The sequence below is a fragment of the Eumetopias jubatus genome, unplaced genomic scaffold (assembly GCF_037043125.1).
Source record: "Eumetopias jubatus isolate StellerSeaLion01/CBP00866 unplaced genomic scaffold, mEumJub1_p1.0 scaffold_5, whole genome shotgun sequence".
In the NCBI taxonomy this organism is placed as follows: Eukaryota; Metazoa; Chordata; class Mammalia; order Carnivora; family Otariidae; genus Eumetopias; species Eumetopias jubatus.
Window position 1 is genome coordinate 86,617,292 of NW_028274811.1, and position 72,089 is coordinate 86,689,380.

The window sequence follows — 72,089 nt, forward strand, 5'->3', positions numbered from 1 at the left end:
TAGAGGGAACATTCCTCAATGTTATAAAATCCATCTATGAAAAGCCCACAGTGAATATCATTCTCAATGGGGAAAAGCTGAGAACATTTCCCTTAAGATCAGGAACACGACAAGGGTGCCCACTCTCGCCACTATTGTTCAACATAGTACTAGAAGTCCTAGCAACAGCAAGCAGGCAACAAAAAGAAATAAAAGGTATTCAAATCGGCAAAGAAGTCAAACTCTCTCTCTTCACAGATGACATGATACTTTATGTGGAAAACCCAAAAATCTCCACCCCCAAATTACTAGAACACATACAGCAATTCAGTGATGTGGCAGGATACAAAATCAATGCACAGAAATCAGTTACTTTCTTATACACTAACAATGTAACTGTAGAAAGAGAAATTAGAGAATGGATTCCATTTACAATAGCACCAAAAACCATAAGATACCTCAGCATAAGCCTAACCAAAGAGGTAAAGGATCTATAATCTAGGAACTACAGAACACTCATGAAAGAAATTGAAGAAGACACAAAAAGATGGAAAAACATTCCATGCTCATGGATTGGAAGAATAAACATTGTTAAAATGTCTATGCCGCCTATAGCAATCTATACTTTCAATGCCATCCCAATCAAAATACCAACAGCATTTTTCAAAATGCTGGAACAAACAATCCTAAAATTTGTATGGAATTAGAAAAGACCTGAAATTACCAAGTAAACACTGAAAAAGAAAAACAAAGCTGGGGGCATCACGTTGCCTGATTTCAAGCTATATTACAAAGCTGTGATCACCAAGACAGCATGGTACTGGCACAAAAATAGACACATAGACCAATGGAACAGAATAGAGAGCCCAGATATGGACCCTCAACTCCATGGTCAAATAATCTCTGACAAAGCAGGAAAAAATACATAATGGAAAAAAAAGACAGTCTCTTCAATAAATGGTGCTGGGAAAATTGGACAGCTATATATATATAAGAATGAAACTCGACCATTCTCTTACACCGTAAGATAAACTCAAAATGGATGAAAGACTTCAATGTGAGAGAGGCATCCATCAAAATCCTAGAGGAGAACATACACGGTAACTTCTTCTAAATCGGCCACAGCAACTTCTTTTGACATGTCTCCAAAGGCAAAGGAAACAAAAGCAAAAATGAACTTTTGGAACTTATCAAGATAAAAAGCTTCTGCACAGCAAAGGAAACAGTCAACAAAACAAAGAGGCAACCCATGGAATGGGAGAAGATAGTTGCAAATGACACTACAGACAAAGGGCTGATATCCAAGATCTATAAAGAACTTCTCAAACTCAACACCCAAAAAACAAATAATCAAGTCAAAAAATGGGCAGAAGACATGAACAGACACTTCTCCAAAGAAGACATACAAATGGCTAACAGACACATGAAAAAATGTTCATCATCATTAGCCATCAGGGAAATTCAAATCAAAACCGCATTGAGGTACCACCTCACACCAGTTAGAATGGCAAAAATCAACAAGGCAACAAACAACAAATATTGGAGAGGTTGTGGAGAAAGGGGAACCCTCTTACACTGTTGGTGGGAATGCAAATTGGTACAGCCACTTTGGAAAACAGTGTGGAGTTTCCTCAAAAAATTAAAAATAGAGCTATCCTATGACCCAGTAATTGCACTACTGGGTATTTACCCCAAAGATACAGATGTAGTGAAAAGAAAGGCCATATGCACCCCAATGTTCATAGCAGCAATGTCCACAATAGCCAAACTGTGGAAAGAGCCGAGATGCCCTCCAACAGACAAATGGATAAAGAAGATGTGGTCCATATATACAATGGAATATTACTCAGCCATCAGAAAGGATGAATACCCAACTTTTTCATCAACATGGTTGGGACTGGAGGAGATTACACTAAGTGAAATAAGTCAAGCAGAGGAAGTCAATTATCATATGGTTTCACTTATTTGTGGAACATAAGGAATATCATGGAGGACATTAGGAGAAGGAAGGGAAAAATGAAGGGGGGAATCAGAGGGGGAGATGAACCATGAGAGACCATGGACTCTGAGAAACAAACTCAGGGTTTTAGAGGCGTTAGGGGTGGGGGGATGGGTTAACCCAGTGATGAGTATTAAGGAGGGCATGTACTGCATGGAGCACTGGGTGTTATATGCAAACAATGAATCCTGGAACACCACATCAAAAACTAATGTACTGTATGGTGACTAACGTAACATAATAAAAAATAAAAATAAAAAATAAAACTCAGAAGAAAAACATTGAACAAAATAACTCTAAGGACAGCATCATTCTGGTGAGGCAAGATCATCAGGAAAAGTTTCCTAAATGGCCCTGAGCCCACATTTATGACACAAGCAGATAGTCATGCGCTAAAGGGCAGGTACTAATTTTTTTGCCCTAAGGAAGATGAGGGAATAGAAAAGCAAATCGCTATTCATCCTCCTACTCTTAACTCATAGAATTAGTCTTTGTTGCCCTTTATTATTTTAATATGTATTGAATACAAAAGTATATGTTGGTGTATAGCATAATAATCAAACTTGAAGTCCTAATTCATAAGTCTCAATCATTTAAAATTTGAAAGCTCATATCCTTGGTTAGCATTCAACAGATCAGGATTCGGAGTCTTAAATCTTTACCAATAAGTGAGTTGTCCCTGTTTATTCATTTTAGTTATTCAAGATTCCCTGAGTCGAGAGGAGCATAGTCTCTACTGCCTCTCTCTTCAGGAGCTTCCATGCCAGCGTTTGTGGTTTTTCCACCTCCCCCATCTCCAGCTTATGGATTGTTTAATTTAACAAAATATTAATTATGTGCACTACTTTGCTAGTGTTACTGACAGAGTAAGAGAAGGCATGTGTGTGTGTGTGCACATGCACACACACTTCATGATTTCAAAGTTCCAGGGAAAATCAAATAGATTCACAAGAAAGTCAGGACTTCTATTGAAGGTACCTTGAATTAAGCACACCTCCTAGGTTTATCCCTTTGTCACATCTCGGGAGTCATCTCTTCCTTGTCATTTCTGGTTGAGCTACACATAACAAAGAAACACATCCTTGTTTGTACAAGCTACCCTGTTCAAGAATTCAAATGCTTCCTTTTAAAACTGAATTAAACTGAAATAAATAATTCCTCATTTTAAAGTGATTGGAATTCACTTAAGTCACTAATCAACAAAGTCAAAGCTTAGCTTCTGTTTCAGTTTAACAGCTTTTCCTTAGGTTTCTGTACTTAATTATTTCATTCTGTCACTTTTCATTTTGTAAATAAATTTGTCATGTTGATTTGAGGCTTTCTTCTCAGTAATCGTTTATATACTTGGGTTGCCTTTCCTCAAAGAATTTTCATAGCTGAGTGTTGAAGTTAAATGGACTGGACTAGCTAGCTAATCAGCTGCTATTTAAACCTTATGACCAAATAAATACACAAATACATGATCTATTCATTTATTAGTTCATTCAGCAAACAATGAGAACCTACTAGGTACCTTGTATTGTGCTAATCTCTCGGGTTAAAATAGTTTACTAACAGACATGTGTCAGCCTTCATGGAGGGATTTTTTGGGGGATGGTTTTTTTTTTTTTTAGGATTTTATTTGTGTATTTGATTTGAGATAGAGAGAGAGAGCACAAGTGGAGGGAGGGGGCAGAAGGTGAGTGAGAAAGGCAAGCAGACTCCCAGCTGGTTGGGGAACCTAACCTAGGGCTCCATCCCAGGACCCTGAAATCATGACCTGAGCTGAAGTCATATACTTAACTAACTGAGCCACCCAGGCACCCCAGCCTTCATGGAGTTTTACTAGTATTGAGAATATGGAAAGTAAGTAAAATATTGCAATTAGTCTGGAATCTATAGAAACAAAAGTGTAAATTCATAAAACCAAATATAACGTTCATTGCAAAACTAGCTGTAGTATCAAAACACAAAAGAAAACAAAATATAGCAACAAATTCAACAAATTAAATGACCATCAATAAAGAAAGTATTAAATTAACTTTGATACATCCAAACTGTGACACACTGTGCACTCAGTAAAAAGAATGGGATTGATTTATATGTCTTGACTTGAAAAGATGTTCTTAGCATCTATCAGACAGTAAAGCAAGTTGAGGTTACTTTTATTGTAATAGTTTTTTATATTATAATAGTTGTCTCATCTTAGTCAAGCTGTACATCAGGAAAATCTAGTAGTAATAAAAATAAAAATATATGTATCATTGGGAATCACTCATGATTTGACTGAAGTAAGCAGAAACAATGACATAAATGGTACAGTGACTAGAAGAACATGACTGGGAAAGACAGGTGTCTTAGGACATTATTCATTGGGGACTAATGATATCAGAATAACATTAACTAAGAGATTTTCCTATTATCCATACTTTCAAAACTTTGAGATGGGCAACAGCCCCTGTAATTTTATTTTCATTAAGATAAAATTTATATACAGTGAAATAATCATAATTTTACAATCCAATGAGTTTTAACAAATATATACACCTGAGTAACCAACATCCTAGTAAAGGTATAAAACATTTCCCTCATTCCACGCAGTTTTCTCATGCCCTCTTCTAGTTAAATTCCCCAATTTACAAAGGCAACCAGTGTATTACTTTATCACCATAGGTTTTCTTGTTTGTAAGCATCATATAGATTGAACCACTCAGTTTGTCCTCTTTTGTACCTCCATGTTTCCCTCAGCATAGCATTTTTGTCATTCTTCCATATTGTGTGCATGAGTAGTTCATTCTTTTCATTGCTGAAGAATATGCTATTACAATGAATATACTGCAATTAGTTTATCCATTCTCCAAGTGAGGGCTTTTTGAATAAATTTGCTATGAACATCTTTGTACAAATATTTTAAAACATATCTTTTATTTATTTTGAGTTGATACCTAGGAAGAATTGCTTGGTTCTAATAATATAAGGATTTTAAGGATATGTATTTTTTAGTGATTTTATTTGTTTATTTATTTGAGAGAGAGCACAAGCAGGGGGAGGGGCAGAGGAGGGGGAGAAACAGACTCCCCACTGAGCAGGGACCCTGGGATCATGACCTGATCTGAAGGCAACTGCTTAACTGACTGAGCCACCCAGGGACCCCTGGGGAATCTATATTCTTATCAACATTTAGTTTGATCAAGCTTTTTGTTTGTTTTTTGTTTTTAAGTAGCCATTCTAGTGGGTGTGCAATGGCATCTCATTGTGGTTTTAATTTTCATATCCTTAATGACTATTAAGAACCTTTTCAAGTACTTATTGGATTTTCAAATACCAATTTTATGAAATACCTGTTCAAGAATTTTGCTCATTTTTAAATTTAGCTGTTTGTTTTATTTTTTTAAGTTGTAACAGTTGTTTATGCCGTTTGAATAAAAGACCCTCATCAAATATATGTATTATGAATACTTTCTCCCAGGATTTTTCACTTGCTTAAGAGTGTCTTTTGATGAGAAACACTTTTTTTTTAATGTGAAGAAGCCCAATTATATCTAGTTTTCTTTTTTTAAAGATTCATTTATTTTTAAAAAAAAGTCATTTATTTATTTGAGAGAAAGAGAGAAAGAGTAGGGGGAGGCAGAGGGAGAGAATCCTCAAGCAGACTCCCTTCTGAGTGTGGAGCCTGACACAGGGCTCGATCCCATGACCCATGAGATCATGACCTGAGCTGAAACCAAGAGTTGGATGCTCACGCCACCTGGGAGCCCCTAAAATTCTAAAGTTGTGAAAACATTCTCTTATTTTTGCTAGAAGTTCTACACTTTTTGCTTTTACACTTAGGTCCATGATGCTTCCAAAATAAATGTTTAAATATGTTATAAAATAGAGGTCAATATTAATTTTTAAAATAATTTTTAATAGATTCATCCAGTTGTTCCAGCATGATATGCTGAAAAGATTTCCTTTCCGTACCAGATGTCATTGGCATCTCTGCCAAAAGTTAATTAACTCTATATATCTGAATTCTGTTCCATTGATCTCTTTACCTTTTCTTTTGCCAAAATCACAGTGTCATGATTACTGAAACTTCATAGTAACTCTTGATTGGAGATATTGTGAGTCTTCAAAATTTCTTATTCTTTCACAAGATCAATTTGACTATTCTAGTTCCTATGCATTTCCATGCACATTTTAAAAACAGCTTGTCAACTTCCACAAAAATGTGATTGCTAGGACTTCAGTTGGGATTGTGTTCAACTAACTGATAAATTTTGAAGAACTGACATCTTCACAAACTTGAACTTTCCATGAACATGGTATATCTTTCCATTTGTTAAGACCTCTTTCATTTATCTCCATAGTGTTTTGTAATTTTTAGTGTAGTGCATTTTTTCTGGTTGGTACTTGCTGTTTCTTGGATTCTTAAGTTGGTGTTTGTCAACATATTTGAGAACTTTGGGGCCATTATATCTTCAATATTTTTGGCCTTATTATCTATCTCTTCTTTTTATGGAACTCAAATTACACTTATATAAATAGTTTAATATTGTCCCAAAGGGTCATTGAGGCTCTGTTAATTTTTTTTCTCTTTGCTGTTTGGGTTAGATAATTTCTCTTGACTTATCTTAAAGTTCACTGATCCTTATCCATATTATGTAATCTTTTAAGTTTATCCAGTGACCTTTTCATTTTAGATATTATATTTCTTGTTTCTAGAATTTTCATTTAGTTATTTTTTATTGTTATCATTTCTCTTTTAGGATTCCATAACTTCATCCTTTAGATTCCTAAAGGCATTAATAATACTTTTTTTGAAATTTCTGTATGCTAATTTCAACATTAAAGTCATCTTAAATGCATCTACTTCCTGCTTTTAAACTTGGTTATGGGATCCATTTTCCTGGTACTTGCCATGTACAGTAATTTTATATTGTATTACAGATAATGTAAGGATACATCATAGGGAGTGTGGATTGATTTCTTCCATAAACAGAATTGGTTTAGATGTGGCAAGTGGTATAATTATTGGCAAGTCATCTTGCTTCTATCAAGCTTGACTTTTGGCATGTAGTTCTTTCTCTTGTAGCACAACTATTTTGGAGTCTTGTTATGGACTGAATTGTGTCTTCCCCAAAATTTACATCTTAAATCCTCAACCCCTAATATGACTGTATTTGGAGATAGAGACTTTAAGAAGGTAATTAAGGTTAGATGAGGTCATAAAGGTGAGGCCCTAATCTAATAGGACTAGTGTTATTATAAGAAGAGGAAGAGACACCAGGGTTGTATGCACACAGAAGAAAGACCTTGTGAAGATACAGGAAAGTAGTCCATCATCTACAAGTTGGAAAGAGAGTTTTCACCAGAAACCAACCCCACAGGCACATTGAGATTAGACTTCCAGCTTCCAGAACTGTGAGAGAGTCAGTTTATGTTGATTAAGCCATCCAGCCTGTAATATTTTGTTATGGCAGCCCAAGCAGACTAATAAGGTCTCACCTGAGTGCTCAATGAACTTAGTGAGGTCTCTCTGCTCTGATTGAAATATTCAGGTTTTACCAGCACTGCATGACTTTCAGGTCTCTGCCCAAACATTAGCCATTTTCTGCTAGACTTTATGGAGGCTTGTGTGCATTCACAGCCATTTTGCTGTCAGAAAAAGGCCTTATGGCCACAAAGACTTTTGGGACTCACCTTTTCAGAGTTCCCTTTTTTGAGTCTCTGTTTCACCTGACAGATGTACTTTAAAGGTTAAGTATTAGGGCCCCCATATGACTTTAGCTAAAAAATAAAGGAAGGAAGGAAGAAAGGAGGAAAGAAGGAAGGAAGTTCCCCCCCAAAAACAAAACCAAACCAAAAAAAAAAAAAATGGGAGAATTTTTGCTCTTGTTGAATTCTTCATATTACCTGATTTCATTAATAGCAATAATAATTATAATCATTATTATCAACATCATCATTGCTATAACTATTGAGAATTTAAACATATTCTCAAAAAATTCAATGAGGAAAGTATTACCCTCATTTTACACATTTTAAGACCCAGGCAATCCAAGTAGCAGAACTGGTGCAGAACTAGAATTAAAACAAGCACATGTCTGATTTCAATATCTGTTCCCTTTCCAACATGCTACACTGTCACTGGTCATAGTGGTTTCCATGGAAGGCACAGTGCACAATGCAGATTAGCAAAGAGAATTTTATTAAAGAAAGCTCTTGGAGTTACCATCTGTGAGGGGTGAATGAAGCAGGATTGGGAAGAGTCAAGAAGCTGGATTGTGGTGTAGTCACAATAATGCCTCAGATGACCTTGCAGGGAACTGTGAAGCTGGAATGGTCCACTGGACTTGTCTGAGCTGTGGTATGGGGGCTGAGCCTTCATACTCATCGATCGTTAAGTCATTAAATGCAGTCTTTCCCCCAGAAGGGGATCTGAACTTGGGCAAGGCAGGTTTCTTCAGGAGAAGCAATTCCCAATGAGGGCAGAAGACCGAGAGATGTCATTTGACAACATTCCTAGAAGCTTGGAGAAGAAGCCCTTTAGTCCGAAAGGGGAACTGGGTGGAATACCACAGCAATACAGCATGATCCTCCTCAAGATACAGCAGTGCTTATTTCTAATACGTATATAAAAAAAAAACAACAACAACAACAACTCTGACTCAGGAAAATAAAGGATTTATTCAGAGGAATAAGTATGTGAAATTTAAGAGAATTTAACTGTCTTTATAGAAAGACAGGAAACTTCAGAGAACATAAGTACAGGGAAAGAATCAGCTAATGCATAGTCAATTAAAAAAAAACATTTCTAGTGGAAGAAACTTATTTTAAAAAAATCATACTTAGGTATCTTTACAACTCCCAGAATAAAGAAAATAATATAATTAACACCTGTGTACTCATCGCCTAGCCTTGTTAGTTTAAAATATTTTGTCCTTTCTACTTCATAAGTTTTAAACTAAATATTCAAACAAAACAGACAGTTGAATCAATTTGTCTATGCCTTCAAGATTCTGTATTACTCTTTGCTTTAGCCTAAACTCTCTAAAGATCAGAGGCCTCCCAAAGCGTCAGCAGCTGGAGGAAAGGAAAAAGGGCTGTGGGGCAGGCATGGAGGAAAACACATGCAGAGTATTTTCATATTATCCTCTATTTTTTTGTTTATTTATTTATTTTTAAAGTTTTTTTTTTTTTTTTTTTTGACAGAGACAGACACAGCGAGAGAAGAAACACAAGCAGGGGGAGTGGGAGAGGGAGAAGCAGGCTTCCCGCAGAGCAGGGAGCCTCATGCAGGGCTTGATCCCAGTACCCTGGGATCATGACCTGAGCCGAAGGCAGAGGCTTAACGACTGAGCCACCCAGGTGCCCCTATCCTCTATTTATTTTTAAAAATCTGCTAAATTGGGGCACCTGGGTAGCTCAGTCAGTTAAGTGTCTGCCTTTGGCTCAGGTCATGATTCCAGGGTCCTGGGATTGAGCTCCAAGTCAGGCTCCCTGCTCTGTGGGATGTCTGCTTCTCTCTCTCCCTCTGCTGCTCCCCCTGCTTGTGCTCTCTCTCCCTCTCGTTCTTTCTCTCTCTCTGACAAATAAGTGAATGAAATCTTCAAAAAAAATAAAAATAAAAATCTGCTAAATTTGTAGTTATATTCCATTTTCACGTCTATTATTATTTATTTGTGCTTTTTTCTTAAATTTTTCTTGGTCCATAGAGCGAAAAATCTGTCAATTTTACTAGTCTTTATCAAAGAACCAGCTTTTGGCTTTCTTTACAGTCTAGTCTATATATACTCTAATTAATTTATGCTGCTTATTTTTGTTCCTTTTTATTCTTTTGGTATATTTTCTTTTTTATTTTCTAACTTCTTGAGCAGGATATTATTAATTTTAAGAGTTATTTTCTACCATAAAATTTAAGGCTGTAAATTCTTTTTATGTACAACTTTATCTGCACTCCATGTATTATTTTAATTATGGCCCATGGCATTTTAAAATGATTTTTGTATTTGCAGAGAATTGAGTCAATTTAGCCCTCAGCTTATTGTAAATTATCATCATTCCATATAAGGCTTTTCTCTTTACTATTATTTTGTTACTTTCAATTCCACTTCTCATGCCAGCCACTCCTCCCTTTAGGCATCCCCTCTAATGGATTTGATATTTGGTTTTCAATATGCATGTGTCTTTGGATATAGTATTTGTAATCACCGTGTTTATTTTATGTAGATGATACTGCGCTGTAAATTTATTCTCTCTTTTTTGTTTACTTTGTTTTGGGGATCTCCCTATGGAATTTTGTATGTGTCAAAATTTTTCTTCTATGGTATGTGTCTACCACGTATTAATTAGCCATTTCCCTAAAAATGGACATACCTAGGTTTCTTTCAATTCCCTACCACCATGGGGTACAGAAGTGCCATGATAATAAGACTTGTTAGGATTAGAAGAAATAATAAATGTAAAATGCCAGAAAGTTATTTTATATACATATATACATATATATGTACACACACACACACACACACACACACACACAGCTTTTCAGTTAAAAAGCATTTTCATTATAACTTCTGAGTTCTCATGGCCAAATGTGCCTTCCAAATCCACTTTGAACGAAAGATCAGAGCCACACATCATCATATATCCAGTCCCACCAAGAGGGGAATACAGCAGCTCTCCATCATTGTCCTCCAGGTTCTTTCCACCCTGCCAATGTTCTAATCATGGCATTCTCCAGGAGGTAGGGAGTGAATGGAGAGCAAGGCGATGCATCTGACCCTGAGCACTCCCCAATGCTGTACTGAAGCCTTTTCTCACCAAGACAGAGTTCCAAATGGGCACAGAACAGACTTGCTGCACCACACCTGAGTTAACTCTCCTGCCGAGAAGTCATGCTCCTTCCTGATTCCAGAGAAGAAAGAACTAGACTCTCCTCACAGAGGTTGTTACAAATGCTCTGCTGGCAGCCAAATTATTGGCATCCAGGCTACTGCTAAACTAACCGTATCTCAACCAAGTGTATACCACAGAACTAGTGAGAAACAATAAGAGAGACATAAACAGTTTATGGTTTACTTAGCAGGAGCAGTCAAGTCTAATAAGACAAAAGAAAAGAGCAACTCTTGATAGGCTACTCTTTGCTTCCAAATTCCTTTAAAGACACTGCTGCCTACAAATATATGCCACAAATATGGGATGATTAAACAAGTAGTGGGTGGAGAGTAGGTTCTGCTGGGTTCTCTCGGGGCATAATCTCAGACACTTTACATTCTTCCCCTTGGCTCAGTTTCCACATCTGTAGCATGAAGACATTAGAAGAGATTTTCTCTATGTCTTCTTCAAGGCCTCAGCTTTTTTTTTTTCTAAAGAAATGTTTTATGATCCATACTTATTTAAATGATATCTCTCTATTTTTAACTAGCATTTTCTGTTAAATTGGAGGAGAAGAAAGGATAGTACCACATATGGATGCAGACAAATTACTGTTAGCTAATGCACAGTAAAGCACCAATTGGTCCAAAACACTTATTTTTCAGGAATTAAATCTTAGAATGTAGAGTTGGAAGAAAAAATTTAAATTATGTAGTCCAACCTCTTCATCTTACAGGTAAAAAGAATATGTGGTATGAAACAGTGCAGATATCTGCCCAACAATGACTGGCTTGTTAGAGAAAGGACCAGGACAAACCCCAGGATATCTGAATGCCCAGTTGTGTGGTTGCTGCATTAACTCTGAGAAAGACTCAATATCAGTTCTATATTGGATTCAAAGATGAATCAGGCATGGCTTATAATTTATAGAGAGAAAGACTCAGGTAAAAAAATTAAAAGGAGGAAATAAAGTGGATCACGAAAAATGGCACACCAACGGTGAATAGTTGCTGTGGAAACACAAAGGTGGGTAAGATTCATCATCTTTGTCAAAGGCCTGGAATATATCTCTGAATGAAGTCCACTTGTCCAGAGAAATCAATCACTATTAATATTACTTTGGCCGTCTAGTTTTTCAAGTCAGTTCTAACGATTGATTCATATCTCTTCCAGGGTTGTCTCTTTAGTGATTCCCGCTGGTGCTAGGAGAAAAAAACTAGTCTCCATGAGGAAGCTAAAGTGAAAAACTAAAAACTAAAGTGAAAGCTGTACTGTAGAAAGGGAAGCTGGTGTATAAAGAGAATACTGGCAATGATAGGAACAGGCAAATGGCAGTTGTTCATTTGGTATAGTATTCCAGATACTCTGTGAGGCAGTACTTGAAATGGTGTCCATTTTGCTACCAGAAGCAGTGAATACTTTATACTCTTATGTATTCACTCTTTCTGTTCTGGAAGACCTTTGGCACTATCCTGTTTGTAATTTCCCTGGGTTAATCCAGTGAATCATGGCTAGGTATCTGTATTGCTATAAGAATAGGCGTATGAAGCAATGAGGACTCCCTAACTTGAGGACCACAAGACTGCTGCAGAATCACCTACATTTGGTTAGATTCAGGTGAGTTTTGTTTTGATTTATCTGGGTCATCATACTTCATAAAATGGCCCAGGACTGGTTTGGAACTCATGTACCTGAAGACAGTTTATACAGGGGTACATGGTTCCCTTTCTGTCACTAGCTTTCAGTCTGGCTCAAACTTGCCATAGTTTCTAAGTTATTTTATCATAGCTAAGTCCCAAGCTAGTGCAGAACTAATTGAGGTGGTCTAGTTACTTCTCCTTGGGCAACCTATAGTCTGTTCTTTGCAGCCCTCATATTTGACCCAAATGGAAATCCACACCTACAACATAGAATGTAATATTGGATATGATGTGATATAATATAATATAATATAATATAATATAATATAATATAATATAATAATATAATATAATATAATATAATATAACATAATATAATATAATATAACATTTGGAATATATGAAACTTGGAAAAACCCAAACTCTTCTTTTTATTTCCACCCACACCCACTTCCTGGCCATCTCTCATTTTCTCCCCTCTACTCATTTTGGACCTGTTCAGAAAATTTCTACTTATTGAATCTGAAGGAAGAGAGGAATATATTGTGTTAATGGTGTGATGGCCTGGTTTGACTCTCAGCTTAGTGCATGGGCCCTGTCCCTGCAGTCATCTTTATTTCAATCTGATAGAAGCCTTTGATACCTTGATTTCCCCACTTCTGATGAGGCTTATTCCCTGATTAATAATATTTTCCTGACAGGAATATCTAAGGTATTCTATATTCACCATAAACATTTCCCCTTACTAGCAAGAATATGTTCACTACATGAATACATCCTTACTTCTGAGGCAGAACTTTTTCAGAGTATATTCCTACATATAATTACCTACTATATTAAGTCCCTTACAATACTAAATAAATGCCTTAGGGGTCAGGATGATTGGCAATATTACCTCTGTGAGGGAACAATTAAAATAAGTAAGTTATACATTTATGGTCAGGAGGATGACTATTGATTACGTCATTTATTCTATACTAAATTTCTTCTAACACCCTCTTTTTCCTTTTCTTATAGATAGCTTGGCAATGTACTGTCAATATTTTTAAATTTATACACAGAAAAAGCTTTCACATTCAATTTGACATGAAACTTAACTGTATAAAGAAAGATAAGTGAAGGAGCACATGATTTCTGGGGTATCTCTTTAACCCACAATATTCAACATAGATGAAAAAATATACGACGTATATCCAAGTACTTCCAAAATTTAAGTAGATCCTAGAGACACCTCTAATTGAAACAACCTGGAAACAGATCCCTTCTCCATTTCTGACAACAGGAACTTTATTTTTTATAATCAGGACTTTTTACCTCCTGAAGAACAATTGTCTTTGACCTGATAATAATACCAGGTTTCTGTTCCACTCCCACCAATTCTTCTAGTCTGACATCCTTCCCAACCCCTATTCTGCTTTCACCCATCCCAAAAGACACAGGAAGTGATTTCAACATTCCCCTGGAGGATGTGTAAATTGGTACAAATCTTCCAAATGGCAATCATACCACATCTATTAAATAAAACACCCATTCCTTATGACTAAGTGTTAAGTATTTGCCCTACTAGTTATCCACCCTAGAGAAACATCAGCATAATGTAGACAGAGACTTCTCCAAGAATATCCGATTGTAGCTTTCTTTGTAACAACAAAAATTGGAAAGAACTTCTTAGATTTGAGCTTGAGTGGTATCAGTGGAGGTGGTGAGAAGTGAATGAATATGAGATGGGCCTAGTTAACAGGATGTGTTGACTGATGAGATAAGGGTAGGAGACAAAACACAGAGTCTTGAAGGTCTCAAGAACCTTTGGCCCAAGAAACCTAGAAGAATAAAGTTGCCATTTACTAAGAGGAGGAAATCTGTGGTTAAAGCTACTTTGAGTGGTGGTGGTAGAAGGAAGGAATTAAGAGCTAGTTTTGGTTAAGTTTTAGGCGTCTATTAGATGATATATATAAAGATGTCAAGTAGATAACTGGATATATAAATCTGGAGCTCCAAAGAAAAGTCTAGGCTAATAGCATAAATTGGGGATTAATCAACAAGTAGACAGTATTTATAGACATAAGATTGGGTAAGTTCACCTAGGGATTAAAAGTAGAGAAGAATCTCAGAATTTAGAAGACAGGAAGATAAGCAGAATCAAACAGGAAGGAGAAAGAGCAGGAATTAAGGGGGAAATCCAAAACAGGTTATTACCTGAGAAGGCAAGTGAAAGAACAAGGTGCAAAAAGGAAGTGATCAACTATGTCAAAACTTGAAAATGCTAAAATGCTGTCAAATACTGTGTTAAATTTTGAAAACAGCATTCATGTTTGCTTTAAGTCAAATTTTCAGAACGTTCTAGTATAGGTGAAGAACGTGAAATATTTAAAGCATTAAGGAGTAAAACCAGGTAATCAGTGTGGCTCATGGCCTTGGCAACTTCCCTATTTGCAAAGCAAAGTATGCTGTTGGAATTTTATTAGGTCACTTACAGAATTCTTATCTTATTATGAAGTAAAGACAGGTTATCTTTTCATAGGTCTTCATGTGATCTTGGAACCAATTTGGTTACTACAGATTTAAGTTTCTAGTTCAGTTGTTCAGAATGGTTATATGAATGAAATTCTGATAGCTTGGAGCATGTCTAACATGAGTAAACCTGCTGATTAGATGAACTTTCAGTATCAGGAGTTATAGAGGTATTTTTGAAAGCCTTCCAATTTATCGTGTTTGCACATGTCAATAGGCAGTCAGTTTGTATTTTTTCTTTTTCTTTTCTTTTTTTTTTTTTTTTAAGGTTTTGATCCTCTACCAACTACTCATTTGTTCATTGTTACTGGAGAAAATTACAAAACTATGAAGTTTTAAATGGCCCTGAAATTAATATTATATTCCTCCAATTATAATTCAATTCTGAGAATCCTTCTAGGTTTCTCAATTATTAATTATTGTTGTTGTTGTTGTTTCTATTTTCTGTGGTCTCCATTTGATTCAAATTTTTAATCCCTCTACACTTCCCAAATATTTCTCAAAATTAATAAAATCCATCTTATGCAAACTCCTTCCCCCACAAAATCTACACACTTATATCCATACCATCCTTTCTTCTTTCCTGCTTGTGGAAATGATATCACCCATCTATACAAGGTATACTCTGACAACTATATTCTGGATGCCCCCTGACTTAGACACCTCCCTCTACACTGTTACTTTGTTTTCCTGTATCTTCAGACTTTTCCTCTTCATTGGTTTGTTCTCATCTACATTTAAATGTGTTTACGTTTCTACCATTTAAAACAAAACACAAAAACAAATTTCTCCATGGCCCTACATGCTTCCCTAGCTACTTCCCCATCATTCTCCTTTCTTTACAAATGAAAATCTTTTTTTTAAAGATTTTATTTATTTATTTGAGAGAGAGAGAGAGCGTGCACAAGCAGGGGGAGAGGGAGAAGCAGGCTCCCTGTTGAGTGGGGAGCCCAATGCGAGGCTCAATCCTAGGACTCCTGGATCATGACCTGAGCTGAAGGCAGATGCCCAACCAACTGAGCCACTCAGGCGCCCTGGAAAACAAAATTCTTATCAACAATGATTCCACCTCCCCTTCAAATCACTCTTCAGTTCGTGACAGTTTATCTTCTGCTCCTGCCACCCCAATGAAATTTCTCTTGCCCAAAATACCAGTGATTTCTTTGTTCCTAAATCCAATGCACATTTTCTTTTAATGTGATTGAACCCTTTAGACTACTTTATTTTTTTAATGAAAGATTCCTGGGGCGCCTGTGTGGCCCAGTCAATTATGTGTCCACTCTTGATTTTGGCTGTCATGATCTCAGGGTTGTGAGATTTGAGCCCCGTGTCAAGCTCTGTGCTGGGAGCCAAGCCTGCTTAAGATTCTCTCTTTTGGTCTCCCCCTGTCCAGTCCCTCCCTGCCCCAATCCCAATTCCCTGTGCGCATGCTCTTTCTCAAAAAAAAAAAAAAAAAAAGGATTCTTATATTTTGTCCTCTATGACATTACATTCACTTCCTTGGTTTGCTTCTTCTTTCTTTGGCCATTTCCTCTCCATTTGCATGCTGTTCTGCCTTTTCTTTAAATGCTGGTCTTCCTGAGGATCATGATTCAAGCCTTCTTTTTTGTACATTTAATATATTCCCCCTGGGTAGTTTCATACACTGTCATGGTTTCAATTACGACACCATAGTGATATTTATTTTTTGGGCAAAGGCCAAACAAATCATAATTACTACTACTAATAATAAAAAAACAAACTTTATAAAAAGTGCTGAATTAGAAGTCAAGAAATCATGGTTCCAATCTTTTTTCTATTATTCATAATTAAAGCATGACTTTAGGAAAGTAGTTAGCTTCCCCTTTAAAGATTCAATTTTTTAAAATAGGAATTAAAAGTCTTCCTCTACTTATAGGCAAAGTGGTTTTGAAATAGAGTAAGATTACTAAAGAGCATTGAAAAGTATGTAGAAGTATATGAATATAAATGATGTTTTATGATTATATGTAAATTTGTACATATATATCGATGATTTTGTTCACATGTCTATTATAGGGCTATAAAATGTGCTTCATCATATTGGGCATTACTGTTCTGCTTAGACTTTTGAAGTACATATTTTTCTAACCTGAATGGGTTTATTTTATTCCCCATGTGCCTAAAACATAATATTTTGGAGAACTATGAGGCAGTTACTATATTTTCAATATTACACAAAGGAAACTATAGTTAAGAGATATTAAATAATTTGTCTACGATCACACATGTAGTAAATGACAGAAGTGTAGTTGGACACAAAACTTACTAAAAAAAATCTCTTTTTCATCTCCTGCCACATTATCAGTCCTCAGTCCTGCTTTCAAGAGGTACCCAATTTTAATCATGTCAGGAATGGAATGACATGAAATGACATTCAGATATTTTCTTAAAATAAAAACATGTGATAAATATCTGAAATACATGTATTTTGAAAGAACATAGATGAAATCATTTAAGGTCTGATGAAAACAATAAAAATCCAGCAGTAAATTGTGTGTCTGTATACGTATGTAATACCTTTATCCGTAAGTTGAACCAAATTTATTAATATATTTTATATCTGTTTTATAACACTTTGCCTACAGGAGCTTAACAACTCCACTTTTTTTTTTTTTAAGTTAGACTAACATATATAGAGAGAAAGGAAGGTAGAATACTGTGGCAATTTCCAGAAATTTCAAACAAACTTGACACAGAGAACATAACACCACTCCTGAATGACTCATTCTAATCGCTGCATACATCATATGCATGGAATCATTACAAAACTCTCTATTTTCTTACATCAGATTAATATAGGAATTGTCAAAGAATCACTGGAGTGAAGCTACTAGAAGGAAGTGAGTGCAGAGTGAGAATGTGGCAGTTAGAGTCAGGTGTTGAAATTCAGATCGTGGAGATAGTGCAATTGTTGCAAGGACATTTGTTTCTAGTTTGTTTGTTTGTTTTTCTGGTGATTGCCATCAAATTTCTACCTTACATATGTATGCCTCCATTACTCGATTTAATCATTTTTAACAGTATCTGTTGCTTTTTCCTTGGGAATGATGGAATATTTTAGCTCACTTATACTGTTTTTCACTTAATTTTCTCTACTCTTATTTTTTTAATTATTATTTTATTCAGGTGGTATGGTAAATTAGAAGTTGATTTTTTTTAAGATTTTATTTATTTGAGAGAGAGTGCAAGCGAGAGAGCAGAAGCAGGGGGGAGGGGCAGAGGGAGAGGGAAGAGCAGACTCCCCACTGAGCAGGGAGGCCGATGTGGGGCTCTATCCCAGGACCCTGGGATCATGACCCAAGCTGAGGGCAGCCGTTGAACCAACTGAACCACCCAGGAGACCCTAAAAGTTAATTTTTTTGCTTATAACATTCAAATGTGAGGCGATTTTTCTCCAGTCATGGCTGGGGGGGGGGGGGCCCTTTCAGTCTTGTGGCTCTATCATCCCAGAGGCCTTCACTGTCCTCTGTATGCAACCAGTAGGAGTATAGAATTGAGCCAAAATTGAATGTATGACTGCTTAACAGATTGCAGTATGAAATGCATTCCTTTACCTGTTTATGGAAGAGAAGTCACTTGGACTTTTTTTAATGCCAGCCAAATAAATCTGACTGAAATTTGTTGAAATTATTGATTGATTTTTCAGTTATTTGGGCCCTTTCAAAGAGCTGTAAGGAACTTAAAATTAATCTGTAAGAGTAATACAGGAATGAAGTAACATCATTAGATAAATTTTGATCTAAGTTATGAAATTCAGTCCATATCTCTGAAGTCTCAGAAATTTTAACTCTTATTTGTCCAAGATAACGTAAAAGTTCTATAAATGATTATTACTGTCCTTCTCCTTTAATCAACCTAATTTTAAACATTAATTACAGCTCTATCCCCGAACAAAAATATAATATCTTTAAGCCATTGGGCAATTCATTTTGCCATGTAAGAAGACAAGTGTCTGGCTCCAACTTTTCCCCAGTGTAGACAAAGGCAAAAACTAATATTAAGAGGCAAACACTGGGCGCCTGGGTGGCTCAGTTGGTTAAGCGACTGCCTTTGGCTCAGGTCATGATCCTGGAGTCCCTGGATCAAGTCCTGCATCGGGCTCCCTGCTCAGTAGGGGGTCTGCTTCTCCCTCTGACCCTCCCCCCCTCATGTGCTCTCTCTCTCTCTCTCTCACTCTCTCTCTCAAATAAATAAATAAAATCTTAAAAAAAAAGAGGCAAACACTATGACCAGTAATAATGAATATAAAAGAATTTTAAAAAATGAAGATTTTTACTAAAGCAATATTTATCATGAGTTCTGCTAGAGTTATTGTTGTTGTTGTTGTTGTTGCTGTTTATTCCCCTTAAGTGCCTCATCTTATTTGGCCATTTGGCTGCCATTTCAGTTTGGGCAGAATGAGAAAAAGAACAGCAAACAACACACTGTGGGAAAGAAAAGTGAAATTTAAGATAAGGTGGGTTTGTTGGATTATTTAAGAAGTTCAAAGCTCAATATTTCAATTTCATATAAATGAGTTGAATCTGTGAATCATATTAATCCCACTCTGAGTTTTAATATTCTTTCAAGTTATATCTCTAAACGTGGACATAAATTGAAATCCAGACTTCATCTGGGAATGATGGAAAATTGGTACTTTACTTAAAAACTTACAGACTATAAGCTACTTGTGTTCAGAGACTGGGTATTACTCACTTAATAAATATTAGGTATTCCATTTAAACGACTTCCCAGAAACAAAGCAATAATCTAAGTGATATAGATTCAGAGAAAGGCAAAATAAATATCTACTGCTAAGGCCAGAAAAGATGAGGCATGAATCTTGAGTTGTGCTCTAGAGGATGGGTAAGATTTAGATACTTGTAGAGATATGATGATGGAATTTGAGGTCTTGAGACCAGAATAGGCAAAAGATCTGAGTGAAGCCTAGGAGAAGTCTGGGATGTTATAGGGGTGAGGTGATGAGTAGATACTGAGATTCTGGGTCTAATGTTACAGACAAGTTTACAGGTAAGTCAGAGGTGTTCAAACAAGTGAATAATAACATGAAATAAACTCTAAGATAATTCATTTGGTTAACTGCACAAGCAAGAAATTGAAGGCATGAAGTCTAAGAATAAAAATCTTATCAAAAATATGATATTTTAAGGGCTTTGGCTAGGATAGAAAGGGAGGGGTAGAGAGTTTACAGGAGGGCATGGAGAAACATATTGATTAAATATAGACTATCAGAGAGTAGGAAGAAAGGAGTATGTTTGTATCCTTTATATCCTTGTGTCTTTGGAGTAAATAACCAGTAGTTTCCTTTGCTGTGTAGAAGCTTTTTATCTTAATGAAGTCCCAATAGTTCATTTTTGCTTTTGTTTCCTTTGCCTTTGGAGACATGTCCAGCAAGAAGTTGCTGCTGCCAAGGTCGAAGAGGTTGCTGCCTGTGTTCTCCTCTAAGATTTTCCTGTCTCACATTTAGGTCTTCCATCCATTTTGAGTTTATCTTTGTGTATGGTGTAAGAAAATGGTCTAGTTTCATTCTTCTACATGTGGCTGTCCAATGATGATTTTTAATGAGGTGTATCCTTAATTCTTTTAAGAAGATGGGTCCTCTGTTTCTAAATTTATCAAGACATTTTAGTTGATGGATATTTTCTGTCTGTAGGAATTCTTGGATCAATATTTCCATTTGCTTATTACTTGAGACAAATAGCATTTACTTTAATTAGTCAAAATCTATCTCATTTACATTTCAAATGGTCTTTCTTTGAGTTATCTGAAAAAGTTTCTGTTCACCTTATCCATCTTATTAATTGAGGTATCTTAGTTTCTGGTCTTAATACCCTTCTCAGGCTATGGCTACTGCACCTGTCCATTTACCATCAAAATTGGGCAAGAGAGTATGAAGAGGAATTCAGGTGGATTATCTAGCCGCAAAACATATTCTTCCCTCTTCTCTTTGTGTAAAAGCACTTCTACTTCAGTATTTCAGTGTCAGTTGCCTCTGCTTGCATGGGGTCTCCTTTAACTGCCAAAATTCTTGGTCAGCAGGCTGAAGTGTCATTGAGGCATTGGGTCTGCATCTTACTCTGAAATAATTCAGGGAAAAAAATTCTTTTTTTCTCTTTTCTATTCTGTAAAGTTGTGATTGTTTCATATATACAGGTAGATTGATAGTTATACACATGTACATATATGTGTATATGTATTGATATTAACTTAATAATTGATATTGAAATCAAATATGCATGTCTTGCAGCCTTCTTTATCTTCTGAGAGTTTGTTTAAATTGTTATTTCTCCCTTAATATTTGTGTAAGCTTATTATTTTTTCCTTAATATTTGTATAAAATTGTTATTGTGTGATAGAATTCACCAGTAAAACTATCTGAGCCTGGAAGTTACTTCTGAGTAAGGTTATTGGTTTTGAATTCCTTTCTTTTTTCTCCACTGAATTCAATTTTTTAAAAATTGGTATATAGCTATTTAAATTATATATTTCATATTGTGTCAGTTTTGGTAGTTGTTTCTCAAGAAATATGTCCAATTCATCTTAGTTTTCAAATATTTTGGCTGAAAGTTGTTTATACAATTTCCTTATTATCCTTTTAAATTTCTGCAGTGATATCCTTTTATTCATTCATATTTCTTATTTTTACCTTTTCTCTGTATTAGTGAAGTTTCAATCACAAAACAAAACCACTATGAATATTATAGAATAAGTGACTTATTCCCCAAGGCAATCGTAGATTAGAAAAATAAGAGTCCCAAAAGGTCTATTAATGGGTCAGAGAAAGCTCATTAAGCAGCTGAGTCCACCCTCCTGAAGAACTGTCATAATTAGACAATTTGGAGCTGGCAAGAGAATTTAGGGAGTCAGGCACTTCTAGCTGCCAGATCTGATGACCCTCAGAAAGTAATGGTGGCTGTTTCACTTCTGTCTTCCAAATTTTGTGCAAAATTCTCAGATGGCCAACTCTAACTCAAAGCCATATATGGAAAGAAATTATAGGAAATGTTACCACCTGGATTTATAGGCATTAATGATCCTATTGCCAGTGGCAAATGGAATACTAATAGTCCATTGCATGCAGTAGCAAAATAGTGACTTAAATTATTACCTACATTTGCCCATGATCAAATGACTATCAATTACAGCTTTGGGTGGCTGAATTATTGTTCCCATCGGGTATTTTTTTTATTTTTATTGAGAGAGAGATAGAGTGGGGGGGAGGCAGAGAGAGAGGGAGAGAATCTCGAGCTGACTCTGAGCCTAGCACAGAGCCTGACATGGAGCTTGATCTCAGAACCCCAAGATCATGACCTGAGCCAAAACCAATAGTCAAACACTCAACTGACTGAGCCACCCAGGCGCCCCCCATCAGATATTTTAATCAGATATAAGAAATATCCCCATCAGATATTTTAATCGGATATAAGAAATATAGTAGGGTTGGTTGATGATTTCTAAATGCTTATGAGAACTTGAAAAAAGAAAATTATATTCTCAGGACTTTATATATCCACACCTATAGCTTCATGAGGAGCTCTGTGATCTGAGAAAAAGAACTTCAAGACAGGTTATAGATGGTTCTGGATTATATGTTGGCATTTCCTGACGTGGACAGTTATGGCATGTGGAAGAACTGTTCCAAATAAGTACAGATTCTAAACATATTTGTCCCATGCAAATGCTCACCAAGTAGTCATTTTAGCAAAGATGAATCTTAATAATCTGACAAGATGGACAAGATGATCTGTTTTGTATATATAAATCAGCCTCATTCCCAAGCCATCCCTGTACTTGATAAGTGAGTTCATAAATAAATTGGCCATGCAAGCAGGGTTAGGAGTTATGCACAGACTCATCAAATGATTTTCCACTCAGTAAGGCTGTCCAGCTAGAGCCACATTGACTGGGTGCCAATACCAGAGATCAACATGGCATCATTCATCATGGGAACAAGTCAGTAACCAGTCAGCTACCAGCGGCAGATTAATTACATTAGACCATTGTCATCATAAAAAGGGGGGGGCAGTACTTTGCTCTCGTTGGGGTGAATATTTATTCTGGGAAGCATTTGCCTTCCCTGACCACATTATTTCTCCCAAAACCACCATCCACGGTTCTACAGAATGTCTACTGTTCCACACAGAATTCCTTCTAACCATGGAAGTCATATTTCAGCAACAACTGAAATATGGCAATCAGCTCATGCTAAGGGAACTTATTTGTCTTACCATGTTCCTCGTCACTCTAAAGCAGATGACCTGAGTCAACAGTGAAACTTACCTTTAATGTTACTCATCTGAAGGTAGCCCCATCTTACTTCTCTGGCTGATTATGAGATTTTTTCTCTTTATTTTTTTTTGTTTTCAGCAATTCCACATTATATTTCTAGGTGTGGATTTGTTTTTATTTGCTTTGCTCTTTATTTTTGGCCTCGAATTTGCATACTGATATCTTCCATCATTATTAGGAATTCAACAGCCATTATCTCTTTAAACATTGCCTCTTCCCCATACAATTTCTCCTATACCTCTTGGACTTCAATTAAATATATATTAGATCTTTATATTTTATATTCTATGTTTTTTGTTCTCCCTCTCCTATTTTCTATCTTTTTTTCTCTTATTACTGCATTTTCCATAGCGTCTTCTGACTCTGTTGTTGTTTTGCTATTGTTGGTATTCCTCATATATTTCTGAGAGTCATCTTAAATCTATGCTGGAATAAAGTGGAATAAAGTATATAATTCTCCACATTTTCTTGTTTCACAATATCTTTCAAATTATTATTGCTTTCCCCCGTATTTCTGTGAATTTTAACTGAAAAGAAAAGCAGATAAAAAGGACAACATGGCAGCAGCTTAAAAAACAGCAGTGTCAGCTTACTCATACACATAAGTATGTGAAGAAAAGCAAAACAGATCAAAAATAACAAAAAGGAAGCAGTAACTTGAAATATGGCAATGTTATCTTTCTCATTACTATGAGTAGGGCAGGAAAATTTTTAAAAAATAAAGATCAGAAGGCACTAAAAAGGAAGGAATAACTGGAAACACAGCAATTTTATCTTACTCAGTGTATAGTGAGTGATACAGATTTTACATAATTGTTCTACAGTGAGTCAGAAAAAATATTAAAATGGGTGTTTTATTTTTAAATTTTTACACACAATTACAGTATCTGTGATGGTTTATGTTGTGCACTTCTCATTTCCTGCCAAGTGCTTATTTGAATCATTGACAATTTACTGCTACCTTCAACAATAGGAGTACACAGGTGATAGCACACTGAGGACAGTGTATAATGACATAAACATATTCAACAGATAATAATGATGTAAGAACATGTATTTTTTTAAATTATTATATCAGATACTTCACCTTAATGATCAGTAACATGCTTGAGGTATGTTTTCATGAGCACTGAGAAAAAGAGCTTTCTTCGTCACTTTGCCTTTAGCATCTTCCCCTCATATTAAAGCAAAATAGTATAGTGGTTAAATGTTGTAGTTTTTAGGCTGACTGAAATGGGTAGATGTTTAAAATCTATTGTTTACTATCCATGTCATTTCACCTCTTTGAGCTCTAACTTATTTTTTTTTAAGATTTTATTTATTTATTTGAGAGAGAGAGAATGAGAGATAGAGAGCACGAGAGGGAAGAGGGTCAGAGGGAGAAGCAGACTCCCTGCTGAGCAGGGAGCCCGATGCGGGACTTGATCCCGGGACTCCAGGATCATGACCTGAGCCGAAGGCAGTCGTTTAACCAACTGAGCCACCCAGGCGCCTGAGCTCTAACTTCTTAACTGGCAAAATGAAAATAAAATCTTCACTTATGTTATAGATTTCACTGTGTTCCCCTAATGAGAAAACACACATACAGCACTTAGCAAGAGTTCTTGACACCTACTAAATGTCACAATAATTATAAGCTGCCACTATAATCTCCTGCAGGTGCTGGCTGCTAGGTAAGGATAGACCTGTATGAGAGGAAAAATTGAATTTTACTCAAGGTAAAGGAGACTAGGGAGTGCAAGGACTTCCAAGGTTACAAATGTTATAAAGTGCCTGAATATCTAAGGATGTCACATGCCCAGGGTTACAAGAGGACCTAGTCCTACCTCACACCATACCCGAATCTTTTCCCCAACCCAACGACTTCATTCAGGGCTGCATAATACTTGAGCTTCCACATAAAACAAAAACAAAACAAATCAAAACAAATGATCATAGGGGAAAAAAAGAGAGGCAAACCAAATAACAGACTCTTAACTATAGAAAACAAACTGATAGTTACAGGCGGGCGGGTTGGGGGTGGATGCTGAGATGGGTTAAATAGGTGATGGTATTAAGGAGGGCACTTATTGTGTTGAGCACCAGGTGTTGTATGCAAGTGTTGAATCACTAAATTGTATACCTGAAACTGATATTACATTGTAGGTTAACTAACTGGACTTTAAATAAAATCATTTAAAAAAGGAAGCATATAAAAAGAGCCATATACTTTAAAAAAAATAGAAGAGAGCAGGATATAGGAAAAATTCTGGAAAAGAGGCAAGTGGATAAAATTAAGGCTGATTCTATAAGAAGGATGGAAAACAATACAGAACAAAAACATTTCAAGACTTTGTGCTGATAGAGGAAAATAATGACAATGATTCAAGACTGGGTATTAAAATCCATGGACAAGATTAGGCTAGAGTCAGGTTGTATGCATTTATAAGAGGGTGTATAAGAGAGAAATAAGGATATATAGTCAGCTCTAGGCTTGTTAATAAGAGTGCCTGTTTTTCCTATAATTTGAGGAACTAATGTAAAAGATCATAATAAATACAATAGCTACACAGATTATTGAATAATATGTCATCTCACTGTGGCCCTTCTATTTATCAATAAAGAAGGCTCCATGCAGGCATAGGGATAATAAAAGTAATATCAAGGAAATTGTGATAGAATTTCTGGTTCATTAACTATTTTAAATAGCTGGGTCAAGTTTAGATCTATCCCAATCTGCCCCAGAGTCAAGATGACTGTAAGCTAATGGTTTTCAACGTAAGGTTTGAATAAGGAATTAAAGTTTAAGTCTATAGAAATCCTCAAAATAGATTATTTACTTGAGCCAGTCAATGGAAATGCTGCTAAATATAAAGTTTGAATCTTTATTTTAAAGATTTATTTATTTTATTTTAGAGATAGAAAGAGAGAGAGAGAGCAGGGGGAAGGGGCAGATGGAGAAGGAGAGAGAGAGTCTTAAGCAGACTTCACACTGAGCGAGGACACCAACACAGGGCATGGAGCCCCACATGGGACTCAATCTCACCACCCTGAGATCATGACCTGAGCTGAAACCAAGAGTTGGACGCTTAACCAACTGCACCACCCAGAAGCCCCTAAAACTTTGAGTCTTTTAAAAGATTTTTAAGTTAATGTAAGTAAAGAATAAATATCTCCTATCAGAGAAACTCTCAGCAAATAGAAATTTTAAAAAAATGATTATAGCCATGCAATCTAAGGATTTTTTCTCTTTACTAGATTAACATCTTATCTCCAAACTTCTTAATATTCACATATTTCAAATTTATAAAAAGTAAATTGTATGTGTGGAGGCAAGAGTATTATACATTTGTAGGTAGTGGAAATGACCATGTATTTATATTGAATCCCCCAAAATATTTCACCATCAAAATAGAGGCTTCATGGGATGCCTGGGTGGCTCAATCAGTTAAGCATCTGCCGTCGGCTCAGGTCATGATCCCAGAGTCCTGGGATCTGCTCAGTGGGGAGCCGGCTTCTCCCTCTGCCTGCCACTCCCCCTGCTTGTGCTCTCTCTCTCCCTCTCTGTCAAATAAATAAATAAAATCTTTTTTTAAAAAAATAAAATTTCTAAAAGACTGGATCTTAAATATTTTGACCACAAAAAAGAAATAATAACTATGTGAGGTCATGGAGGTATTAGCTAACACTATGGTGGTAATCATATTGCAATATATAAATGTAGCAAAAAACATGCTGTACACCTTAAACTTACACAATGTTATGTCAATTATATATCCATTTTTTTAAAAAATCTCCAAATCATAAAAAAGATCAGTAAAATTTGGAATTTCTATATGACAAACAATACCATAAACAAAACAGAAAAGCAAGCCATGGGATGCCTGGTTGGCTCAGTTGGTTAAGGGGCCAACTCTTGATTTCGGCTCAGGTCATGATCTCAGGGTTGTGAGATCAAGCCCCATGTCGAGCTCTGTGCTGGGCATGAAGCCTGCTTAAGATTCTCTTTCTGTCTCTCTGACCATCCCCACCCCTCTCTCTGTCTCTCCATTTCTAAAAAAAAAAAAAAAAAGAAGCAAGCCATTGACTAGAATAAGATATTTAAAAATATGTAACTGCCGAAGAATTAGTATTAAAATATATTTTTTAGAAAAAATAATGAAAAGCAAGCAATCTAAAGAAAATGATCAAAATATGTGAAATGTAATTCACAATAAACAAAAGCCAAATGGCCAATGAAGATTTTCAAACACAGTCATAAAAATCACAACCACACTGAAGTTCTTTTCCACATTGATCAGAATTGACAAAAACAAATAAATCTAATAACAAATATCAGTAAGTATGTGAAGAAACAGATTCCCATATCCTGATGACAGAAATGTAAGTTGGCGAGGCACTTGGGTGGCTCAGTCAGTTAAGCGTCTGCCTTTGGCTCAGGTCATGATCCCAGGGTCCTGGGATTGAGTCCCACATCGGGCTCCCTGTTCAGCGGGTAGCCTGCTTCTCCCCCTGCCTCTCCCCCTGCTCGTGCTTTCTCTCTCTCTCTCAAATAAATAAATAAAATCTTTAAAAAAGAGAAAAAAAAGAAATGTAAGTTGGTATAAACCCTTTGGAGAATTATTTGGTTATACTTATTAAAGTTGGTATGTGCATACCCTACGATCTAGCAATTTTGCTACTATGTATCTGAACTTAGAAAATCCTCACAAAGAAAATATTTACTAGGATATTCATAGCAACACTGTTCATAATAGCCAAAAAAATTGATAAATCCTATTTGTCCTTCCATAGGGTACAGAATAAACTTTTTTTTTACAATGGAAAACTATGCAGTAGTTTAAATATATTAAATGATTCTACATGTATCACCATCAGTAGCTCTCTCAAAGTAATTTTGATTTTAAAAGTCAAATTGCTGAAAGAAGCAGTATAATACCATTTTTTAAATTCTTCTTTCAAAAAATAATTTCTTTGCCTTGTTTACAAAGACAAATATTTACAGTTACTGTTCAAAAACATGCAAAGCCATGAACTATGATATCAGGGTGGTAATAAAGTTGTGAGGCACCGCAAAGGAGAACATGTATTGTTACCATTTAATTTATTAAAAGGAAATCTGAGGCAAATATGTCAAAATATTAACAGTTAATTTAAGCATTAGGTTTACATTTGCTAAATATATTAGCTTCTGCATTTATGCACTTTGTCGTATGTTCATAAATTATTTTCAAATAAACATTAGAAAGATTGTGCAACAAAAGAGTCAAATTCTTGACCCAAAAGATCTTTCTGGAATCAAAGAACTTAAAGAAAATGTGTTGTTCTCTTTAATCTATGAAAAGGAGAGATCCGCGGGCTTAGAAAAAAAAAACTGATAGGTAATGGAAGGGGATTAAAAATCCACTGACAGCCTTGCTACTTTGACATTGGTAACTAATGTGCTGAGCTTCCTTGCAACTTGCTCAGGCACTTCACAGTTTACTTGTTCCTTTGGGTATCTTTTCATACTTACGTGCTCTTAAGCATTTCTAAGGCAACATAGAATTCTATTTTAAATTTTTTAATTTGAGTATTGTTGATACACAATGTTACATTAGTTTCAGGTGTACAACATAGTGATTCAACTTCTCTATAAAGTATGCTATGCTCACCACAAGAATGTTTCGAATTAAAAAAAAAAACTAAATGGATGAAAACAATATCTCTGTGGGTAAGCTCTGCAAATCTGAAAGCCACAGTGAAGTAAATTTTTACCTGTTGCCTGTAGGTGAGAGCTGACAGTTTTAGAAAATGTCTGTTTCTAGAGATGTTAGTGCCTTAGACTCCTGTAACCTGTTGGTTGACATAGGCCACCAATATACTTGTGATAATATTTAAACATAAAATAAAAAGTAAAGAAAAAATTTTAAATGACTTCATAGATCTCAAAAATCAAATGCAAGAAGAAATCGAAGAAACGTGAATGTTTTAAATCATGAAAATGTAAAAAGTATATGTAACTGAGAAGTCAGGTAGAGGAGGAGTCTGCTATTACATCTAAAGTAGCAATGCCAACAGAAGTATGTGAGCCACATGTGTAATTTTAAATTTTCTGGTAGCCACATTAAAAAGAAACTGGTGAAATTAATTTTAGTGATATATTTTATTTAGCCCAATTTATCCAAAATATTATCATTTCAGACCATATGATCAATATAAAAACTATGAATGAGTTATTTCACATTTCTTCTGAAAGTCTGAAATCAAATGTGAATTTTGCACTTCGAGCACATCACTAGACACATTTCAAATGCTTACCAGCTACCTGTGGCTAGTGGCTGTTTACTGTATATGTAACTATATAACTGTCTGAAAGATTACCTCAGGAAACCAAGGATTAAACATATTATGACAATTATAAAAATAAACACTAGATGATCTAAAAATGGAAACTGGACATGTAATATTTTTACCTAGTTGTTGAGCTTTTGTATTAAACTGATGTTCTTACTACTTACCGAGTATAATATGTGTATGAGAAACTTTCATTTATTTTGATGATGCTTTTTTTCTGAATAGTTTCTATGGCTATTTTAAGTTAATATCTATATTTGAGGGGCATGTCAAACATTCAAGAACTATGGAGCACATGACATCATAAACTATATTCATTACATTTAAAATGGGTGTATTTCATTACATGTAAATAATATCTTATTTGAAAAAGTGCTTTGTTTAAAATATGAAGAAAATAGAAAAAGAATTGACACCTTTAAAACACTAATACACCTCTTTAAGATCTTTTGCATTTGTTGTTTCTTATGCCTAGAACGTGTTGTTCCCACTTTCTTCTGGTTTTTACTCAAATGTAACCTTTATATAAAGCCTTCTTTGGCTACCTAATCTAAAATGGCCAGTGCTCCTCACAAGCCCTATCCCCTGTGCCTTATTTCTTAATTACCTACTATTTCCATTTAACATACTACATATTGTGTTATTTATCTCAAGTATTGTTTGCTGTCCCTCAAGAACGTAATGTCTATAAGGGCAGGGATTTTATTTTTGGCCAGTTTAGCCTACTCTCGTAGCTCCAGAGTCTAGAATTGTGTCCTGTATCTGATACTGAATATATACATGTTGAATTTGTGAATGAATTCACAGTTTTTCTATGACTCTATTTTAATAATTCATTTATTCATTCAACAAAACTTAATTATGTCCCTTTTAAGCATTGTACTAAACACTGGAAAGTTGGGGCTTGGATGCAAATATAAGAATAACTTATTTTTTATTTATTATTTTTTTTAAATTTTTTAAAGAAAGGCAGACTGCCACATGTGGTGTCTCATTTGGATGTGTCTGGAGTCTTGGAGGCTTGACTATCCTACGTTCTCCTACAAATGGACCTTGAGAGCTTGTTTGGAGGTCCTAGCAGGGGAGCGCAGCTACTCTTATACCCTTGACCGAAGAATGGTCCTCCTCTATCGGGGAAGGTGTCCTCTTCGACCAAGCACGCAGCTTTAGGAGGGATGCACATGGAGCAATGAGGGAGGAAGGGGACACCAGCCTAGCCAGCCAGATCAGCCGAATCAACCTGGCGATCAATGGGGTGACAGATGTCGCAGCCAGATTGCCCTCACATTCAAATATAAGAATAATTTAAACCAGGGGTTGGAAATCTATAGTTCACTGGCTAAATCCAGCCTATAACCTGATTTTGTAAATCAAGTGTTATTGAAACATAGCCACACTCAGTCATTTATGTGTTGTCTATGGCTGCTTTCACACTACAATAGCAGAGTTGAGTAGCTATGACTGAGACCAGACAGTAAGGCCCTCAAAGCTGAAAATATTTGCTAGAAAAAAATATGATGATCAGGACCTGATGACCCCTGATGCAAAGAGGATAATTCACTTCAACTTCTAGTCTTTCTGTTTGCAGATCAAATTTTGAAGGCCCTGATTACTGTGATAGCATTTTTAGCAAATAAATATCTTGGGTTTACTATGAAATGAAGCTTTGAATACATCAAACTAGAAGTCACATACTTTCTTACTGCTATTCTAACTGAATATATAGTCGAACATTTCTTTTGATGTATATTTTTTAAAATTTTTATTATGTACTTTGCATTGAGCACTTCAGAAAAGAAAATTATTACAATGGTTTCAAAATGCAATTTCTGGATTCAATAAATATCCTTTATAACTACAACCAATCAATATCTAGAATTGTATGTAGACCCTATGTCAGCTAACAAGTAAAATAACTATATTAATCTCAGGGATGAGAAACACGCATGATCACTTAAATCACTTTGCCACCGTGTTTTTTTAAAAACATGATTCGCATTTGTTTCAAGTACATATACAACCATTGCAAGAGTTGAATTAGACCACTGAAGTTAACACCTTAAAACTATGTAGGATTATGATCTTTGTTCCCTTAAAAGAAGATTCAATTTAGTGCAAAGAAATTCTAGAAGAAACTTTCAGGACCCTTGATCAGAAGCTTCGGTACTTTGCTGTACTACTCTGGTGTACATGAAAGTTCAAGAAAGGCCAAGAAAGAAGAATGGTTCATCTTCCCATTGAAGACACAATCCAAGGATTATGTGAACTAGCATTCTATAAACTAGCTAGCCATCAAGAGTTACCAATAAAGGACACTTTACGTGTGTGAGTACATTTAAAAGCCTTAGCCAATGTTACAAAAAGAAAACAGAGTATTATTTATGAATATAAGCATAATTGGTGTTTTGTCTTCTATAAATAATCATCTTTCAAATGCTAAAAGTGAGTTCCACCTGTGTCTCTTTCCTGATGTGAGAAGCAATGGGTACACATGGGATGATCTACTGATTTACCTTCTCAAAGTATTCTTTGGCAGCAGTTGGATGTGGCTTGATTATAGGAGAATCTGGGGTCCAGTCTGCTGGGCAGACTTCTCCATGGGTTTCCACAAAGTGGAACACCTTCACCAGGCGGGGGGTCTCTTCCACACTTCGGCCCACGGAGAGATCATTGACACTCAACTGCTTGATGATTCCACTGGGGTCAGTGATGAAGAGACCTCTTAGAGCGATGCCCAGGCCTTCTAACAGCACGCCATAGTTTCAGGAAATCTGTTTAGTCAAATCTGACAAGAGTGCGATGTTCATGTGGCCCAAACCACAATTCTTCCTTACTGTGTTGATCCAGGCAAGACAGATGAAGTGGGAATCCACTGAAACCACAACTTCACAGTTCACATCGTGAAGTTTGTTGGCTTTGTCACTAAAAGCACCAATTTCTGTAGGACACACAAAGGTGCGATCCAAAGCATAGAAGAAAAGCACCAAGTATTTCAGCTTAAAGTCACCAAAGCTTAGGTCTTTGAACTGCCCATTGATAATGGTGGTGACCTTAAAATAGGGCGCATGCTGGGTGACAGCAGGAGCATGTTATGAGGAACTGGTGCTAAAAGTGAATTTTGCTTGACCAGAACCAGACCACAATACATTTGTCAGGCATGTTCTTCAGAAAGCAGCAAGTCTAAGGGCTGCAGAGGCCTTACTTGTAAGGTAAAGAGAAATGCCCTGACTTTCATATTCAAACATGCGAACTGTCTACTGTTGAAAATCTTTCTGGGGCGCCTGGGTGGCTCAGTCATTAAGCGTCTGCCTTCAGCTCGGGTCATGAACCCAGGGTCCTGGGATCGAGCCCCACATCGGGCTCCCTGCTCAGGGGGAAGCCTGCTTCTCCCTCCCCCACTCCCCCTGCTTGTGTTCCCTCTCTCGCTGTGTCTCTCTCTGTCAAATAAATACATAAAATCTTTTAAAAAAAAATCTTTCTGTACAGGAATTTGAGGGGCAAATTGCATTTGCAAGGTAATAAAGAATCTCCCTTTCAAGTGTTTATTTCCATCATGTAACAGCTCCCATTTTACTATTACCCTCCTCCTCTTTGGTGTGTGTATGTGTGTGTGTGTGCGTGTGTGTGTGTGTGTGTGTGTGTGCTTCCTCATGAAAAACTTAAGAATGAATCAGTTGTTAGGTAACACACCTGGATGAATGAACATTGGTTTACGTTCAGCCAGTTATCCCCATCGTTAAGTGAGAAAAATGATCCTGGCATCGGTGGTGGTGGTGAATCAGCCAGTTAACTGGAGCTCTGACTAAACAGTGATCTGAAACTTGCTATGTGCATTTACACAATCTTTTTGCTCAACAAAAAGTTTTGCAAAAGAAACATTTTTTTTTCATTTTCAAAAGAAAGCTACATCTTTTTGAGTAGTAGGAGAAACCCATTTAAATCCACAGATGGTACAAAGTATTCAGACTTTCTTTTTACAAGCTAGTGTAAAGAATGAGTAAAGTCAATTGCCAAAGTTAAAGAAATCTTGGCCTTTTTTCTGGGCATGAGCCACCCTTCTTCTAATCTTTTTAAGGACTCAATTTTTGGAAGGGGTTTCACAGAGAGCTGATTAGAAGGTATAGAAAAGGAGGAATCTGCCAACTGTTTTGAGCCAAAATTATTTAGTCAGGGAGGGGAATTGTTATTTCAGTAAAAATCTGAAATAATATTACTAATAAGACTTTTTTTTTTGTTTAGAGAGAGAGCATGAGCAGGGGAGGGGCAGAGGGAGAGAGAGAATCCTAAGTAGGTTTCACTCCCAGTGCAGAGCCCAATGCCGGGCTCGATCTCACAACCCTGAGATTATGACCTGAACCAATATCAAGTGTTGAATGCTTAACCAACTGAGCCACCCAGGGGCCCCATATTACTAAGAAGAATTTTAATGAAGTACAGTAAAAAGTAGAGTGGGCAAATTAACATACTAATACTCATTTTTTTTATTATGTTCAGTCAGCCACTGTATAGTACATCATTAGTTTTTGATGTAGCGTTCCATGATTCATCAGTTATGTATAACACCCAGTGCTCATCACAGCACGTGCCCTCCTTAATGCCCATCACCCTGTTACCCCCTCCACCCACTTCCCTCCCCTCTGAAACCATCAGTTTGTTTCCCAGTGTCCATAGTCTCCCATAGTTCATCTCCCTCTCTGATTTCTCCCCCTTCAGATTTCCCTCCCTTCCCCTGTGGTCCTCCGTGCTATTCCGTATGTTCCACATATGAGTGAAACCGTATGATAATTGTCTTTCTCTGCTTGACTTACTTCACTTAGCATAATCCCCTCCAGTTCCAACCATGTCGATGCAAATGGTGGGTATTTGTCATTTCTGTTCAGGGATCATTTCTATAGTTTGTTAATACTCATATATCCTTTTGTGTGTGTTCGTGTTTCTTACTAGAAAATATTTCTGCTAAATGCAGTCTAATATCTGTACAATTTAAAATTTTTAATTATTATGTTGTAATTACCAATAAAAAATAATTTGTCAACTCCATGAAAAACTGAACATCTCTAATTTCAAAATTTATCTTCCTCAAAGCAAAAACTGCCTGAAATTTCACCACCAGAAGTTCACTCTTTCCTATCTTATTTATTTTATAAATTTAATTCACAATGTTGTCCCTCAAAGTTCCTCCACCAGAATCACCTATTTCAGCTAATTGAAATCATCTAGGCATCCAAGTTATAAACCTCTGCACTTCTCTTTTTAATCATTTCACCTTTATGATATACTATACTTCCAAACTCCATGAATTAAACTCTCTTCTCCATCATGATTTTCATTACCCAATTCAGTCTCTTTAAAGACGCTCAAATGGATCACTACAATGATCTCATAACTATTCTCATACTTACCAGACAACCCTTATCCAATAACTCATGCTGCTTCCAAACTGCCCATCTACCATGCACTTAATCAGGACATCCTGACATTAAGGATAAAAGAAAATAATAACAACAAAAAAAAAATGTAAAAAGACAGATGGTTCCTGACATTACCTACAGAATAAAAATTTAAAAATCCTCACCAAGTGATTGAAGGTGGTATGGAAAGAACATTGGTTTTATACCACTGTTCTAGTATTTATTTGCTTTTTAACCTTACAGAAATTATTCAAATTCTCAGAGCCTTAATTTCTTTATAAAGGCTAGTAATACCTACCCAAGAAAGTTGCGATCTTAATAAAATAAGGCTATTCACATGAGACTGTTAGCAGAGCAGAAAATCTAGAAATCAGTTTTTCTTCTTTCTTTTATCAGTATATTCCCAAACCGCTTTTTAGATCCCCCTGCCAAGCCCAACCCCTTGCAATCCGAGCTCTAACATTCCAATTTCCCACAAACATATGCACATCTGTATCTCATTTCTTTTGCCTGGAATTCGTCACGTCTTTTAGCCTTCTTCACTCAGCCACCTTCTGCTCATCTTTCAAGACTTACATCGGGTATTACCTCTCCTGGGACAATTTCCCTCAGCCACCTGCACTTCCCAATCAGAAGAGATTTCTGAGCCCTCTAGGCTACCAATACCACATTTCCATGTTCTCACACGCTTTTTGTCAAGAACTGTAAACGATATGAATTTTTATCTACTCTCAAGCTGACAGGTTAGTCTGTCACATTTTCATGCTACCAGAAGACAAGAGAATCCTGTACTAGAGACAACAGACTTTGTGAATCACAGCACAGCAAGCATCATGAGTTGGTTTTCCTTGCTTCCCAAGTCCCATGGTGTGGGGGGAGGGGGCCTGGGTGGATGAAGAGCATGCAGTGGAACTCTGAACTTAGAGAACCTGAATCTGTTAATGAGCTGGGAACAAACCTGCCAATGTTTGCCCCAAAGGGAAACATCTTTATTATACTGGACAGCAAACAGACCTGCACTTGGCTCTGCAAGGAGAGGCTAAAGCTTTTACTCTACAAAAACCTGTATAAAGGTAAACTAGAACGAAAGAGCAATTAGTTATGCTTGCATATTTTGCAGAAACATGAGAGTCTCATGGAGAACTGTATCCCTACACTTTCATGGGAGTTTCCCCTTTGTTTCCAAGTTGGTGGTAGAGAAGGAGGATGCACACTGGACAGTGTCCTATTCCCAGTAGGACCGAAGTGCCCATAAAATGGACATTTGCTCTATGTTTCAGAATAGAAAATCTCCAAACCAAGGTGAAAATCCAAAGTAAGTAAGGTAAGCCCCATTTCTAGGATAGTTCTAAATATACATATTTTTTCTCTTTAACAGAAGTGACTGTAAATTTTTTAACTCTATATTTTTTACTTTTGTAAGGTTTATGATATAAATAAAGTCACAAAACTCAAAAATTTTCTTTGCCTTTGGTTCAAAAAGTACAGGCCTTATAGTTACCAAAAATTCATCTAAAAACTATGAAGAGTAGCTATATCTTTTTTAAAAGATTTTATTTATTTGAGAGAGAGAGAGAGAGCACATGAAAGGGGGAGGGTCAGAGGGAGAAGCAGACTCCCCGCCGAGCAGGGAGCCCAATGTGGGACTCGATCCCGGGACTCCAGGATCATGACCTGAGCTGAAGGCAGTCGCTTAACCAACTGAGCCACCCAGGCGCCCAAGTAGCTATATCTTAATAGGTATCTACTGTGAGCCTCACTCTTTATCGACACAATTAGTCCTGATGCCAACCATATGAGGAAATTTCTATATTCCAAAGTTTTGGACTGATTGGTTAAGTGGCTTACCCAAAGTGACAGAACTAATAAGTGGAGGACATATGTTTTTCTTTTTGAAGCTAGTCTACTTGGTTCCAAATTCTATGAACTAAACTCCCCCATGTGAATTCTCCTCTAAGCTGACTCCTCTTAGTTCCACTAGCAGCTAAGACTGCAGAACTAAGTGAATTGGAGTTAATTCTGGAGGTTTGCCTAGACTCAGGTCCAGGAGTGACTATATCGATAGTGCTAAGCAGGAGCCACCAAGTGCAGAGAAAGAAGAGCACCTAAGCCTCACTTCACCCGCCTTCCAATTTTGGCTGGAGTCTGTCCTAATTGTAGGTATACTGGAACACAGTGGTTCCCTTTTCACTTCATAGGAAGGTTGGAGCAGCCTCTCTTGGATGGAAGAGGTGGGGCCACTTAGAAATGTAGAGCAATTTTATAAAGATTTCTATTAACATTTCTATTTCTCAGATTAGCATTGTTCATAAAGCCTCAGATGGTTTCTTTCAATCATCCATTCATCTCTCCGTTGAGCCAACAAATACTTGTGGCAAGCTAATGAAGTACCAGATAACTCCATAGAACAAAGAGAGGACTCAGTGTAATGGAACGATGTGAACTTTTAAATCAGACAGAGCTTAGTTGGATCCCTGCCTCTACCATTTATAAGTTTTGTAACCACTCTGAGCCTCTGTTTCATTGTATGTAAAGTGAAAATAATAATCCCTATCTCTATGAATGTATAAAAATAAAACCAAAGAACTGTATCAGGGCACCTGGGTGGCTCAGTTGGTTAGGCATCTGTCTTTGGCTCTTGGGGTCCTGAGATCAAGCCCTGCATCAGGCTCCCTGCTCAGTGGGGAGTCTGCTTATCCCTCTCCCTCTGCCCCTGCCCCCACTTGTGGTCTCTCTCTCTCTCTTTAACCCTCTCTCCCTCTCTCTCAAATAAATAAGTAAAATACCTAAAAAAAAAAAAAAGAACAGTATCAGTTGTCTAACAGAGTGCCCAAACAAGAATGGTATCCCCTTCCTTTCTTTTTCAGACACTACAAGGCTATGATGTATTATGTGCTACTCCTGGAAGACTAATGGATAACATAGATAAAGAAAAAATTGGTCTCAGATAATGGAAATATTGAATTTCAGATGAAGCTGTCTGCATGATAGATATGAATTTTGGACCAGAAATGAAGAAGCCAATCTTCTGCCTTGGGATGCCATTAAAGGAACATCAAACCCTTATGCTCAGTGCAATTTTTTCCAGAGGAAATTCGAAGTTTGGCTGGGGAGTTTTGAAAGTTGAATTATCTGTGGCTGTTGGACAAGTTGGGTGGAGCACACAGAGATGATCAGCAGACTATTCTCCAACTTGACTAGTACTCAAAAGGAGGCAAACTTGTAGAAATTCTGTGAAACATAGGTGATGAAAAAACTATAGTCTTTGTTGAAGCTAAGAAAAAAGCAGATTTTATTGCAACTCTTCTTTTTCTAGAAAAAAAAATTGCAACTTCAAGTACTGATGGTGATCTGGAACAGAGAGAGGGAGAGAGAGTGAGAGAGAGAAAGCTCTTGGGGATTTTCACTGGGAAAGTGTCCAGACCTTTTAACTACTTCAGTAACTGCCAGAGAGCTGGATATTGAAAATGTCACTAATGTTATCAGTTTTCATATTCCTTCTACTATTGATGAAAGTGTTCATTGAATTTGGTGTATTGGTCATTGCAGGAACACTGGTAGAGCATTTTCTTTTTTTTGCTCTATCAGATAACCTTTAGCTCAGTCGTTAGTAAGAGTACTATTGGATGCTCAAGCAGAACGCTCCTGCATAGTTGGAAGAAACGCCTTTAGCACATATGTCCTGGCTTCAGTGACAGTATAAGAGGAAACGTGTTTGCATCAGTTAATATTCAAAATAATTATCAAGGCAAAGCACTTTGAACATACAGAATTTTCTTCTTCACAAACTCCCAATCTGGTATGATCATGATAGACGTGGGATTAAAGCTAAAACATTGAAGCTTGTGGTACAGTTTTGCTGCGGAGAGGCAAACAGTTTTGATTTTTGAACTTTTAACACAAATGTGAAACCTAACATTCTTGTGTCTCCAGTCCTTCTATTCTCACTCCTACCTTTTAAGAAATAAATTCTTACTGACTAGTTAATGTGAGATGCCAAAAATAACACTGTTTAATTACTGATACAAATGGTGTTAACCAGAAAGATGAAATTCTAAATGTCTTGCAAAAAAAAAAGTCCTTTAAAGAGTTTGTAATTTTCTTGGGGAGAGAATAGAGAAGAACCAGAATGGAAGACAAAATATTCTGCCGGCCATAAAACAGAAAGAAAGTTGGTGCAATGGGAATATAAAAGAAAAGCTACTTCCAGCCTGTGAATCTAAGAATTTCATCAACATGAACTTGCCCTTCCTAAATCAATAGTAATGACCTGTGGAGATGGTTTTCCGTCTAGCTAGTTTAATTGCCCCCTCTTGTCTTCTTCATTGGCTTCAGCATGATTAGAGGAACAGAGAGGAAAACAGTCAGATGGAAACAAGAAAAAGCACAACTCAAGAGAATCAACCTTTTTTGCCCTTTTCAGAGAGAACGGTATTAACATCAGTTACCCTGTGATTTTGCCCAGCCTATCTGTGGCATTTGCCTAGTCTCTCTTAAAGAGTCCGTTTGGTAGTATCCCCCTGAAACCTGTATGTGAGTGAAAGCCACTGGCTTTGGAAACCACAGCTCATCTCTTAGCACCTCTCTCTGGTGCTACCAGTTTACCTTGATGGCAGTGCAAGTCCTTTAAAAATGGAACAGCCAATTACCGCCTTGCCTCTACTTTTACATTACTTACCAATAATCTGTTTCCCAATTCTTGTTCTTTCTGCTCTAGCCTCTTTCCTTTTTGAGGTAACAGAACTTTATTTTACCCTTTTATTTTGAAATAACTATAGATTCACAAGTAGTTGCAATGTAACCTTTACCCAGTTTTCCCACTGTTTCCATCATTCATAATTATAGTATCAAAAGCAGGAATTTGGCATTAACAATGTATGTATACAGAAGTAGCAGATTTTTGCTTTCCTTATTGCTTTTTAAGTGCTTCTTGTGAGACCCACAATTTCTTGCTGTGATTAATCCCCAAGTTGGACGGACAGTGTGCAGAAGTCAAAATGATGCCAGGTGCATTCTGTGTCAATTTTTCTGCGGGCACAAACTTTCCAAGATAAACATGTCTCCAACATCAGGAATCCTTTCTATGTAAAATTTGGCAAGACAGTTAAAACACACACAGTGAATGCAGGAAATGTGGTTTGTTTAGGAAAACCTCAAAATAAGATATTTGGTTAGCTTTTCTGCATTTTAATTGTCATTGTAGCAAATAAGTGTAGATTATAATAAAATTACTTTATTTTACTTTATTGTGGTCACTTTATTTATTTATTTATTTATTTATTTATTTATTTATTTATTTAAGTAGGCTCCATGCTCAGCATGGAGCCCAACATAAGGCTTGAACTCATGACCCAGAGATCAAGATCTGAGCTGAGATCATTGGACACTTAACCGACTGAGCCACTTAGGCACCCCCAAGTATTTTTTTAAAGATCTTATTTATTTATTTGAGAGAGAGACAGAGAGCACATGAGAGAGAGCGAGTGTGAGCTGGGGGGGGTAGTGAGGAGGGGGCCAGGGAATGGCAGAGGGAGAGGGAGAAGAAGGCTCAATCCCAGGACTCCAAGATCACGACCTGAGCCAAAGGCAGACACTCAACCAACTGAGCCACCCGGGCGCCCTTCCAGTGTATTTTTTTTTTAAAGATTTTATGTATTTTTTCAAGTACTCTCTACACCCACAGTGGGGCCCGAACTCACAACCTTGAGATCAAGAGTCACATGTTCTACCGACTGAGCCAGCCAGGGCCCTTATTGTGGTTACTTTAGGTTACTTTACTGTGGAATGCTTTGCAGTTAATAAAACGTTTTTATATCCATTTTCTCATTTTACTTTTCAATTACATTTGTTGAAGAGTATATATTGTTTTTCCTATTTAACAAATATAAAACTGGCTTAGAGACAGTAAAAAAATAAATAGGTAGAATGAGGGAGAAGACATTCAGTGCTATGAGAAAACTGACCTACTCAAGAGCAATTAGCAATTGTATTTTCATCTGAATATAAGCAATCTGCCTAAAAACTGAGGTGGAGTTTAAGTAAACTTTCCCCTACTACTCTTCCTATGCTATAATAGCAGCTTTTGATCTACAAGTAAAATTTCAGAATCTAGCTGAAGACTAAGAAGTAATTAAGAATGACCTCTGTTATGGACTGAATGTTTGTGTGTCCCCAAAATTCATATATTAAGCCCTAGCCCCAAATGTGGTAGTATTTGGAGGTGGGGCCTTTGGGAGGGAATTAAGTAAGGTTAGATGAAGTCATGCTGGTAGGGCCATCATGATGGGATTAGTGCCCTCATAATAAGAGACACTAGAGAGCTCCCTCCATCCACCACCACCAGGTGAAGACAGCAAGAAAGTGGCCATTTACAAACCAAGAAGAGAGCCCTTAGCAAAGAGCTCTTACTACAACCCCCCAATGTTGGCACCCTGATCTCAAACTTCCAGCCTCCAAAACTGTGAGGACAAAAAGTTCTGTTGTTTAAGCCACCCAGTCTATGGTATTTTGTTATGGCAGCCCAACCTGACTAAAACAACCTTAAGCTTTGGAATAGTAGTCTCCAAACTTCTATACTCTAAAACTCGATCAAAAGCTCAGGGACTTACTAAAAATGAATTGAAAAATGACCAGCAAACTTAAAAGTTTGGCTACCTCCTGAGAGAAAAATTAACCATGACAGTACAAATAAATGTAGGCAAATGTTTTCATTTTGTTCAGTATATTTTGTATACTGTTCAAATATTTGCATATTTTATAGTTAGTGTATCTATGTAATTTTAAACCAAGAAATTAGTATTTTCAATGCCTTAGTTTGTGTGTGTGTGATGGTGCATTTTGTTCTTCAAGTTGTGGCAGGGAAAAGTGGTCAAAAAAGTTTGGAAATTCAGGCTATAACTTTCATATGATCTTAAGGTAGCTGCTCAAGCCAAAAATGTTACCTTAACCTTCCTTACCCTCAAGCTATCACCATTAAAAAATCCACCACTCACTGAGCCACCTGCTATTATCTGCACTATGGCTATATTTAGGGCCATCTGTAGAGGATTGCAGGGTCTGGAAAAAGTCATACTCTGTACTCTACTCCAATATTTTTATTGAGAATAAATATTTGTAAATCATTTTCAAGAATCGCATTCAAGGGGAAAACCAAGCTAAATAACACAGTGTAAACAGAGGTTTGTACAGATATGAGTGCTGAGTTGTAAAGCCAAATCTGATCTGAATTGAAATGTCATAGATCATTTTCAGAATCATTGACATCTCATTCCATGGATAGCTGTGAAGTTGCTGCAGCTCATTCTCTATAGCAAAACATGCTAAGAACCCAGTCAGCTTTGACTTTAAAAAATAATTGTTCTTTTTCTAAATCATTTTCATGTATTCAATAATTCAACAAACATATATTGAATTGAATGATGTCCCAGGCACTGGACTAGGCTTGGGTGAAGAACACGGGACAAGGAGTGGAGGGACACAATCTAAGAATTCTCAATATCCATTTCTCCATAGGTCTAAGTCACAATGGGCTGGAAAATTTATTGTCCAATAAGCATCCATGAGCAGGAAAAGAAGTAAGAGTGTAAAAAGAGCAAACACATATCAAGGTTCAGAGGCAGGCTAAGGGTCAAAAGCAAAACTATGAGTCTGAGCCAAAGTAAACCTACAGCGTTCATTCTATCCACCTGTCTATTTCAGTTACCATTAACCAAGTGTCTACTAGGCACAGGCATCTTGCTACCTGCTGTGGGGAATATGCAGATATGAAAACCATAGGTCCTGCCCTCAAGGGGCTTATGGACTAATGAAGAAGTTAGTATAATCAAATAATTCTGACACAGATTAGTATGCATTAAATGTCATAACAGAAGTTGAAGTCAAGTGCCAAGAACCCCATGGGAGTGAGACAGAACTTCTGGCTGGACAAGCTAAGAAGTCATAGTGAAAGAGGTAGTATTTGAATAAAGAGAATGATTTTAACAGGACCAAACTGTAGAAGACCAAACAGAGGAAGGGTATTTGGGACTGTGCCACTGTACATAAAATCAGGCAAGAAGGTGGGGGTGTTCAGTGCCCTAGGACCAGTGAGAGTCCACTGATCCAGAAATGGGGTATTCAGATGACCTACAACAGATCTTGAGGAAGGTGGGCTGTAAAGGTTATCTCTCAACCTAATCCCTCCCATGGTATTATCTTTATCTGATTTGTAACTTGGATTTCTACATTCAATTTTATTTGGGGAAAACAAGGTTTTATTCACTAAAAATATTTTAAAGTCTGAAAAATCACTGAACTAGCACATTGATTGGTTAATGCATGGAATGACAGAAATGTGCTCAGAAGAACTCTCAGGCCAGATCCTGGGAGGCATTAGGTGCCCAGGAGAATGTCATTTATACAGACAGCAATGGTGTAGTCTCTAGGGAAACAAGAAAACTGACTACTCGAGAAAAACTGAATTATGAAATGACTCTTGGGAGAAGAAACTGAAGTAAAGAGTTTAATCGGAAGGGGACGACAGCAGTTCAGGAAAAAAACTCAGGGCCTGCATAAGGGGAAAGAAGGAAAGAAAAAAAAGGAATGCAGTCAAGTGAGAGGGAGGCTAATGATTTGGGTCTCTTTTAATATCTGTTTAATACTTATATTTGCAAGCGGTACAACTACACACATTTTTAATAGACTTTATTTTTTAAAACACTTTTAGATTTATAGAAAAACTTCAAAAATAGTACAGAGAGATTCCATATACCTGCAACCAGTTTCCCCTATTAATATCTAATATCAGTAAGGTACATTTGTTATAACTAATAAACTAATATTGATATATTGTTATTAGCTGAAGTCCATACTGTATTCATATTTCCTTATCTTTACCTAATGTCTTTTTCTGTTCCAGGGTCCAGAATACCAAAATACATTTAGTCATCATGTATCCTTAGGCTGTGACATTTTCTCAGACTAGTTATTTTTAATGACCTTAACAATTTGGCCACGTATTTTGTAGAATATCCCTCACTTGGGGTTTCTCTTATGTTTTTCTCATGATTAGACTGGAGTATGGGTTCTTGGAAGGAAGATCACAGAATGGCACGATGAAATGCCATTCTTATCACATCATACCAAAGATACGCACTGTCGACATGACATCATCAATGATCACCTGGCTGAGATAGTATTTGTCAGCTTTCTTCACTGTAAAATTACTCTTTCTCCCTCTTTTCATATTTTACTCTTTGGAAGGGAGTCACTATGTGAACCTAAACATTTGTTAGAGAAGAAACACTTTCCTCAGTTCAGCTCTGATGCCTATTTGGGTACTTCATTCAGTAATAAAAAAATAACAACAACAACAACAACAAAAAACCCTGCAGTCGGTTAAGCCCGCAAGACTTAGAAGTCACCTTAGCAAACATCTGTTGTGACTTGAGCAGGCCGTTGGGGGTCTCACTCCTAAACGAATTATGAAATATCACTTTACACCATAAGCACTGTTCTCCCTGAGGACTTCAGATAGATCTGTTTTCTCTCCATCCTTTCGCACCTTTCCAGTTATGCTTTGGTTCCAGGGATGGTCAAACACCCTTGTAAACTGACTCCAAGTTCGTTTGGCTGAGGCACCCATATGAATTCTTCCTAGCAGCCTGCCCATCCCTATGCCAACACCCCACCTCCACTCTTCACATCTCACAGAACTGCTGCCTTTCCAGCCTTGATCCACCTCCCACTTCAAGGGAGTGATCAAGCCCCCACTGCCGCCCTGTCCTGTGGACTGTAGGATGTCTCCACCACCCTACTTTCAAGCCATAGGTGACACAGGAGAGGGAGGTTCAAGTTCCTCCCTCCTCCATGTCCTGGGGACCATAGGGCTTCTCTCTTGGCATTCTTGCAGCAACCTGGACCAACATCCCTTTCTGTCTAGGTGACCATCCAAAACAGATACTCTTCTGGTCACCTAACTCCTCTTTGTCTGCTCCTGACTTTTAAATGGTAGGACAGGATGTTAGAATAGAATTCTACCTGCCTGGTTTCAACCAAGGTGCTAACACGTTCTATATCATAATTCAAAGTCAGTATGAGACAGATCTCCACATGCAAACTTTGCAAAGGAAATGTATCAGAATCATTGCACAACTCCTGTAACCCTTGACCAGATCAGATATCAGGAGGCACTAGAATGTGGGGAGAGTAAACTGGTGAGGAGATTTTTTTAGATCCCCAATTCTACCTTAACTTCTGTGATGGGGGCTTCTGTGGGATCATGTAGAGAGTTTTGAAATATATCTTGTGTATCTGGGAGATACAGTATCCAGGTGACTGACTCTTGGAAAAGAAAACTAAAAAGCACTCTGGCAGCAAAACAGAACTAGTAGCCTGAAGTTTGGCCTGTACTCACAGAATTTCTCAGGGGCTATAGTGGCCAAAGTTGATCATAATTTTTTTAACAGACCTTTCATAGAGAAGTAGGAGCTATATTCCTACCCCTTGAATTTTGATAAGCTCTGAGACTGCTTTGACAATAAAATACAGTGGAAATGACTCTCAATGCCAATTTCCGGTCCACTTTCTCTCTTTTAGAAAATTCTTTCTGGGAACCTTGAAGTACCATGTAATAAGTTCAACTACCTGGAGACCACCATGCTAGAGAAGCCACAGGTATCCCTTCTGGACAACCACTAACTTCCCAACCGATCCCAACCAAAGTACCAAACATTGAGGTCTTGGACATTCCACACCAGTCCATCCTCTAGCTAAATATCACTGACTGACTTCCACCAATACCACATGAAGCAGAAGAAATGCCCAGTTGAGCCCTTCCCAAATTCCTGGTATAAAAAAATTATGAGATCTAATAAAATAGTTGTTGTTTTAAGCCACTAAATTTTGGCATAATTTGTTATACAGCAGTAGATAACTGTAACAGCAGCAAAGGAATGTTTCCCATGGTATTATGAGTAGATAACTATAACAGCAGCAAAGGAATGTTTCCCATGGTATTATGAGTAGATAACTATAACAGCAGCAAAGGAATGTTTCCCATGGTATTATGAGTAGATAACTGTAACAGCAGCAAAGGAATGTTTCCCATGGTTTTATATATTCCCTCCCAGAAGACAGCAACAGCACAGTGTTAGCATTTGCATTAGAGTTATGCCTAGAGCTGGGTCTTATTTAAAACGCCTTCCTGTAGATGCTGGTGGACCCAAGCATCAGGAAGCTGGACGTGAACACCAAACTGCTCAGGGCTATGAGAGGAGTTGAAAGCACACCTGTGACTGGAGGCATCTCATGGTCCCATGGGCAGCGGAGAGGCCATTTTCTCTACAACATTCTTACCACCTGTGACAGTGAAGGCTTTGCTTTCTAAGGTTAACTCTAGGTCTTTGCTTTCTTAGGCTAACTTTCTGGATCTTGTGAGGGCTTTATCTTTTGCACCCTCTTTGGAACACTTCTTGCATCCTTGGTTAAGCCATAAAAAAGCTTACTGCTTTGAGTCACTATTGAGATTAGCATAAAATCCTATTCATCAATGACCAGAAGGATCCTTTGAATTGGAAAATCTTCTATACATAGGGAAAAAATTGGAGCTCTCTTCTTAAATAATTAATAATTATCTTATTGCAACCTATGGAAAGACAAAATTAAAAAGTGGATACAAAGGAATATAATGGCTAGCCCTAGGGATTCCCTTCAAAAGATAGAAGGATAGAAAATAGACTTAGAAAAAATAAAGTCCACATTCAACGTAAATCCCCGTCCTTAATATCTGGCCCAACCTCCTCAACAAATTCTTTTAGCTCCAAAAACTCCTCCACCTTCTCCAGAAAATCCCTTAAACACCCAGCTGCCTGCTTTAGCCTCCTTTTCCCTACACAATCTGTAGACAGCACTTCAGCCTATTCCCTAGGCCCAGGGTATACAGGTTACTCATGTAAATGCTGAAAGCCAGAAAGTGAATGTAGCAGAAGCACCCAGCATGGACAGTAAGGCTTACTTTGCTGGGCTCTATAATCAGGTTGTACCAGTGTCAGGCCTTCCAATGCAATATCCTTTGTGGATATGTTCCGCCTTCTCTCCTTGTCTGCCCATGTTGGCAAAGAATTCACATCCCTTGGACAACAACGGATCTTTTGAAGTATGAAGCTCTTTTACCTCCACTTTCAGAAGATACCACCAAACTTAGAAAGGAATTAGAAAGATTAGTGACCATTCACAACTCCACTCACAAGGACATTGATTGGCAGCTGAGGGATGTTCTTCCCACCTATGATTATATTGTAGTTAATAGACAAGCTAGATGACTCCATAGGGAAAACCCCTCTCAGAGATGAAACAGATGACCAGAATTTCTCCCAGGCCCTCCTCCAAATAATCAGGAAATGAATCAACTTGGAGACTGATGTTCAAGAGCTAATAGAAGCAATAGTATATTATAGGCTTCCTGCACTAAGGTGAACTGGTCTAAGGCTGAACTGTACACTTGGACAGGAGAACATCTGAAGGCCTTTGTTGAATGCTTTATAGAGACCTTTCAAAGGCATACTACACTAAACTTTGGAGCTCTACAACATAGAAATCTTTTAATTTCTGCCTTGCTGGGAAAAATTTCTCCTTGATTTAAAAAGGCAAATTCAAAATAGCATGTTTGGATAGTCAAACTCCGAGCATTATAATGGAAGCAGCTACACAATTCTTGGAAGACAGCCTGCAGGAAATCAAGAAAAAGGAATTAAAAATCAACAATTCTAATTTGCAATTTGAATCTTCAGAGAAATAATGCCATGACAATGAAAGCAATTTGAAGTCCACTCAGACCCTTTCTTATTTGCCTTTCAGACATTTGTGATATTATTTTTTTAAAAAAAGCAAAACATTAGAAGTTCAATTGTCCTGCACTTAAGGAAAAGAACAAAAAATTTAAACAATAATTAGCCTAGACTTCTAATAACAGACAAATACATTCCAAAGCTTCTAGGAGAAAACTTACATTCTTTCTCTGTCCCTTGAAGATGCAAATCTCACCATGTCTTTAAAATGTAAACACCCAGGAGATAACAAAACATTGCCCAAAATCACCTGAGACTGAAGAAAACAGAAAGAGAAAAGAAGCTTGTAAAATACCAACATCTATTAAAGTTGTCTTGCCCAAACTCTAGTCTACACCCTCCATAAGATTCCTTGCCAAGGACAAATACAAATCTTAAAAGTCTTCTCCACAAACATTAGTAAAAAGCTTTAGCCATTTGACCAGGTAATCTTTTTTTTTTAATTTTTTTATTGTTATGTTAATCACCATACATTACATCATTAGTTTTTGATGTAGTGTTCCATGAGTCATTGTTTGCATATAACACCCAGTGCTCCATGCAGAACGTGCCCTCTTTAATACCCATCACCAGGCTAACCCATCCCCCCACCCCCTCCCCTCTAGAACCCTCAGTTTGTTTCTCAGAGTCCATAGTGTCTCATGGTTCATCTCCTCCTCCGATTCCCCCCTTCATTCTTCCCTTCCTGCTATCTTCTTTTTTTTTTTAACATATAGTGTATTATTTGTTTCAGAGGTACAGGTCTGTGATTCAACAGTCTCACACAATTCACAGCGCTCACCATAGCACATACCCTCCCCAATGTCATCCCTCCCACCCCCCACCACTCCAGCAACCCTCAGTTTGTTTCCTGAGATTAAGAATTCCTCATATCACTGTGGTCATATGATACATTTAGCCAACATATAATACATCATTAGTTTTTGATGTAGTGTTCAATGATTCATTAATTGTGTATAACACCCAGTGCTCATCACATCATGTGCCCTCCTTACTGCTATTTATAAACTAGTGAGTTTTATATGATTGTACCTGATTCACAGCTAAAATTTTAGAATTTGAGCTATAAGATCTCTGGTTGTGTCTGTCTGTATGTTTGTGTATGTCTATGTATGTACATTACAGATGTGGTATTTTTCTACCTCCAGATGGTATTGGCAAAATTAATTTCAAAAAGAATTCTATATAATTGGCTTAAAAATAAGTGCTTATGAATGAGGTATTCCTAAAACTCAGAAATACAGAAACTAACTCAAATGTTTTCAAGTTCACGTGATCTGGGATAATATGTAGTAAATAAAAGCTGATTTAAGTTTGTTGGTTTAATTAAAATAGGCATGTCTTTAGAGTTATCAGCATTAAATATAATGCAGACATACAATGATTATTCTACCTGGGTTTACTAGTCAAATAAGTTCATGCTATCTCTTTTGTCAGCAACAAAAATAGCTTGGGATGGTGGCTGACTTTCTCCAATGTCTCATGAAGTTTTCATGCATAATCCAAACATTATTTGTTGCAAGCAAATGATTTAGATAGATGTAAGTGGAATAAAAGTTTATAAATAAACTTTTCAGCAATAATTATGTTTCCCAAATATTTTTGGTAACTTGAAGCTTTAGAGTTTAACTAAGTTAAGTTAAATGGTGGATATTTATTAAATATCTAGATCATTTCCTGATAAGATAAAATACTGAAACATTAATAACTGAACATAGGCTTATCTAGTTTGGCCTTCTATTACCAAGAGGCTAAATATATTTGGGTCTGTTGGTAAACATGTCCTGTGCTATACCGAAAGGCTGCACTATGAGGAAGCTTGTATTTCCAGAAATTATGAGCTGTATTCATAAATTTGCCAATCTAATCTGCCAGTTCACAAATGCTTATTTCTTAGTTTTCACTAGAAATTAAGGTTTCCAAAGTTTAAAAATTCTAATTAGTACATGTAATTAAAACTACTAGAAATAAGATGAGAAGCAACTCTGTATGCAAGGAAAGTAGGATGTGTTTTGAGGTTTAAGAAAGAAAGGTATAGAGATGCATTTTTGTTAAGGAAAAGAAAATAAATTTGTCCTAAAGTAAAACTGTTTTTTTCAGAATGGGAAGGAAGAAAATGAAGGACAAACTAAATGTATATAGAAAGTTGAAGACAGAGAAAAAGAGAGAGAGGGGAGAATTTTACCCTGTGTAGTCAAGTTGGCTAAACATTGAATTGCTATAAGCATTTTTTAAAATAAGCTTTAATATTAATAGTTTTCTTATGTAATTTTCTGCTAAGTAATCTGCTAAAAAGAAAAAGTTTTCTTGGACTGTTGGTCTGCTCTTGATAAAATACTATGAAAGGTTTTTCTTCACCTTTTAAGCAATCTGCCTAAAAAGCAAAGATTTTATATTTCACTATAATAATTTCCTGTACTTCATGGTGTCTTTATCGGGTCTTTGATTACTTAACTGTCTTAACAGTATGAACTAAGTTTTGATTAAAATTATGTAATCGTCTGTATTTGTCATTAAATCTTATTTCACTTTAGTTAAATAGATAATTAGGGATTGTTTATAATCATCTGTGATCCTTTTTATTCAAGTGTCCAAACTTTTTAATATTTTTGACAAACTTTCCAAAATCAAATTCTGAATGAAGTTTTTTGACCTGGAAGAAATTTGGGATTTTCCAGACCATCTCTGGAACATCTCAAAAGATCTGTTCTTTCCATATAAAAAGAGATATTAAACTAATTAGGCTTACTTGATATGTTAAATTACAAGGGAAGCATTGTCAAATAAGTGATAATAAGCCTTCTTAGATTATACTTGTGTGGATATATGTTATTAATATGTGTTCTAGTAATTGTATAAAATTCCTAAAATTCTGATACATCCTGGTAAAATGTTATCAGTTGGAATTGTAGTTATTATATTAAAATTTTGTATCATAGAAACAACTAAATTTTTTTGTTAATAATGAACTCTCATCAGATCTTTAACCATGGCCATTTTTAAGTCTTTTTGCAATTTATGCAAGTTATTGTTTTATACTGATGCTTTTGCAAAAGTATTTCATCTTTAGAGAGATTGAAGGAAAGGACTCTTAATAAGCACAGGTTTCTAGTAACTTCCAGATCATACCATTAAACTGGGTAAGAATTATAGTTTCTCTAAAGGAGAAATTGATGGCTTCATAAAACTTCTAACAAAATAAAGATCAACAAAAATTATTTACATGGTACTAAATGAACTGACTAGGATGATAATATTTTTTATGATTTTTTATTTAAAACATTATTGGTTCTTTCATGTTTTGTTTTTCCAGATTCTCTTAACCTGTCAGAAACTTGGCAAAATATACTTTTGTGAACAAAGAAGAAACATTTATCTTTTTGTCCTTGCCTGATCCCCCCAGAATTCAGAAACTCTTAGTGAATATTCTCATCATCATGGCAATACAGTTATTTTCATAAGTTCAATAAGAATCTGTTCTCCTTGTAACAGTACACAATTGAAACATTGGTTATATTATCAAGGCTTTGACTGGAATGTCATATTTGAGAATGACGTGCAAAAATCAGATATAACCAGACAGCTTTAAGGAACCAAGGTTGACTTTATGGAACGAATAAAGCCCCTTTCTTACAGGGTTCCAGACACCTTACCAAGTGAGCAAAGAAGATCATTTCCTGGCAAGCTCAGTAACCCCAAGCTATTTGGGGAATCTCAAGAAGAGAGAAATTTACCCAAATCTATAGGTATTGCAAGCAAAGTCTCATGGTGAGTCCTTGGCTTGGCTTCCTAGCCTCAAGTGTCTTTTAAAAGTTCAGCCTCAGATTCCTTATGAAAAATTCCAGCAAAGTAGATTTAAAAGGGTCTATATCATCAATTGCTATTCTTGCTGTACCTATGTAAATAACGAGGTCAAGTTTAACAAGACTAGAATTTTTGCAAACAAATTAGTCTTACTTTGATTATCTCTGATAGAAATGGAGGTGAATGTAGAGAGAAATTTTATGTTTCAATAGAAAATTATAGTACACCTTTTTTTATTATTATTATGTTATGTTAGTCACCATACAGTACATCATTAGTTTTTGATATAGTGTTCCATGATTTATTGTTTGCATATAACACCCAGTGCTCCATGCAATACATGCCCTCCTTAATACCCATCACCAGGCTAACCGATCTCCCCATCCCTCTCCCCTCTAGAACCCTCAGTTTGTTTCCCGGAGTCCATAGTCTCTCATGGTTCATCTCCCCCTCTGATTCCCCCACTTCATTCCAGATTCTAGTGCTGTTAATTGTCTTTGAGTTTTTATTTCCTACCTGCAAACTAACTGGATCCTGACTTCCTCGAGTTTCCTTCAATATTTGGCTACAACTCTCCAAACTAACATTTCCAATTTTCTGCCACTTTGTCTTGTAATCACTAAGAACAAAATCTGCCCTTTCCCCAGAAGTTCTGCAAACTGACTATGAATGACTTCATATAAACTTCAGAGAAATCACCACAATAACTTGTGTTTAGTTGATCTTTGTGCCTGTTGCTACTCAGAAAGTTTACCTGAACACCCACCGACATCATTAGAGACATTCAAACTGCAAAAGATGCTTTGACCCTAATATCTAGAAATCTTCTTAACTGGTTGTCACCTGGGCTCAGAAACTGGTTTATAATTTGCTCCAATCATTAACCATCATTTTTGTTTTATTTCCATAGAACTACCCTTATTAGATACCTGACTTCTCATACAATATAGGTCTAACTTTGGTATCCCAGGTCCATCACCACCTCCTAGAATGAGACATGACTGTTTAATCCAACTGATCCATTTTCATGACTAAGAGATTAAATCAATGAAATAGTGGATCAATCTACCAACTCAGCTTCTTTTTTTTAAACAGTTAGTTTTGTTTGTTTGTTTGTTTTGATAAGTTTATTTATTTAAGTAATCTCTACACCTGATGTGACGCTTGAACTCACAACCCAGAGGCTAAGAGCTGCAAGCTCCATTGACTGAGCTAGCCAGGCACTCCTACCAACTCAGCTTCTAAATTGTGAAACTTCTTGAAGTTTCAAAAGTGGGACTAAAGGGGAGCAGAATACACCACCCCAAAATATGCCACTGAGGCATACTGATTATTTTGAATTAAAGTTACTTAAGAAACAGCCAGTGAAAAAAACACACTCTGACTTCCTTTGTTCCCCTGAAAGCAGGAAATAAATCTCCCATGTGAAAGGTACCCTCCCTGTTCCAGGAGGTTTGAAGGCATCCTTACCACCAGAGATAGGGGATTTAGGGCCAACAAAACTTGTTGCCTCTTCACTAATTTACTACCCCAAGCCGAAATCCCTTTGTCTTGCCAATTCTTCACAAATTCATTGTTTCCTTGTCTTAAAGATACAAAAGCTGCCTGTTTTGTGTTGGTTAAACTTCCTCAAGTCTCACACTGTTCTGGGCTCCCGTATGTACAGAATTAAATTAGTATTTTTCCTGTTAATCTTATGTCAATTTAATCATTAGACCAGCCAAAGCACCTACATAAAAAAAAGGGAAAAGGTTTCCTTCCCTACATGACAAATGCATAGAGTACCATACTGATCAGTTCCATTACCCTAAAAATCCCCTTTTGTGTACAGCTTACCATTTTTTTAAAACACTCATATAGCTCCAGCCTTTTTTTGGACACAGTTTTACCAGTAGCTTAAATCTCAAGAGCTCTAGAGTAGCAAGCATGTTTTACAAGACTAAACAGAAAAACAAAGAAACAAAAACACTTTACAGGAATAATGGCCAAGTTTGCTTGAAAATAAACTAGGATTCAATTTAAAAGACTGTTTTAGCATTGTTCTTATTTATCCGCGCAGTGGAGAATGCAAACTGCTGAACAGGTCATTGTTTGTATGTATATACTGAGGGAATCACCACAAATAACAATTTTGATTGTTATCAACTTTACAAATTCTTGTGTCTGATTGAGTTCTAGGGAAGTGACTCATAAACCCAAACGCCTTAATTCTCCTGTTTCCCTATTCTTATTGTTTTGATTCAGCTCCTTATTATCTCTCACCTAAACTATTAAAATAATTTCCTAGTTGGCTTCCCTCAGGCAAGTGTCTTCTAACTGAAAAATTGCTGTCTACATATTCTCCAAACTTAATCTTTTTAAAGTCCAAATCTGATTATGTTTCTCTCTCACTTAAAAACTCATGCTAGGGGCTCCTGGGTGGCTCAGTCGTTAAGCATCTGCCTTCGGCTCAGGTCATGATCCTAGGGTCCTGGGATCGAGCCCCGCATTGGGCTCCGTGCTCAGCGGGAAGCCTGCAACCTCTCCCACTCCCCCTGCTTGTGTCTCCCTCTGTCAAATAAATAAATAAAATCTTATAAAAAATAAGAGAATCAAATTAAAAAAAAAACCTCATGCTAGTTTGCCATCGGGAAGATTCCCAAACTCCTTAGCATAGCACACACATGACTGACGCTTCCAGCCAAACCTGTGTAGTTCACAAACACACCTATCTGATCACACAAAACTCATACCCATTCCCCATATAGACCATCCGGCTTCTCCTCTATGCCTTTCTCCCCATTCTTCTCTCTTTGCAAACACTAACCCTTCCTTCAAAACCCAATTAGGTTTCAACTCCCATGGAATCTTTCACCACTTTTCAAAGTGAATTCACTTTTTTTTCTTGCTCTTTGTGTTCCCATGGTCCTTCACAGCATATCATTTTGTGTAGTACTTATTTTGATCTCTTTCTGATAAAGTTTGAGCTTCTTAAAAGAAAAATACTGTCTTTCACCTTTGGTTACCATCTTTAAGACCTGGAAAGTTCCTGGCTTATTAGATGGCTTTTGGTAGATATTTGTGGTGTGAGTGAATGTTTGATAGGCTAGAATGTGAATTTAGACAGTCACACCAAAAAATAAAATGGCAGAATCCTGGGAGGCTTTTGCTGGCCTGTTAGTTTATTTTCTTCCCTAGGTTGCTTGTTAAATCAAAGCGAGAACTGGATCATCATGGGATAGAATAGCAAGACATAAAGTCAGCTCCATCACAAAAATATGTCTGATAAGAGCATAAAAAATAAGCACTAGTTAGAGATGTTCTCTCCTGCATAATTCTGGGGCTCTACTGTATATTGTTCACCACTGAAGTAGCTATGATCCTTTTTTAAGCCTTTTGGCAATAGTTTTTTTTAGATTAAAGGTAAGAGACAACCTAGTATCATCAGCCACATATTAAAATCATCTCTTAGATTGGGCTACTTGCAGAAAGACTTCATGAACCAGTTAATTAATAATACCCAGTGGTTTTATTTAGTATTTGTCTCCAGGTCTTGCACATCCTGTGCATTCACTTTTTCCCTCTGTGCATGAGCTAGGACAAACAAGAGGAAAAGAGCTGGCATCATTAGCCCCTTAATACATATGGTACCCTCTCGTCCTTCCTAATCTTCTTACAATATGGGCCCCTGTGGGGTCAATCTACTCAGGTTGAGTAAAGAGTCAAAAGTCTACTTAAGGAAGCTCAAAATTAGATAGTGCCCTCTGTTTATTTAATTCTGGATCTTCAGATGAATTTACATATCAGATAAATTTTTAATTTTTGAAACTTCAACTCTTGCCCAGGAGCAGCTGTTTTCAAACTAGAGTCTCAGATCTGATTTTCCCTTGGCTTTTCTACTCTCTCCACCACTTACCTTACTTTATACTGCTACTTAAAATTACTGTCAAACATGAAGAATATTAGTGTACATGACTCCACTTGAATTAAGAATTCTTAACTTTTGGGGGTGCCTGGGTGGCTCAGTCATTAAGCGTTTGTCTTCAGCTCAGATCATGAACCCAGGGTCCTGGGATCGAGCCCCACATGGGGCTCTCTGCTCAGCAGGAAGCCTGCTTCTCCCTCTCCCACTCCCCCTGCTTGTGTTCCCTCTCTCACTGTCTCTCTCTCTGTGTCAAATAAATAAATAAAATCTTAAAAAAAAAAGAATTCTTAACTTTTGAACAGTCGTCTGTAAATATCTGAAAAAGACTTGTTCTTGGAGATATTAGCTATTATCATTTTTACATAAAATTATACATACAAGGAAATAACCATTCTAAACTATTATATCTAAAAGGGTTATACTGCCCATAATAGTACATTGTCCACCAGAAAAACATAGTTAAGATATTTGGGTAATATGTGGATCTGAATCAGGAATGTTTAATATATGAAGTGTTTGTACTTCAAGTTCCTATATTCATGCTGAATCAAGAGACTCTGCTTGAAAAGTGTTTTGTAATGATGCAACAATGCAAATACATCTGAAATTGGCTTTCTCCTATACGGATCCTTAGATGGCACTCATCTGTTCTCCTAAATAAACCCAGGTATGTGAACACTGCCCCCCTTCCCCCGTACACATCTCTGTTCTATGCCATGAGTAACTGCAGTGCTCTAGGCCCCATGAAAGAAAAATCTAAGGAATTAAGACTTGTGCCAATTTTCATAGTTATGTGTTTGGACAAAGTCTTAAGCAACTAGGAGGACTCACCTAAGCCATGTATAAATTATAGAGAAAAGAACAACTTGTTTAAAGTGGGTCTGAGGAAGCAGGTACAGGCATATGCCGCTGCATCAGTTGCTTTTCCCTTGCAGTTTCTGGTGGTATCGAACAAATTCCTTGAAGGAATTATGTAGCACTGTACTTGCTATTAAGAAATTGATGCCAAGATTAAAAACTTGAGTCTCTTAAGAGAAATGTCTTATAAGTTAAAGTAAGCATTCTAGACTCTGGAAAAGAATATGCATTACCAAGTATAAATTTAAAAAAATATCATGAAATATGGATCAGTCTCCTGTGAGCTGGTTTAGCCTATTCTTCATGGGATGCTCATATGAAGTTCACTGTCTGTGCCTAAAAAACCAAAGGTCCTAAAGGAGAGTAAACTCCAAGGTAAAACTACAATATTCTGGCATGGCTCTTGGTTACCTGCTGGTAAGTGATGGTGTAAGGGCCAAGAGCAGGCTGCCCCAAGATGGACCACTAGGCATGAAGATTATTTTGAACTGAAGGCAATTGAGACCCAGTGGGCTCAAGAGAAACTTTTGCTTCTCCCTTAAATACACAGAAGAATCTAAATTAGGGATCTTTCCAGAATAAAGGTCATTACCAGAGATAAATTTTATCTGAATCACACATCTGTATGGCAAGACAACAATCTAATTACCAAACATCTGCTCTTCTTCTTCCTGCCCTGTGAATTTCATTCCTTCCCTTCAATTTCCCAGCCCCTATGCCCTTCTCCTTAGTTCAGGATGACGTATACACCTCATTTTCCTGTCTTTGGAATTTCCAAGTCTTTGTGGATTCCCTGTACATATGCCATTAAATTTGATTTTCTCCTGTTACTCTGTCTCATGTCAATTTGATTCTTAGTCCAGCTAGAAGGACCTTGAAGGGGATAGGAATTCCTGCTCCCTAACAATGGCATTTCTCCTGCTCTGCCCACTTTTCTCCATTTGAAATTTCCACAATGACCAAATTGAATAATGAGTTCATGTAGAATCTAATTCCAAGGCTTTATAAATGACAGTTACCTTTTTGGTGTTTGTCTGCATATGCTTTAAAAAGAATTCTTACTATTTTACTCACTAAAATGAGGCTGGGAGTAGCTAAATAATTTATCTAGGCTTATAACTAGTAGAGAGCAGAAGTGAGATTTGAACCCAAATTGCTCTGCATGCATGCCTATGTTATCCCCAGTGTACAACACAGGAATCCATCTTTTTTTTTTTTCAAATGAGTAGTTGAGTATGTGTGACTTGTTTATTTGAATAACTAGCATTTTGGCAGAGATGAACAAAGGATTATTATGACTTCACGAGTGAAAGCTACCAAACATTTAAAGAATTAATGCTTATCCTTTTCAAACTCCTCCCAAAAATTGAAGAGGAAGTAATACTTCCAAACTTATTTTATAAGGCCAGCGTTACCCTTACACCAAAGCCAGATAAGGATTCTACAAGAAAAAAAAAAAAAAAAATTACAGGTCAGTATCCCTGATGCAAAACCCTCAACAAAAAGCTATTAAGACAAATTCAAAAACACATTGAAAGGTGTATATAGAATGACCAATTGGGATTTATTCCTGGGATGCAAGGATGATTCAACATATGCAAATCAATAAATGCAACACAACACTTAAACAAAATGAAGGATAAAAATTATATGATCAGCTCAATAAATGCAGAAGATACATTTGACAAAATTCAACATCATTCATGATAAAAATTCTAACAAATTACATATAGAAGGAATGTATCTCAACATAATAAAGGCCATAACAAGTTCACAGCTATTATCATTGTCAATGGTGAAAAGCTGAAAGTTTTACTTCTAAGGTCAGGAATAAGACAAAAGTGCCCACTCTCAACATTTCTATTCCACATAGAACAGGCAGTCCTGACCAGAGAAATTGAACAAGAAAAGGAAATAAAATCTAAAAAAAAAAAAGTAGGAAAGAAAGAAGTTAAATTGTCTCTGTTTCCAGCTGACATGATCTTATATACAGGAAACTCTAAAGATTCCACAAAGAAACAGTTCAAACTAATAAATGAATTCAGTAAAGTTACAGGATACAAAATCAAAGTACAGAAGTCACTTACATTTCTATACACTAACAACAATATCACCGAAAAGAATAAAATATTTAAGAATCAGTTTAACCAAGGCACCTGGGTGGCGCAGTAGGTTAAGTGACCAACTCTTGGTTTCAGATCAGGTCGTGATCTTAGGGTCATGAGCCCCAGCCCCATGTTGGGCTCTGTGCTTAGTGCAGAGTCTGCTTGGGACTCTCTTGCCCTCTGCCCCTCCCCACTGCTCTCTCTCTCTCTCTCTGTGTCTCTCTCAAATAAATAAATCTTAAAAAACAAAACAAAACAAAACAAAAAGAATAACTTTAACAGATCTAGTGAAAAATCTGTACACTGAAAATTGTAAGATTTTGAGAAAACAAACTAAAGAAGACAAAAATAAATGGAAAGAAATTCCTGGATTAAAAGATATGGTGAAAGTGTCCATACTACCCAAAACTATCTAAAGATTCAATGCAATCCTTATCAAAATTCCACTGGCATTTTTCATACAAGGGCGCCTGGGTGGCTCAGTCAGTTGAGCATTGGACTCTTGATCTCAACTCAGGTCCTGATCTCACAGTTGTGAGTTCAAGCCCTGTGTTGGGCTCTGTGCTGGGCATGGAGCCTACTTAAAAATAAATACATGCAGGGGTACCTGGGTGGCTCAATTGGTTAAGCGTTTGCCTTCAGCTTGGGTCATGATTCTGGGGTCCTAGGATCAAGTACCGCAAGGGGCTCCTTGCTCGGCAGGGAGCCTGCTTCTCCCTCTGCCTGCCTCTCCCTACCCGCTTGTGCTCTCTCTCTCTCTGATATATAAATACATACATACATACATACATACATCTATCTTAAAAAAAATACATACATACTTATGTATAGCAAAGTAAACAATCAACAAAATGAAAAGGCAACCTATGGAATAAAAGAAAACATTTATAAACCATATATCTGATAAGGGGTTAATACTCAAAATATATAAGGAATTCTTACAACTCTATAGCAAAAGAGCATAATCTAACTAAAACATGGACAAAGGACATGAAGAGATTTTTTTTCAAAGAAGACATACAAATGGCCAACAGGTACATGAAAAGTTGTTCACTATCATTAATCATCAGGGAAATGCAAATCAAAACAATGAGATATCACCTCATAACCATTAGGATGGTTATTATCAAAAAGATAATAAGTGTTGGCAAGGATGTGGAGAAAAGGGAACCTCTTTGCACTGCTAATGGGAATATAAATTGGTACAGCCATTATAGAAAATAGTATGGAACTTACTCAAAAAGTCAAAAATAGAATTACCATATGATGCAGCTGTCCCATTAGTCAATATATATCCAAAGAAAATGAAATCAGGATCTCAGAGATATCTGCAGTGCCATGTTCACTGCAGCATTATTCACAATAGCCAAGAATATGGAAGTGACCTAAGTGTCCATGAACAGATGGATAAAGAAAATGTTGTATACTTACATGTGTATATAAATTTGTATGTGTATTTAGATGTATACATACACACATACACATGCACACACAAGGAAATTACTAAGCCATTAAAAAAAAAAAAGAAATCCTGGGACAACTGAGTGGCCCAGTTGGTTAAGCATCTGACTTTGGATCATGTCTTGATCTCAGGGTCCTGAGATTGAGCCCCACATTGGGCTCCCTGCTCAGCGGGGAGTCTGCTTGTCTCTCTCCCTCTGTCCCCCCTCCCACTTGTGCTCACTCTCTCTCAAATAAATAAATAAAATCTTAAGAAAGAAGGGAAGGAAGGAAGGAAGAAAAAAGAAAGAAAGAAAGAAAGAAAGAAAGAAAGAAAGAAAGAAAGAAAGAAAGAAAGAAAGAAAGAAAGAAAAAGAAAGAAAGAAAGAAAGAAAGAAAGAAAGAAAGAAAGAAAGAAAGAAAGAAAGAAAGAGAAAGAAAGAAAGAAAGAAAGAAAGAAAGAAAGAAAGAAAGAAAGAAAGAAAGAAAGAAAGAAAGAAAGAAAGAAAGAAAGAAAGAAAAGGGAAGAAAGAAAGAAATCCTGCCATTTGAGACAACATGAACAAACCTTTAAGGTGTTATGCAAAGTAAAATAAGCCAGACAGAGAAAGATAAATACTGTGTGATCTCACTTATATGTAGAATTTAAGATGTTGAACTCACAGAACCAGGCAGTAGAACAGTGGCTGCCAGGGGCTAGGGGGTGGGGGGAAATGGGGATATGTGGTCAAAGGATATAAACTTTCAGTTATAAGATGAATAAATTCTGGGAATCTAATGTACAGCATGGTGAATATAGTTAATAATACTCTATTCTGCACTTGAAATTGGCAAAGAAAGTAGATCTTAAATGTTCTCACCACGTCCCCCAAAATGGTACTCATGTGAGGTGATGGATGTGTTAATTAGCTTGACAGTGCTAATAATTTCATAATGTATACATATATCAAACCATCACATGTACATCTTAAATATATACAATTTTTATTTATCATTACACCTCAACAAAGCTGGGGGGAAAAGAAGTTGTTTATGTTGTTGTTTATTAATTTTCAGTGGACAAAGTTTCTAGTTGGTGATTCCTGGTTTCAATTTCACTGTTTTCTCAATTTTCTTCTATCAGCTTATATGAGATAACTTATTAAAAACTTCAGTTTTTTCAGAATTAAAAAGCCAACTTTCCATTTCTGTCTTCTTTCTGATCTTTCTAGAATTGTCAGAAAGTTTTTATTAATTTGTTATATTAATGAGGTCAGTATTCCAAGTCTGACCTCATACTTAAACACTAAAAGGCATGAAACACAGATAATATACCATGTAATCAATTAATTACATTTTCTCTATGACTTTTATAATCTATATTTATAATAAGCAGGAGGAGTTTGAGGAAAAGTCAGCTGGCCAAAAATAGGAGTATCTTCAGTCTTAATGCTTAATAGTGGATGAAGTAGTCTCCAGTGCATTATTGTGGGATTGACCATCCAACCCCTCTCTTATTTGGAAAACTGCTCCCTCTTCCCCACCCATATGTCTGCAGGAATAGTTACCTTAATGCTTAACCCTTGCATTAACTGGGTATTGGGAACTGGTTTGGAACTTAGCATCTTACCCAAGCTGAGCCAGTGAGACCCTAACCCGGGATTTTGCAACTGGGACTTGGAATATGATCATACTACTTACTCCAAGTGTCAATTTCCTCCCCAGTTTGTTACCTATCTCAAGTCTATGTGTAAATGGATTTTCTCATGTCTCTTCCTGTATTGTCCACACAGCCATTATGTCACAGTCCTCACTGTGCTCTACCACAATATTTCTAGCTTCTCCATAAGAAAACTTTACATCACTACTGGTCACCCCCTATCTACCAGGATGCGGTCACCTCAATAATATACTTCCGTCTGTGCCAATAGAAGTTGGTATACTAGTACCAATGAAAGGGTTACTTTGTTTCAGGATACATTCCCTTTACTGCCCATTCTTCAATTCCACAGAGTATCATTACATGAGGTTGAACAGCTGTATCAGTCTTTACAGAAAGATTGAGGTAACTAAAGGAAATTACAACATAAAAGGGAGAAAATTAAACTAAATAATTAGTATAACATCTACCACAGTGTTTTGTAACTTCATGTGGAGATGTCCAGACCATGAACCATACAAAGGCGACCATCCAAAAGTATGAATAACCTGATAATGTTACAGATGACGTTTTTTTTGGCCAAACATGTATCCTATTAATTAAATGTGTTTAAATTTGTCTTGTTAAATTGAACATTGTCAGTACTAATGTGCCTCTGAGTCACACACAGGGAAGGAATACAAACAATGGCAAAGGAAGGTGATGGGTTCTTCCTCAGATTTGCAGAAACCTGCTTTGGGCAAGTCACTCGATATATCTAATGAAATATGGGTCTGCTGGCCTGTGAATCTCTGTGAAACCAAGCAATATACGGGGATCTTCCCTGTACCCTGTACCCATGATGGTGCCACATTGTCTTATTTCTTCTCTAGACAGATATTCTTGAAACTAAATAGCTTTCTATGATGATATATTTGCTGACTATCATCTGTTGTGAACACTATCCTTAAAAAAAATCAATCAAGAAGTTAAAAATGTACAAAACTAGCTTCTAATGGATGTCCTTGGTCCCTAACTTAATGCCCTTCTCTTCAGGTCTGTCCCTTTAATGTTCCATATGCCTTTGGGAAAGTATGCCCATGATGACAGGAAATTATTTTGTTTTAAGATGCATCTGACTTCTCCCTGCAGCATATTTTTATAGGTCAGAGTTATTCAGTCTGAAATAATAGCCCATGGGTTCTAAAATTCTCTGCATCAGTAGTGGTCACAAAACTTGTCTTGTTATTCTTCCTATTTCCAGGAAGTACACACACACACACACACACACACAGTCTCCAAAGTATAAATATCAATTGTTATAAAACAGCATGGTATCAAGTCAGAAAGCAGAAGATATTTTTCTTACCAGCTGTAAGGCAAGAAATCTCACAAGTAAATATTTAATATTCTTACTGGGCAGATCAGTGCTAATTCTTTTCTTTTGTCCTTATTTACACAAAATAAATATTTGGCCAAGAAATATCCTATTCAGATTGTTTTTCTCCTCCCCTTCTCCCTCCCCTGTCCCTCCTCCTTCTCCTGCACCTCCTTCTTTTTCTTAAGAGAAAAGGTGGACGTAGTTTCTTTCTTCCAATTACAAAGTTCCATTTAGGTGTTAGTGAGAGGTCATGCTTTCTAACACATGGAGAAAGCTAGTCTATACACATAGGGAAAAAATCAATGGGAAAAAGAAAAGAGCCCTGAGGGTATTACAGATCCTGAGGCTGCAGTTTCTAAGGCCCAGGAGAATTCCTACCCCTCTTCTTTTTTTATTTTATTTTATTTATTTGACAGAGAGAGAGAGAGAGCGCGAGAGAGGGAACACAAGCAGGGGGAGTAGAAGAGGGAGAAGCAGGCTTCCCACTGGGCAGGGAGCCCAATGCGGGGCTTGCACCCAGGACCCTGGGATCATGACCTGAGCTGAAGGCAGACGCTTAACGACTGGGCCACCCAGGCACCCCGAATTCCTACCCTTCTTACCCTTCTTAAGACTGTATTGTTCTCTTCCTTTCATTTCATTATATATTGCCGTATCTCTCCAATCAAATTCCTATCTAACCAAGGCTAATTCAAATTTGTTTTATGTCACTTACAAGCAAAAGAAAGCTCACCAGTAAACCAAACTAACAACAACCAAAAATGCTTCCTCTCTCAGACCACCTCGTCCTGTTTGAGAAAAGGCATACATTTACTCCAACTTAATCATTTGCATGAATGTTGTACAGTGTTAGCTCAAAATATTAGTAGCATACTTTCTGTACATTTCACTCCCCCCTTTTCACTCATTCTTATTCAAGAGCTAGTTTTCCTCCTCCAGTCTACTTCTTTGCTCCTCCAGAGCAAAGACAAATGAGAGAGAAAAACCAGTAGTCTTTGAAGAGGGAAGAAGAAGGAATACTTTTGTCTCAAATACCAGGAAGCAGGATAAAAGGGACAACAATGACCAAATGTACTCAAGAGTCAGCACCATTCCATGTCATTCCCCTAAGGACAAGCCACAGTTCAACAGCTCTGGAAACTTCCTAGCCCTGTAACAGGAGGACAAACAGTTGGACATCCTGTGTGGAGATGGAGCATGAAGAAAGCATTTGCTCCTAACCAAGGGGAAAGACAAAAGAACCAATTGGGGATATCCCTCTGTGAACTATCAGTAAATGGATAGCACCTGATATAGATGAAAGCCAGTGCCCAGTCCAAAAGGAAAAACCCAAGATTTCAACCACTTCTCTGTGAAACTAAAACTTGACCCAAGCCAAGACAGACCTTAGGGTTTCCCCAGGAAAGAACTTGCCAGAAAAAGGAAGAGATAGAACCAAATAATAGTTGGTTTAAAACACAAAGCTGTAAGTAATAATTGGTTACTGCTTTTTATGTGTCTGGGAAAGATGTGTTCACCATCCACCACTCTGAAGGATTAGTTATAATATCAGTTTCTCAGGAGTTAAGTCATCTGCTCCTTCTTTCTCTCATCCTACCTTTCCTGGGATTTCTCAAGGACCCTTTCTTATCCATTTGTCATGTTGAGGATGGTTAACACAAACATACGGCTTTGTGAAAGTATTCCAAGTCTGTCTTCACATTCACAGCCCAAAAGCAGCAAAACTAAATGAAATCTTCCCATTTTAAAAATACAAACTTTCACTTATCCATGACCTATGTAATATGCGTGGACAGTAAACATGAGATATGACAGCGAAAACTAACGAAAGGCTTGTGTTTCAACATCTTAGTTCGTTAGTGGTGAGTTTCTTGGAGCTCCAGGCTTTATGCTGGATGACCCCTCCTGCTTTTCTAAAGAAGACAACTGAATTCCTTTGTTTACCTCTCTTTTCTGGTCATTTATTTTTCTCTACCACCTTCCCTCTTAACTTGAATCTTTGGAATGCATTATTCCATACCAGCAACACAAAGACCATGTTTCTAATCTGTTCCCAAATATTTGGGGTATTGACAAGAAGAGTAAAAACAATGGATTAGTTGGCCTGATTTTTACATAGGAAATTAATAGGAAAGATGGAAACACATGGCATTATTCCATGTTCAAATTCAGATTAATCTCTGATTCAAATGCCTGTGGTCTTCATCTCTTTTCCACTCACCTGTGTTACGATATTTAAAGCCAGAAAAAGGAGTAGACTTGCTAGAAACAAAATATTTGTTTAGCTCCTTTGATTCCTTGTTGATATTCTAAAAATAGAAATGTCATACAACTCCTTTCTTCTTTGAAATATGTTTATATACTTAGCCAATTTTTCTTCTTTTCATCATCTATTCCCTATCTTCCTAGAACTCACCAAAGTGTCTATATTTTTCCTTCATATTTCTCAACATCTTTATCCAAAAATTATTCCTCCTTCTATCTCCTTCCTTACTCTATACAAGGTTACGTAGCTTGGTTAAGAAGAATCGAAAGGGTTTAAGCAAAGGAGATACTATAATCAAATTACCATTTTAGTAAAATATTTCTGAATGCAATCATCTGAAGGGTGACCACAAGTAAAACATTAGATAAACATTCCTCTCTAGGCGCATCCTAAATGCAATTAAACTCTTTAAGCAAAGGAGATACTATAATCCTTTAAGCAAAGGAGATACTATAATCAATTAAACCCTTTAAGCAAAGGAGATACTATAATCAAATTACCATTTTAGTAAAATATTTCTGAATGCAATCATCTGAAGGGTGACCACAAGTAAAACATTAGATAAACATTCCTCTCTAGGCGCATCCTAAATGCAATTAAACTCTGAATGCTTGAGCTCTTAATTCTTTAAGGGTAACATTAGCTCTTATCCTTAACAGCTCTTATTCTGACCTGAGAGTCAGAAATGTCCACAGATATTCGGTCTGTTTTCTTGGTCACTGCCAATTAAATTCTTGAACTCCTGTATTCTCCTTACTTTCCTCTTTATAAGATTTATTTTCTATGGTCCAAACTCCCACTGTTTGATCTCACTCTTCACCCCTCCCTTGGGTGCTCAGGGACACATAGCTGATCCATCCTAAATCTTAGCTCCTTAGGTTTCATCACCTCCTTATTCCTAAGGACCTCTCCTCAGCTCTATTTCAGGCATTCACTTCAATGGCCGCATCTTGAGCTTTGTTTTCATGTGCAGCTACTTCACCACTAAAATAATACATGCAACTCCTTTAAAACTATACCTTCTTATCCTTCCAGCTTGCTTTGCCTGTTATACTCAATCCAACAGATCTTGTCCATCATCAAGATCATCAGTCCATGAATTCCTCTAATTTTGTGTATTAACCATTCTTCTCTTCCCTCACCAGTCTCTTTATTTTTTTTTTAAGTTTCAAGTTTTTATTTAAATTCTAATTAGTTAACATATAGTGCAGTATTAGTTTCAGGAGTAGAATTTAGTGATTCAACACTTACATACAACACCCAGTGCTCATCACAAGTGCCCTCCTTCATACCCATCACCCATTTAGTCCATCCCCCTGCCCACCTCCCCTCCAGCAACTCTCAGTTTGTTCTCTATAGTTAAAGAGTCTCCTATGGTTTACCTCCCTCTCTCTCTCTCTTTTTTTTTTTTGTTCTTTCCCCTATGTTCATCTGTTTCTTTTTTTTAAGATTTTATTTATTTGAGAGAGAGAAAGAGCACAAGTAGGCAGAGTGGCAGGCAGAAGGAGAGGGAGAAGCAGGCTCCCCACTGAGCAGAAAGCCAAAATGGGGCTCCATCCCTGGACCCTGGGATCATGACCTGAGCCAAAGGCAGATGCTTAACCAACTGAGCCACCCAGATGCCCCGTCTATTTTGTTTCTTAAATTCTACATATGAGTGAAATCATATGGTATTTGTCTTTCTCTGACTGATTTATTTTACTTAGCATAATGCACTCTAACTCCATCTTTGCAAATGGTAACATTTCATTCTTTTTGATGTCTGAGTAATATTCCATTATATATATATATACACATTCTCTTTATCCATTCATCAGTCAGTGGATTTTTGGGCTCTTTCTGTAATTTGGCTATTGTTGATAATGCTGCTATAAACATCAGGGGTACATGTGCCCCTTCAAATCAGTATTTTTGTATCCTTTGAGTAAAAACCTCATAATACAATTGCTGGGTCATAGGGTCATAGTTCTATTTTTAACTTTTTGAGGAACCTCCAAACCATTCTCTTTAAGGTGAGAGTATTATGTTGACTAGACATAAAGAAAAAAATGAAAATTTTAAATGGGGTTTACTTCACTGGAAAATTACAAGCAATTTGACAGCAACTCCTTCATTTTCTCCCCACCAGATGTTCAAAAACATGGGCCTGAACTCAGTTTACTGTTTTCTCTCTTGCACAATGTAGGCATTGTACATCTCGAGTTGTGCTCTGGAGGGCACAACTTGCCTTTGCAAGGACTCAATGCCTATAATTATCTCTATTTTGTTTTTTTTCTGTTAAGAACAGGTTTTATGGGGCGCCTGGGTGGGTCAGTTGGTTGGGCATCTGCCTTCGGCTCAGGTCATGATCTCAGGGTCCTGGGATCAAGCCCTGCATCAGGCTCCCTGCTCCGTGGGAAGCCTGCTTCTCCCTCTCCCTCTGCCTCTCCTCCTTGCTCTTGCTCTGTCTCTCTCAAATAAATAAATAATATTTATTAAAAAAGAACGGGTTTTCTTTTTTCTTTTTATATTTTTTCTTTTTCTTTTTATATTTTTTCTTTTTCTTTTTTTAAATTATTTTTTATTATTATATTCAATTAGCCAGCATATAGTACATCATTAGTTTTTGATGTAGTGTTCAACCATCATCACTGTCAGCTTCTTCACTAGATCAATCCTGATTACACATGATCTTCCATCTTTCACCTTTAAACATCTCATTAACAGTCAGTGCTCCTGACTTCCTCTGTCTTAAGACACTCTCTTCTTCTGTCTTGGGTGACTATGTAATCTCCTAATTTCACTTCTATCTTCTGTGCTGCCATATTGTCCTACTCTAAGCTCTAAGTATTGCAGAGCCTAATATCTCAGTCCTGAGCCCTCTTCTTTTTTACATAGATTCTCTCTTTGGGTATTCTCATCCAATCTCATGATTTTAAATACCTTGTATATGCTGTATACACTGAAAACTCCCACAATCATATCTCTAACCCCTGAAATTTCCATTTGGATGTCAAAGAAGCACCTCAAACTTAAAATTGTGTTTGGCTTCCCCCTTGTGCAGTAAAAAGTTAATTCAGCAGGCTCAAACTGCCCAAATTCTGCACATTCCAAAGGTCTTTGAGCCTGGCTCTTTATTGGCTTCTGGCAGATAACCTTTGAGGCTTTTAAATATTCTGCCTAATAAAGTGCCTCTGTACTCCTGGAGCACTGAGCCATGCTCTATCAGTTTAAACTTGGGGACTTGGGGGTTGGACATCAATTACCTAAGGTCAGCCATGTGGGTATTCCATGCCTATGTGAATGACCCCCAGTAAAAGCCCTAGACACTAAGACTCAGATGAGCTTCCTTGGTTGGCAAGACTTCCATACATATTATCCCACATTGCTGCTGGGAGAATTAAACGCCACCTATGTGACTACACTTGGAGAGGACAAGAGGAAGCTTGTGACTGGTTTCTTCTAAACTTCACCCACATAGGGTGACCTTTTCCTTTGCTGACTTTAATCTATATATTTTCACTATAATAACATAACTATGAATAAAATAGCTTTTCTGAGTTTTGTGGGTCCTTGTAGTGAATTATGGAACCTGAGGATGGTCTTGGGAACCGGCCAACACTCCCCTGAAACTTGTTTCTTCTCCACTTCTTCCATATTAGTAACTGCCATCACATCCACACGCTCGCTCACGCCAAGAATCTAGCAATCATCTTTGAATTGTTCTTTTTTCTTATCCCATTTGTTTAATCCATCACCAAATTGTCATTGTTCCAGCCCCAAAATATATCCTAAATCTATGTGTTTCTCTCCATCTCATTAATTACCATTGCAGTCCAAGTCAAAGCCATCATTCACCTGGATTATTGCAATAGCTTCCTAATTGTTCTCTTTAGTTTCACACTTTAAATCCTATAATCTACTCCTTATATAGTACGAAAAGTAATTATCCACATTTGCATCCCTACAGTAATTTCTCCTTGCACTTACAATAAAATCCAAACTGCTTTACTTTGCCTACACGGTCCTATATGATCTGTCCTATCTGTATCATCTTCCACCACTCTTATCATTAACACTGCTCAGGCCCTCAGTCCTTCTCCCTATTCATCCAACATTTCAAACTCATTCCTGCCTCACGTAAGGTATACCTACTTATTGTCTGCCTGAAATAGTCCTCCCCAAGATTATAACTTGGTTTACTATTCAGACATCAGCTCAAATGTTACCTCCTAAGAGGCCTCTTCTAAACATATCTACTACTGCCTTCTAGCACCTTCCTTCTCAGTTGTATATTCCTGTTGCAGTTCCTTCATTCTCCTTATCGTGAAATGAAAGCCCCTTTTATGTTTTGTTTAGTGAATTGTTATATGTATCTCCAACTATATTATATGCAACGTAAAAGCAGGGGTCTTAGAGTCTTATTCTCTAACAGACCCTAAAATTGTCCAATATGTATTTGTTGAGTGGCAGTTAGAAGAGTTAGAACCATGGAAGTTAAAGAAGACAATCATAGGGGCAGATATTGGCAATATCTGCTCAAGCTTTGAGAAGAGAGAAATTTAATTACAAAATGGAATATAGCTCCCATTTGCAAGACCATCCTTATATAAGATAAATGTGTCAGGTTACTTTTGTCTGATTCCAGTAGATGTATCTATCTAAATTCCTTTCCACTAAGTCCATGCTTTTTGTCTTCACAGATAAACCTTTTTGTTCTCATAGATAAACCAAGTGGTGACTTTTGCTAATGACACTTAAAATTTACATTATAAATTAATTTATATTCTGATTATTATTTGCATTCTTTTCATGACATACAGACATACTGCCTAATAATATTTGAATTTTTACTTTATCCTTGACACTGTTCATGTTCTACTTGTCCAGTTCCTCAGTTCCTTCTCTGGCCACTTGAACATTTCTACTTTATCCTTCCATTTCCTAAATGAGAGCATAAGAGTTCAGTTCTGGGCCCTCTGTGTTTCTCAATCTACACTCCCTTTCACAGACAAACTGCCATTCCTAGCTCAAAGATCTCAGTTAGGCTTCAGTGAAACCCAAACCTGAATCTAACTCAATATAGGGTTCAATAACTGATTGTGGAATTGATTGTTGAATGAATTTCAACTTTTATTCTGGTCCCTCTAGTCCTCATATACAGCCAGTAAGCATTCCACTTAGACATTTACCGTTTTGGCCAACCCTATATATGTCAAAGTAAAGTTTTCATCCTTCCTCAAAATTGAGCTCTTTCTTTGGGTTTTCCTATTTTTCTTAATGGTGACATTATTCTTTTTCAGTTCCCAAGTGTTGAAATTTTGCAGGAATTCTTAACTTCTTCCCCTCTGCATCAATCATATTTCCAGGAGGAAATAGAGTTTACCCTAAATGGTTCAAATTCAGAGTCTAATGAAAGGACTACTTTTAGAGATACAAATGGATTAAAGAAACAAAAGATAGTGATAGGCCCAGTGACTAGCAAGAGCAGAAAGCTGTTAGCAGCCTTAGGGCTCAAGGCCCAGGGAACAGAAGCTCAATGAGACCTGAAACTGCCACCCCCCAGTCTATTCTAGTTCCTCCCATTGGATGAACCCAACTGGAAGCAACATGACAAGGGAGCTTGGATGAAGCTCAAGAGTTAGCCTTCTGTGACACAGAGCAAGGCAGAGAAGAGACAATGATGGAGGGGGAAGGAGAGATAAATCAGAACCTTTTGTGTCTCTGCTTCACCTCCACATACACAGTATTAATGTCTCATCAGTTGCTGAGTGTGATTGGTTTTCCTTTTTAGATATTCTCTTTAAAAATAAATCAATTCCTTCCTTTGTAATTCTACTGCCAATACTCTTGTATAAGCCCAGATCACTACACTTCTAAATTACTGCCACAATTCCTCCCCCTGAAAACCCAAACTATTTACCACTACCTGATTAATTCCTTTAAAATATCTCTTTATGCATGTCACTCATTCTCTCAAACACTTTTACTGGTTTCCTCTGTCTGAGTCTTCCTAGAATTCATATTCTCACATCAAAATACTCTTCTAGTGTTAATTCCCACTGATAATCTATATCAACAACAATGGCACATTCCAATTAATCACTATGTCCGAAGCACTATTCTAGGTATTGGAAGTCTGCAATACACAAAATTTTAAAACACCCTACTTTGATGCATCTTTTGCTTAGTTGGAGGAAATAGACAATAACCAAACACACACAAATAAGTAAATTATATAGTATATTAGAAGTCAATAGGGCTATAGAAAAAAAGATGAAGAGTGTCAAGGGAGTCTCTATAAATAGAGTGATCAAGGCAGATCTCATGAAGTAGATAACATCTGAGTAAAGACTTGATGGGCATATTGGCATAAGTCATGTGAATATTTAGAAGGAAGGTATCTGTAACATTAGAAACAGCAACTGCAAAGGGCCTGAAGCTGATGAATATCTGGCAAGTTCAAGAAATAGCAAAAAGGCTAGTGTGGCTGGCATGGGAATGGAGAGGTGGAGACTCAGAGGAAATGAGGTCAGAGAGGTGATGAAAGCCAGACCAGATAGAGTCTTGTAGGCCAATATAAAGAATCTTCTCCTCCAACCAAACTAGCCACCACCTACCTTTCCCACCTGTATGTAACCATTCCTCCTTCTACAGATTTGCTTAGCAGGTTTCTTTCTGCCTAGAAGGATTTTCTTGTTTCTGTCTTCTTATCTAAAGCCCAGATTACCTCTCTCTTCCCTTGCAAAACCTTCCATACCTCCTGCAGCCTACAGTGACTTTTCACACGTTTTTAAAGATTTTATTTATTTGTCAGAGAAAGAGAGAAAGCACAAGCAGGGGGAGTGGCAGGCAGAGGGAGAAGGAGGCTCCTCACTGAGCAGGGAGCCTGATGCAGGGCTCGATC

The 72,089-nt window shown here is 37.0% G+C and overlaps 1 pseudogene; it reads right to left on the bottom strand.

Moving 5' to 3' along the window:
- Positions 1-32,093: 32,093 nt before the first annotated feature.
- LOC114208604 (thioredoxin-dependent peroxide reductase, mitochondrial pseudogene) lies at positions 32,094-32,837 on the bottom strand (annotated as a pseudogene).
- Positions 32,838-72,089: the final 39,252 nt, after the last annotated feature.